This window comes from Rhinoderma darwinii, chromosome 10, assembly GCF_050947455.1.
Source record: "Rhinoderma darwinii isolate aRhiDar2 chromosome 10, aRhiDar2.hap1, whole genome shotgun sequence".
Classification (NCBI taxonomy): Eukaryota; Metazoa; Chordata; class Amphibia; order Anura; family Rhinodermatidae; genus Rhinoderma; species Rhinoderma darwinii.
In genome coordinates, this window is record NC_134696.1 from 84,155,939 (window position 1) to 84,228,027 (window position 72,089).

Here is a 72,089-nt window from a genome sequence, read left to right on the forward strand (position 1 = left end):
TCTTCTGCGCAGGTCTCCTGGGGGTTGAACGAAGCATCTATGAAAGGCGCTGATTGGCTGGGCAGGATGACTTTGCCTGTCATTCAGCGCCTTTCAGCGACGGAAGCTTCACTGGTACAAAAGCGCTGAATAGCCAGGCACAGAACGTACCCGGTCATTCATTGCTTCTAATTATACCTGTGTCCTATAGACACAGGTACAATTAGAGTATAGTGTAGGTGGAGGTGGCGCTGGCGCCCCCCTCTAAGTTGCACCGGGGCACATGCCTGCCCCCCCCCAGCTACGCCCCTGGGTTGCTTTCGCAGTATGTTTTGGGTCATTGTCCATCTGTCCTGTGAAGCGACGTCCAATCAACCTGCTGCATTTGGTTGTATCTGAGCAGAAAGTAAATCCCTGAACACTTCAGAATTCATCCGGCTGCTTCTGTCTTCAGTCACATCATCAATAAACACTAGTGACCCCGTGCCTTTGGCAGCCATGCATGCCCATGCCATCACACTGCCCCCACCATGCCATCACACTGCCTCCATCATGTTTTACAGAGGATGTGGTGTGATTTGGATCATGAGCCGTTCCAAGCCTTCTCCATACTTTCTTCCTCCCATCATTCTGGTACAGGTTGATATTAGTTTCATGCTGTTCCAGAACTGGGCGGCTTCTTTACATGTTGTTTGGCAAAGTCTAATCTGGCCTTTCTATTTTTGAGGCTGATTAACCCCTTAACGCTATGTGACGTAATAGTCCGTCACAGGCGTTGTCTTGTAACGCAAACTGACGGACACAGCATTAACAGGGCACTGTGTCTGCAGACATGCTTAACGCTATCTCTGCTTCAAGGCCAGGACCAGAGCTAGTCTCCGATCCGGCCGATTAAACCCTTAGTTGCAGCACTCAAAAGCGAGCGCTGCATCTATGGTGTTTACAAGCAGATCGGAACCCCGCAATGAAATCGCGGGGTTCCAATGACTGCTCCAGCAGACCGGAAGCCTAACAATGACCTCCCGTCTGCCAAGTACGGAAGCCTGCTAGGAGCTGAGCCTGCAACATCAGCTGCCAGTGTCAGCTGTATGTTACAGCTGACACCGTGCTGTAAAGGCAGGGAATGGAGCTAGCTCGGATCCCTGCCATTAACTTCTTAGATTCCGTGATCAAAAGCGATCGCGGCATCTTAGTGGTTTGTAGCGATCAACATTGACACGATGTTATCGCGACAATGCCGATCGTTGCTATGGCAACCGAATGCCTAATAATGGCCTCCTGGTCTGCCCACAGACGGGACCTAATAGTCTTGCTGTCAGTGAATGACTTACAGCTCTAATGCATTGCACTACATGGGTAGTGCAATGCATTAGATTAAAATCAGAAGTGCAGGCCCCCAAGTCCCCAAGTGGGACTAAAAAAAGTTGAATAAAAGTGTAAAAAGAAAAGTTTCAAGTTACTAAAAACAAACACTGCCTTTTTTCCTATAATAAGTCTTTTATTATTGGAAAAAAATGAAAACATCAAAAAACGTACACTTATTTGGTATCGCCGCATCCGTAACGACCCAAACTATAAAACGATAATATTATTTTTCCCGCACGGTGAACACCGCAAAATGTTTTTTTTAAAAACTGCCAGAATCACTATTTTTTTATCACCACCCCTCACAAAAGATGGAATAAAAAGTTATCATAAAGTCGCATTTACCCCAAAATAGTACCAATAAAAACTACAACCCGTCCCACAAAAAACAAGCCCTTACACAGCTTTTTTGACTGAAAAATAAAAAAGTTCTTGCTCTCAGAATATAGCGACACAAAATGTGCAGAGTGTCCAAAAGCGGATAAGACTGGGCACCATTTATCAGTGCGACACCGGCCACATATCTCTGAAATATTATTTATTTACCCCATTATTATACCCTCTTATTATGCTTTGATGTTCTCTGCCCAGCTCACATATGCCCCCACATTATAAACTGAAATACCAGTAAAACTCCAAACAGAACTATTACCAAGCAAAATCTGCGCTCCAAAAGCCAAATGGCACTCCCTCCGTTCTAAACCCTACAGTGTGCCCAAACAGCAGTTTACGTCCACATATATGGCATCGCCATACCCGGGAGAACCAGCTTAGCAGTTTACGAGATGTGTGTCTTCGGTGGCACAAACTGGGCACAACATATTGTGCACTAAAATGGCATATCAGTGGAAAATTGCAATTTTAACTTTGCACCATCCCCTTCCCGTCGTAAACAACTTTCAGATTTTAAGTTTAGTTTTTTTCCTCCCCAACTTCCAAAAGCCATAACTTCTTTATTTTTCTGCCTATATAGTCTTATGAGGGCTTAATTTTTGCGGGACGAGTTGCAGTTTTTCATAGCGCCATTTATTGTGCCATATAATGTACTAGGAAATGGGAAGAAACTGTTTTTTACGGAATTCACTGTGAAATTAAAACAACATGTTAACTTTATTCTGTGGGTCAATTCAATTACGGTGATACCAAATATATATAGTTTTTTCTATATTTTACTACTTTTACAAGTAAAAAACGAAGTGTAAAAAATAAAATTTATTTTGTGTCGCCAAATTCTGAGAGCCATAACTTTTTTATTTTTCCGTCAATTAAGTGGGCTTATTTTTTGCCATTTTTTGTGGGAGATGAGGTGACAAAAAAATAGGGATTCTGGCATTTACATTTTTTTTTTACGTCGCACACCGTTCGGGTTAAATAATGATATATTGTAATAGTTCAGACTTTTACGGACGCGGCGATACCAATTATGTTTATTTATTTTATTATTTTCTATGCTCTAGGGGAAAAATGGGAAAAAGTTTTTTTTTAACTTTTAATTTATTTGTTTTTTTTTATACCAAAAAAACAACTTTATTTTACTAATTTTTACTTTTTATTATTAGTCTCCCTAGGGGACTTCAAGCAGCGATAACGTATTGCAGTGATAATGTATTGCAGTATATCATCTTTCTGACAAGCTTCTATTAAGCCCTGCCAGAGGCAGGGATTAGTAGGAGCACAAAGACGGCGGACCTGGGGGCCTTCATTAGGCCCCAGGCAGCCATAGCAACCATCGCCACCCCGCGATTGCATTGCGGGGGGCGCGATGAGCTGCTAGAGGGGGTCACCCCCCTCTTTCTAATGATTTAAATGCCGCAGTCGCTATTGACCATGGCATTTAACGAGTTAAATGAGCAGGATCGCGCTCGAGCGCGATCCCGCTCGTTACTGTGAAGGGTCGGCTGTAACATACAGCCGACACCCGCATCGTATGGAGCAGGTTCACTCAGTGAGCCCGTTCCATATGCCCCCTACCCGGCTATGACGTAACCATACGTCAATTGTCGAGAAGGGGTTAATTACTAATGTAGGACGGGATGTCTATTCACAATCCCGACACTTCGGTAACGTTTGTGTGGGACTTATAGCAGAGCAAGCGTAATCTCGCGAGATCACGCTGTAAATGACAGGTTACAGCGAGATTACGCTTGCTCTTCTGTAAGTCTTACACAAACGTTACCGAAATGTCGGGATTGTGAATAGACATCCCGTCCTGGCTGGAAGGAATGTCTATTCACTGTCAAGACACTTCAGTAACGTTAATGTGAGTATAAGACAGCACATAGTGATCTAGCAAAATCCTTATACATTGAGGAAATGAACAACGCACACTTGGTCTAAAGTAAAAACACGCCCAGTTGGGCATTAAGAAACAAATTAGCATAAAGCTAAAATCGCAAATAACGTGGTAAAAATAGATCGTTTTTCGAAATACAAACCACTGCTGTCACCTATAGTATAGTGCCCGTCTCCTTATGTAGGAGATAGGCCACTTATAATGTGGTGACAGAGTCTCTTTAAGAAGACCAATTTCCCCAGGATGAGGGCTGCAATTCAGGAATAGTCTGGGAAGAACTAATGTCAAATAATGGTACAAATAATAAATGGGAGATTTTCAAATCTACTTTGGGTAATTATAGTGCAAAATTTATTCCTATAGGTAAAAAGTATAAACGACTAAGATTAAACCCCGGATGGCTTACACCTTCTGTGAAAGGGGCAATACATGACAAAAAAAGGGCATTTGAAAAATACAAATCTGAGGGTACAGCTGTAGCCTTTGTAAAATATAAAGAGCGTAATAAAATCAGCAAAAATACAAAATGAAAGGCGGGTGGCCAAGGATAGTAAAACAAATCCCCAAAAATTCTTCAAGTACCGTATTTTTCGGACTATAAGACGCACCTGACCATAAGACGCACCCAGGTTTTAGACAACAGAAAATAGGAAAAAAATTATTTCTTAAAAAATAATTTATTCTGTTTCACCATATTCTGAGCCAAAACTTTTTTTTATATTTTTTTCATTGATTGAGTGGTGTGAGGGCTTATTTTTTGCGGGACGAGCTGTAGTTTTTATTGGTACCATTTTTTGGTACATATGATTTTTGGATCACTTTTTTATTTTATTTCATTTTTTAAGCGCTAAGGTGACCAAAAAACAATTTTTATATTTTACATTTTTAAACTCACCGTGCGACTTAAATAATTGTATATTGTAATAGATCAGACTTTTATGGACGCAGCGATACCAAATTATTTTATTTTCTTATATATATTTTTTTTTTACACATTTTATTAGCTCCCCTAGGGGACTTGAACCAGGGCCACTTGGTTAAATGTGGAGTTACTGAAACAGTGTAACTTGCTGAGCTACACTGTTTCCCTAACGCCCATAGTAGTGTATGACAGTTATGGAAGCAGTGTAGCATGCGAGCTACGCTGTTTCCATAACTACTGTTCAATTCTATGGGAGTTACGGAAACAGCGTAGCTCAGCAAGTTACGCTGTTTCAGTAACTCCACATGTAATCAAGTGGCCGGGAGAGCATAGAAAGCTGGAACAGGGTTTAGGGGGCCCCGTTCTAGAGAAAGGTGCGGCTCCCAGAGGTGGGACCTGCATCTATCTGACATTTATGACATATCCAAAGGATATTCCAAGACAAATAGTATGACAACAGCACACGTCTCCAGATCTTCAAAGTGGTTTTACAAAACATCCACGTCCAACAGCCACAGGATAGGGGCCACATGTGAGATCCATGGGGGTCCGACCGCTGGGACCCCCAGTGATAAGGAGAAAAGGTGACCGAAAGTCACCCAAAGCGCTACATGAGAAGCCTGGACTTCTGGGTTTTGTGTCCGGCTTATCAGTTCCGCAGCTCTCTATGAAGCTGCCGGACACAGAACGGGGAAGTCACAGCTTCTCATGCAGCGCTCTTGGTAACTTTTGGTCCCCATTCTCCTATCGATCACACATGTATCCCCCATCCTGTGGATAGGGAATACATGTGTTTTATGGCACAAGCCCTTTAAACTGCCAGGAATAGCGAAATTGCTGTTCTTGGCCATCAGAAGCTGACGCCTGCAGTGTATGGAGTGAGCCCGCTCCATACATCACCCCCCCCCCGCTCCAAGATGTGCCGGCACGTCATGGGTCGGGAAGGGGTTCAGTAATGAAGCGGTCATGGCGACTGTCGACTATTAGACGCAGGGACTTTTTAGCAAGATTTATTCTGAGGTCGGCAAACATTCGGACCCCAGCTGTTTAACCCTTTGATTACCGCGGTCCGTGACCGCGGCATGATCAAAGGGAATTCCCCCCTTTGATCGCATCACCGGAATGCTGGTGATGCGATCAAACACTGGGGAATCCCTCTGCAGTCAGCCCTGGGGACCTACAAAGGACCCCAGGGCTGTCTGTTCCGTGTGCCTGCTGTTCGGGCACACTATGTGCTGCCCGATCAGCAGCCTGTGTCATAGTGACACAGTGTAATGTATTAGCGTACAGGAGTATGCTAATATATTACAAGTAAAAAAAAAAAAGTTACAAATAAAGTTATCCCTTGATGGGATTAAAAAAAAAAAGTACAAAACAAATAAATAAATTTTAAAAAGTCCCAAAAAGAGTCTTTATTTTGCATAAAATAAATTTTATTTCCCCTACACTAAATAAAAACAAACAACCTGTAAAGGATCTGCCAGGCACAGCTTCGGGGTTAACTCCCAGAACTAATCAGTCAGCACCTGAGAATACATCCCTGAGACTGACTCCTGCTTCCACCATTCAGGCTGGCAGGCTTAGGAGTGGGAGAGCCTATCGTAACCTGGCCTGACTCAGCTAGCTCCCGCCCTCGGTCTATTTAAGCCTGCACTTCCTGTCCCTCGGTGCTTGTTGTTGCTTGTGTTTCTTTCCTTGTGGTTTCCTGGCCCAGCTACAGCTCCTGCTATTTTTGATCCTGCTCCATACAGACCCTGGCTTACCGACTACTCTTCTGCTTTTCGTTTTGTACCTCGCACACTCCTGGCTTGACTCGGTTCGTTCACCACTCTGGTTGCTCACGGTGTTGCCGTGGGCAACGGCCCCTTTTCCCTGCTTGTGTTCCTTGTATGTTTGTCGTGTTTGTCGTGCATTTACTGAGCGCAGGGACCGCCGCCCAGTTGTACCCCGTCGCCTAGGGCGGGTCGTTGCAAGTAGGCAGGGACAGAGTGGCGGGTAGATTAGGGCTCACTTGTCTGTCTCCCTACCCCCTGCCATTACACAACCTACACATATTAGGTATCCACACGACCGTAATAACCTGAAGAATTAATCGAATGGGTTATTTAGCGTGAACCGTGTACGGGATAAAAAAAAAAAAAAACTATTCCGAGAATCGCTTATTCCTATATTCACGACGTAAATTTTTTTTTTTTACCCCCAAACTGTGGGGAAAAAAAAATACTGTTTCTCTCGCATAGAACAAGGCCTCATACAGCCACGTCAATGAAAAAATAAAAAAGTTATAGCTGCTGAAGCGCAGAGAGGCAAAACCAGAAAAATTGAGCTGGTCATTAAGGTCTTTTCAGGCCCGGTCATTAAGGGGTTAAGGTCAGCAAAGACTTTTGTGGGAAATTATTCATGTTATTATTACTGTCATAGCAGCCCCAGCTGCTCGGTCTACATAGTTGCCAACATTTGCATTTTTTTTCCAGGGACACATAGGGTGTGGCGTCTTTGGTTTATATGTCTTATGGGGTGTATGGTTTATATGGTGGGTGTGGCCAGTGGGGCGTGTCTTTACAGAATTTCTGCATACAAAAAAAAACAAACAAAATATCTGCACTAGTTTGGATGACAACTACTATGGTGGTCGGTATGTCCCTGGGTATTTGCAGGCAGGTGATGTCTCACTTTATCACTAGGTCTAGGCGATATGTGCTGACTACTACTGGTAGCGTAAAAAACCAGCGTAGACACCGCTCCCTGTAGATATTGCCACACAATTTTCCCTGTAGATATTGCCACACACTGCTCCCTGTAGATGATGCCAGTGCCCGCTGTAGATAGTTCCACATGGCCCCCCTGTAGATAGTGCAACAGTGCTGTAATGACGGGGGGTTGGGAAACGGACAAGTGAGCCCTGGTCTACCCGCAACTCTGTCCCTGCCTACTTGCAACGACCCGCCCTAGGCGACGGGGTACAACTGGGCGGCGGTCCCTGCGCTCAGTAAGTGCACGACAAACACGACAAACATACAAGGGAATACAAGCAAGGGAAAAGGGCAGTTGCCCACGGCAACACCGTGAGCAACCAGAGTGGTGAACGAGCCGAGTCAAGCCAGGAGTGTGCGAGGTACCAAACGAAGAGCAGAAGAGTAGTCAGTAAGCCAGGGTCTGTATGGAGCAGGATCAAAATAGAAGGAGCTGTAGCTGGGCCAGGAAACCACACGAAAAGAATCACAAGCACCGAGGGACAGGAAGGGCAGGCTTAAATAGACCGAGGGCGGGAGCTAGCTGAGTCTGGCCAGGTTGCGATAGGCTCTCCCACTCCTAAGCCTGCCAGCCTGAGTGGTGGAAGCTGGAGTCAGTCTCAGGGATGTAGATTCAGGTGCTGACTTATTAATTATGGGAGTTAACCCCGAAGCTGTGCCTGGCAGATCCTTTACAGTACCCCCCTTTTATGAGGGGCCACCGGACCCTTTCTAAGTGGACCTGGCTTACTGGGGAAACGCAGGTGGAACCTCCTGACCAATACCCCAGCGTGAACATCCCGGGCGGGTACCCAAGTCCTCTCCTCGGGCCCGTAACCTTTCCAATGGACCAGGTACTGGAGGGAGCCTTGGACCATCTTGCTGTCCACAATCTTGGCCACCTCGAATTCCACCCCCTCAGGGGTGAGGACGTGAACAGGAGGTCTCCTCGAGGGAGCCAAGGACGGGGAGCAGCGTTTAAGGAGGGAGGCATGAAACACGTCGTGTATACGAAAAGACAGGGGTAACTCCAGCCGGAAGGAGACAGGATTGAGGACCTCAATGACCTTATACGGCCCAATAAACCGGGGAGCAAACTTCTTGGACGGAACCTTGAGACGCAAGTTCCTAGATGACAACCACACCAGATCCCCGACCATAAACAAGGGGTTAACAGAACGTTTTCTATCAGCCTGAGTTTTTTGTACGCTCTGGGACGCCTCTAGGTTCTTCTGAACCTGGGCCCAGACTGTGCACAGTTCCCGATGAATGACCTCTACCTCGGGATTGTTGGAACTACCAGGTGAACGGAGGAGAACCATGGATTAAACCCAAAATTACAGAAAAAGGGGGAGACCCCTGACGAGTTACTGACCCGGTTATTAAGGGAAAATTCGGCGAGGGGAATGAATGAGACCCAATCATATTGACAGTCAGAGACAAAACACCTTAAATATTGTTCTAGAGATTGATTAGTCCTCTCAGTTTGGCCATTGGTTTCAGGATGGAAGGCAGAGGAGAAGGACAGATCAATCTCCAACTTCATACAGAAGGCTCTCCAAAACAATGAAACAAATTGTACCCCTCTGTCCGAAACAATATTGACAGGGACCCCATGGAGACGCAGGATGTGTTTGACAAACAAGGTAGCCAACGTCTTGGCGTTGGGTAGTTTCTTGAGGGGCACAAAGTGGCACATCTTACTGAAGCGGTCTACTACCACCCACACCACCGACTTGTCTTGGGATGGAGGCAAATCGGTGATAAAATCCATGGAGATATGTGTCCAAGGTCTCTAGGGAATGGGCAACGAACGCAGTAAGCCCGCTGGTCGGGACCTGGGAGTCTTGGACCTAGCACAAACCTCACAAGCGGCGACGTAGGCCTTAACGTCTTTAGGCAACCCAGGCCACCAATAGTTTCTAGTAATGAGGTGTTTGGTACCCAGGATGCCTGGATGACCAGATAGTGCGGAGTCATGATTTTCTCTAAGTACCCTTAGCCGGAATTGCAGGGGAACAAACAGCTTGTTCTCAGGAAGGTTCCCGGGAGCTGAACCTTGATCAGCAGCAATTTCAGAGACTAAATCAGAATCGATCGAGGAAATGATTATACCTGGAGGCAAAATACAAGCAGGATCTTCCTCTGAAGGAGGGCTGGCCATGAAGCTACGCGACAGTGCATCAGCCTTAATATTTTTAGACCCAGCCCTATAGGTACCCCAAAAATTTAATCTGGTAAAAATAACGTCCATCGAGCTTGTCTCGGGTTTAGCCTCCGGGCAGATTCTAGGAAAACCAGATTCTTGTGGTCGGTAAGGACCGTTACCTGGTGCCTAGCCCCCTCCAGGAAGTGGCGCCACTCTTCAAATGCCCATTTAATGGCTAAGAGTTCGCGGTTGCCAATATCATAGTTACTCTCAGTTGGCGAAAACTTCCTGGAGAAGTAGGCACAGGGGCGGAGATGGGTGAGGGACCTGGTACCCTGGGACAAGACAGCCCCCACTCCCACCTCAGATGCGTCAACTTCCACGATAAATGGCTCCATTTGGTTGGGCTGAACCAGCCCCGGGGCCGAGATAAAGCACCTCTTAAGGACCTCAAAAGCCTGGACAGCCTCAGGAGGCCAGTGGAGGAGATCAGCTCCTTTGCGAGTGAGGTCCGTAAGAGGCTTAGCGATGACCGAGAAGTTAGCAATAAATCTCCTGTAATAATTAACAAACCCCAAAAAACACTGTAACGCCTTCAGGGAGGCAGGTTGGACCCCTTTCCGCCACAGCCTGAACCTTGGCGGGGTCCATGCGGAATTCATGAGGAGTGAGGATTTGACCCAAAAATGGTATTTCCTGTACCCCAAACACACATTTTTCGGTTTTGGCAAACAGTTTGTTTTCCCGAAGGACCTGGAGCACCTTCCTGACATGCTCAATGTGGGAGGACCAGTCCTTGGAAAACACCAGTATGTCATCAAGGTACACTACAAGAAATATCCCCAGGTAATTTCTCAAAATCTCATTTATGAAATTCTGGAAGACCGCAGGGGCATTACACAACCCAAAGGGCATGACGAGGTATTCGAAATGGCCTTCGGGCGTGTTAAACGCAGTCTTCCACTCATCCCCCTCTTTGATGCGGATAAGGTTATACGCCCCCCGTAGATCCAACTTAGAGAACCATTGGGCCCCCTGAACCTGATTGAAGAGATCAGGAATCAAAGGAAGTGGGTACTGGTTCCTTACCGTGACCTTATTCAGGCTACGGTAGTCAATGCATGGCCTGAGACCACCATCCTTCTTCCCTACGAAGAAGAAGCCAGCACCTACCGGAGAAGTAGAGGGACGAATGTAACCCTTGGCCAGGCATTCCTGGATATACTCTCTCATGGCTTCACGTTCGGGACAAGAAAGATTAAATATCCTACCCTTAGGAAGCTTAGCTCCTGGTACCAATTCGATAGCGCAATCGTATTCTCTATGAGGAGGTAACACTTCGGAGGCCTCCCTAGAGAAAACATCAGCGAAGTCCTGAACAAACTCGGGTAGCGTGTTCGCCTCCTCAGGGGGAGAAATAGAATTAACAGAAAAACATGACGTAAAACATTCATTACCCCATTTGGTTAGCTCCCCAGTATTCCAGTCAAACGTGGGATTATGCAACTGCAACCAGGGAAGGCCTAGAACCAAATCGTACGATAATCCCTGCATCAACAGTACAGAGCACTGCTCCAAATGCATGGAGCCAACAAGGAGTTCAAAAACAGGGGTATGCTGTGTAAAATAACCATTAGCAAGAGGAGTGGAGTCGATACCCACTACCGGGACAGGTTTAGGCAAATCAATCAGAGGCATAGCAAGAGACATAGCAAATTCCACAGACATGATATTAGTAGAGGACCCTGAATCCACGAAGGCACTGCCGGTAGCAGACCTACCACCAAAAGAGACCTGAAAGGGAAGCAAGATCTTAGTACGTTTCCTATTTACGGGAAATACCTGTGCGCCCAAGTGACCTCCCCGATGATCACTTAGGAGCGGAAGTTCTCTGGCTGCATTCTTACGCTTAGGACAGTTGTTCACTTGATGCTTGTCATCCCCACAGTAGAAGCAGAGACCATTCTTCCTGCGGAATTCTCCACGTTGTTGGGGGGACACGGAGGCCCCGAGTTGCATAGGTATCTCTGAGTCTTTTGGGGAGGAACGAAGCAACGGAACTTCGGGAGGCATCATGGGGGAGTCGGAGGAGAAAACACATAAACGTTCACATTGTCGTTCCCTGAGACGTCGGTCAAGTCGTACCGCTAAAGCCATAACCTGGTCTAGGCAGTCAGAAGAGGGATAGCTAACTAGCAGGTCTTTCAGGGCATTCGACAGACCCAACCTAAACTGGCACCTTAAGGCAGGGTCATTCCACCGAGAAGCTACGCACCACTTCCTAAAGTCAGAACAATACTCCTCAACAGGTCTCTTACCCTGACATAAGGTCACCAGCTGACTCTCGGCAAAGGCAGTCCTGTCAGTCTCGTCATAAATAAGTCCGAGAGCAGAAAAGAAACAATCAACGGAGGAAAGTTCAGGGGCGTCAGGAGCCAAGGAGAAGGCCCACTCTTGGGGCCCTTCCTGGAGCCGGGACATAATTATACCCACCCGCTGGCTCTCAGAACCTGAGGAATGGGGCTTTAAACGAAAGTAAAGCCTACAACTCTCCCGAAAGGAGAGAAAAGCCCTCCGGTCCCCTGAGAACCGGTCGGGCAACTTGAGGTGGGGTTCAAGAGGTGAGGTGAGGTGAACTACCAAGGTAGCATCAGGCTGGTTGACCCTCTGAGCCAGGGCCTGGACCTGTAGGGAGAGACCCTGCATTTGCTGAGCCAGGGTCTCACGGGGGTCCATAGTGGTGTCAGGGACCAGGGTAGACTAGGTATGGGCTTGTGATTATGTAATGACGGGGGGTTGGGAAACGGACAAGTGAGCCCTGGTCTACCCGCAACTCTGTCCCTGCCTACTTGCAATGACCCGCCCTAGGCGACGGGGTACAACTGGGCGGCGGTCCCTGCGCTCAGTAAGTGCACGACAAACACGACAAACACGACAAACATACAAGGGAATACAAGCAAGGGAAAGGGGCAGTTGCCCACGGCAACACCGTGAGCAACCAGAGTGGTGAACGAGCCGAGTCAAGCCAGGAGTGTGCGAGGTACCAAACGAAGAGCAGAAGAGTAGTCAGTAAGCCAGGGTCTGTATGGAGCAGGATCAAAATAGAAGGAGCTGTAGCTGGGCCAGGAAACCACACGAAAAGAATCACAAGCACCGAGGGACAGGAAGGGCAGGCTTAAATAGACCAAGGGCGGGAGCTAGCTGAGTCTGGCCAGGTTGCTATAGGCTCTCCCACTCCTAAGCCTGCCAGCCTGAGTGGTGGAAGCTGGAGACAGTCTCAGGGATGTAGATTCAGGTGCTGACTGATTAATTATGGGAGTTAACCCCGAAGCTGTGCCTGGCAGATCCTTTACAAGTGCCCTTTGTAGATAATACCACAATGCCCTCTGTAAATTGTGCCACACAGCCTCCCTGTAGATGCCACACTGCCCCTATAGATGATGCCACAAACCCCCTGTAGATTATGCCACACCCACTGTAGATTATGCCACACACGCCCTGTAGATTATGCCACGCACACCCTGTAGATGATGCCACACACCCTCCTGTAGATGATGCTACACACAGCCCCCCTGTAGATAGTGCCACATACTCCTCCTGTATATAGTGTCATATACTCCCCCCGTATATAGTGCCACATACTCTCCCGGTAGATAGTGCCATATAATTCCTCTGTAGATAGCCCCAACCCCCTTCCCTGTAGATAGAGCTATTGTGGCTCCCTCTGTGAGCAGAATCCCCGGCCAGGCATCAGCAATGATCTTGCCGAGGATTCCGCTGCAGGAGGTGCCCCTGACGTCACTGCCCTTATATGGATAGTGAAGTCATGGGCTCACTCTATAAGCAGAATCCCCGGACAGGCGTCGGCAACTTCCGGCCGGTGATTCCGGAGCTCCAGGAGCCCGACTTCATTGTCCATATATGGATAGTGAAGTAGTCAGTGGCTCCTTCTATGAGCGGAATCCCCGGCCAGGCGTCTGCAATGCTCTGGCCGGTGATTCCGCTGCAGGAGGTGTCCCTGACGTCACTGCCCTTATATGTACAGTGATGTCATGGGCTACTCCTAGAGAGCTGGAATCCCCGGCCAAAGCGTTGCTGTCGCCCTGGCCGGGAATTCCGCTCATAGAGAGAGCCCTGACTTTACTGTCCATATAAGGGCAGTGACGTCAGTGCGACCTTCTGCAGCAGAATCCCTGGCCAGGTTGCCGGCAACACTTTGGCCGGGGTTTTGGCTCCTTGAGGAGTGAATGGCAGAGCAGGAAGCAGATAGATTTAAATTCTATCTGAGTCCTGAGCATGCAGATACAATTAAATGTAGCAGGTGTCGGGGCAAATCCCGGGCCAGTAATTTGCCGGGACTGTTTCTGTAAATTCGGGACAGTTCCAGCAAATTCGGGACAGTTGGCAAGTATGGGTCTAGTTAGATGCAGCAGCTCTGTTATTTGACAGTTGTCCCATTGACAACCATCCGGTGTCTATATGTCTCCGTAACATAGCATTGAATATTTTTGTTCTTGAAAGTTTTTGTTTTTTGTAAATCACATAGATTTTTATTGAAAATTTGACATTTATATATTTTACATCAACAAGACGTACAGAACAAACCCAATGCACCTACCACTCACTATCCCAAGGAACCAACTGAAATAATGTGAGAACCATAAAGTCCACAGTCATAAAAGACCAGGGGGAACAGATTTTACCCCTGGGATTACAAAAGCCTTGCATAGGTCATGTACAGAAAGGTTTGTATGAAGGTCAGGTGTCTCCACAGACTTGTCTTGGTTCAGCTTTAGGCCCCATGAACACGACCGTAGATTTAGTCTGTAATTACAGACCGTAATTACAGACCCATTAATTTCTATGGCCGACGAACACCTTCCGGTATATTTATGGGAAGTTGTCTGTGCTGCAGAAAGGCTCCACAAAAGATAGGATATGTTTTACGCCTGCGAGATCCGATCGACGATACAGGATGTTGATCAGCGCTTGTTTGCTCCATTCAAATGAATGAGTGTTTGCCCGTTCATTGGCTGATCGCTGCCCTGTTTACACAGGACAATGATTAGGAACGTGCGTTCATATAAACCGTTGTTTAACCAATCAGTGCCCCGTGTAAACAGGGCCAGGATCAGCCGATGAATTAAAGATAATGTAAATCTTTTGATATAAATAGGATTTTACTAGATAACAAATTACTAATTATAGCCTGACAGGATTGTGCCAGGACATGAAAATAGGGGGCAGTTCTGTAAATGAAGGGAAGAAAATAGGTGATTACCAGCAGTGCCGGACTGTAGCCTTTGGGCCTTCCAGAAGAATGATTGTGAGGGCCTACCGTAAATCTTTAATTTTAACAGAGCAGACAGGTGAATACGATGGTTATTAGTATACTCTAAGAGACCTGACCGGTTAAGAGGAAAGGTGGAGGAGTGGTAGTAATGGTGGGGAGGTAGTATTGTCTATCCAGGGTTGTCAGATGTCAGTGTGCCTTTGTGGTGTATCAGCTTAACTTGCCTCTATTTTTTCGTAGAATTGATTGATGGGAGATCTCCGATTTGCAGCTACACGGATTCTAAGGCCATTAAGATAAATTACATACAATTATGTTGCTTATTGTTGGTATTGGGACATTTGTCATCCACCAAAAAATGCTTCGATTTTATATTTTTACACGCAGTTTGTTTTTTATGTTTTGTTTATTATGTTTTTTTCTCACCACTAAAACAGGCCTTAAGGGAGAATATGATGTAAAGAAATCATAATTCAGATAACATTTGACGATCGCTGTTAAAACAAAGTATGCTGCAAGGCCGCAAAGTGCTGCAAGATGTGACCAGTGTCTTGGTCTTGTGGTTCAATAAGCTGGGTTTTCCACGACTTGATATAATCTTTTCTGACAGGATGACTTTATACATACAAACAGGGTCAAAAATACGAGATGCTGAAGCAAGTGGAGGCTGACAAAATTATCTTAAGTTTTGGTTTATTCCATCGTATAAGTCTTGCCTTCTTTTCTGGATTGGCTGTAACAATAAAAAACAGAAAACAATAAAAAGAAAATTAGCTTCAAATATATCACACAGTCATTACTGGTTTGATATCCTTACCCCAATATCAACAGCTGGGAAGTGAAATTATTGTCTTCTCATCATAAAACTAACATGACATCATGTTTCTGGTTGGGTTACTTGTGATATATCTAGTGATCTGACCCAGATGGTGTTTGGGGACAACCTCTTAAGGCATACCTCTAGTCCCAAGAGAAAATTATACTTGCACCAAGTACTAATGTCTTAATCAGCTGGACTACAGAGTATTAAAGGGGAATTCCGGCTAATAAGATTTATCACCTTCTCACAAGTGCGGTGAAGAGGCGTTCCCACTTGGATGTTTCATACCTCTAATTGAGTTGTATGAAGCAGCAGCTGGCATGGACTAAGCCAATTGGACACATAGTTTATTCAGAACACACTTGCCTTGTGAATGCTAAATCTAACGCTGGCCAACAATTTTATGTCTGTTGGGCCAGCCCCAACTGTCCGCGTGGTCTTCCCTACATTAGAGGAAACAGTAATTGGACATTCCCTACATGTATTTAAATAGTAAAAAACACCAGTCATTTCCTCGTCAAATGTGCTATTTTTGTTCTCCTGTCCCCCAAAAAAATAATTATTCCTTATTTACCTCATAATCAGGATTGGGAACAGGGGGAGGACGTTCTTCGTTTCCTGTGTGACAAAAATAAGTCATAGTATTCATGCCTTATATTCAGAAATTAGATCCACAAAATTATTTTTTGTGTGCTTCATCACATGGTTACCTTTTTTGCGAGCTCCTTTTGTAAATCCGCTTTCTCGGGCTTGACCAGTTTTTCTCTTGCAAAACATATACACAAAAATACATATTCCGATTGTGATCAGGCAATCGGCGATCACAACACAAGCCACCATCATAACAGAGACCTCAGTGCAAGTTTCACATACTAAAATAGAGGGGAGAACAGGATTTCAGAAGGGGTTATATATACATCTCTCGATACATTAGGTACAAGATGAGGGGATTTACATGAATACAAGAAATACTGCACAGATTATTTGACAATGGTAAAGGCGTTTTGACTTTTTTCATAAAATACACATTAAAAGTTAATTAGTCTACAGGTGACATAGTTCAAATGTCGGACTGGGGTACATTGAACCCATAGAAAAAGTAAAGAATCAAACCATCAACTATATAGAACTTTTAATTACATTATAAACTCTTTCTTTACTTACACAGGTTAATCTTTTCTTTGTGATGAAATGCAAAAAGTGATGCAACCCTGCAACAAGTGACCTGTAATAGCGGCACTGATCTGCAAAAGGTTTTAACTTTGTTGAATCTCATGGGCCGTGTTGTGACAGGCCCTCAATATTATGTCAATACCTAGTCCTACTAAAGGATCCTTTTGTTGGCCAGTCGAACCCTGGATGGTTCCTCACTAGTAGTTGGAATGGAGAATGGCATACCATTGACGGGTAAACAGTAGTCTTTATGTGCTGTACAGATGGACAGCTTTTGTACTGAAAAGAAGTAGCCAACAGTACAGGGGTTACTAAAGGCACGTCTGGCCAGAACTGTCACTATACAACAATGCTATGACTAAGAACCTTTAGTTGAAACCCGTAAGCGTCCTTCCTAGAAAAGTCCTTCCTTGTTTTAACCAGATTAAATAAATATTTTTGATTTTATACTGGGCGTCATCCTCTTTATTTTCCCCCATTGATCTGCCTGTTACCAACGCAGAATCTAATTAGATCTCAAGCGTGGTGTCCATGAAACAACAGCTGTGTCACGATCCATGGGTATGTGTACCCACTAGGCCGCACCGCCGTAGTGGAGTAGCAGCTGGCAAACAACAGTCTATACAAAGTCCTAGTACCAGAATACCTGTAATAGTCCAGACAGTAGCCCAGTCTATACAAAGTCCTAGTACCAGAGTATCTGTAATAGTCCAGACAGTAGCAGAGGCTTATTCACAGAAGAAACTTGAAGTTAGATAACGCCACATATGGCGGATGATATCAGGCGTGGCAGAAGACACCAGACGTGGTGTATAACAGACGTGGTGTATGACAGTGGGCATGACGGGTGGCACAACATGACTCCAACACTCGATAAGGCTCAGGAACAAACACGGCACAGGATACAGGATACAGCTGGCAAGGCACGGGAACACTAGAAACAGGATAACACACTAAGGGACCATTTGCTAAGACTACATGGGAATACACAACAACGCTCAGGCAAGGAGTAAAAGGGTAGAGCCCTTTTTATAGTCCAGGTGATCAGGGGGTAATTAGTAATATTTTACATGTGCGCGCGCTGGCCCTTTAAGTCCAGGAGCGAGCGTGTGTGCCCTAGAGAACACTGCAGGGCAGAGTGGAACAGAGTGCCGGCGTCTCCTTGGAGGGAGATGCCAGCCCAAAGGAAGTCTGCAGTCGCAGAACGACGGAGGGCGGCCGTGGACGTTACAGTACCCCCCTCTTACGCTCCTCTTCTTAGATCCAGAGCGTAAGAGGAATTTCCTAATTAGGGTGTGGGCATTAAGGTTCTCTTTTGGCTCCCAGGACCTCTCTTCAGGACCAAAACCTCTCTTTCCACCAAATAAAAAGTCCTTCCTCCTACTCTCCTGTAGTCCAGGATCTCCTTTACTTCGAACACATCAGAAGAACCGCTGGGAGAAACTGCAGGACTAGTAGGTTTACTGTAGTGGTTCAGAACCACAGGTTTCAAGAGGGACATCCGCTTTTCGCTCCGTGCGGTCGACTGCCAGCAGACTAGAGGACCGGGTTTGCTGCCAGATTTGTAGAAAGTCCCCAAATGCAGAGTCAGCTGCGGGTGCCTGAGATGAAGCCGGGACAAGAAGAGGGATTCATGGATGTTGGCTGTAAACAATGTAGAACGGTGTGGAAGTAGTGGACTTACTTGTGTGGTTGTTATATGAGAATTTGGCCCATGGAAGAAGCTGTACCCAGTCATCATGCTGCATGGAGATGAAGTGACGAAGATAATTCTCCATGATTTGGTTAATCCTATCGACTTGACCATTGGACTGGGGATGGTAGGCTGAGGAAAAGTCCAATTTCACGTCCAGGAGTTTACAGAGGGCTCTCCACAATTTTGAGGTGAACTGAACCCCCCACCTGATCAGGCACGATATGAAGTGGCAAGCCATGCAAGCAGAAGATGTGCAGAATGAAGAGATTTGCCAATCGAGGACCAGAAGTTAGACCGGTCAGCGGGATAAAATATGCCATCTTCGAGAACCAATCCACCACCACCCAAACAGTTTTGCATCCTGCCAAAGAAGGAACATCTTTGACAAAGTCCATTGCAATATACTCCCAGGGAGCGTTGAGCTCTGGTAGAGATTGGAGCAGACAGGCAGGCTTGGAATTAGCAACATTGTTAGAAGACAGTGCAGGAAGTCCACAATATCTTTGGGCAGCGTAGGCCACCATAAATGACGAGATATCAGATCTCGAGTCTTACGAACATGCCCAGCCAGTTTGGACCTGTGTCTCCAGCGCAGGATTCTCCTCCTGTCTGCCAAACAACCGGAGGGTTGTCTCTCCAACCACTCCTAGGCACTGGAGGTTTTTGGCTTCTGGGGTCACAAACTCCCAAAACGGTCTCCGAGACCGCAATACAGACAGAGTCCTGAAGTGTGTCTGCATTGTTTCTCCTGGACCGACAATTTGAGCTACTCTACCTGCATAGGCTCCTCTGGTGGAACAACTGATGAGGGCAGCAGTGGTTGCTGGAAAGCAGAAGCCAGCCTAGGGAATCTTCTCTCCTGGTGAACCACTTGGGACCGCTCCCGCATCCTCATGTCAATCCGGGTGGCTAAAAGAATGAGGTCATCCAGAGTAGGTTGAAGATCTCGAGCGGCAAGTTCATCTTTAATCACAGAAGACAGTCCCTGCCAGAATGTAGCCACCAAGGCCTCGTTGTTCCAGGTTAGTTCTGCAGCCAGAGTACGGAACTGAATGGCGTACTTGCCCACAGAGGTGTCTCCCTGGCGAAGGGTCAGCAGAGAAGCAGCAGAAGAGACTCGCCCAGTTTCCTCAAATACTGTACGGAAAGTCTGTAAGAAGCACTGTAAGTCACGGGTCTCTAGTCCTTGACGTTCCCAAATGGGTTCGCCCATGCCAGGGCCTTGCCAGTAAGGAGAGAGATTATAAAGGCGATCCTTGCGTCATCAGAAGGGAAGGCCTTTGCATGCAGCCTGAAGTGCATCTGGCATTGGTTTAGAAATCCCCTGCAGGTTCTTGCATCTCCGTCATAGCGAGGAGGTAGTGGCAGGGAAAATCGGGGGTCGGCACTGTTACTAACAGGTGGTGTAGCAGGAGGAACAGCAGGAGCAGGTGCCGCGACGACTGCAGCTTGCGCATCCAGCTTCACGACCGTTGAGGGCTGATTAGGAATGACGGACCGCGGCCGGTGAGCGGACCAATACTTTTTCTGTTTTGGCTATACAACAATACTGTTACTCATTTGAAGTTTCCTTCCCGTCATCAGTTAGGATCATACTGATGGAAATTGTTTAGTTTTTAATAACTGTGTTCTGTATTAAAATTCATCATCAATCTATAGCTTGCACTTCACATGTGAGCTGTGGTGGTTGGATGGTAGATATTGGCCAAAACACCACAGATTCATACAGTATAAGCTCAAATTAAAGTTAGAAGACTAGTTGGGATCAGTTAGGGATCACTGGATACCAATGATGATTATTACATTTACAAGGCACCAATGAATAGTAATAATACAGATGATGGAGGGCACATTGGATAAGGTGTCACACACTACTATGCAGAAATGATCTTTTTGGGATGCTATGCATTGACTATTCTTAGGTTATTACTGGTTAACCTGAGTAGCAGTTTTACATTTTATTTTCGTAGGTTGTCTTTTTTTCTATAATTTTTTCCAAAAATACAATTATCAGTGATTTATCAACACAACACAAGATCGAGTTTTCTATTTTTGAATAGGGTGCTAATAAGATGGTCTGTTGTCCTATATCAAATGTATGTTGTCATAGTTCTGCCCCTGTTATTAGGGGCAGGACTATAAACTTAAGATCCTGACATGTCACAGTAAATGTATGTATGAATGTATTAATTTACTAAATATACAGTTAAGTCCAGAATTATTTGGGCAGTGACACAATCTTCATGATTTGGGCTCTGCTGCCATCACATTGGATTTGAAATTAAACAACTGAGATGCAATTCAAGTTTAGACTTTCAGGTTTAATTCAAGGAGTTAAACGAAAATATCCTGTGAAACGTTTAGGAATTGCAACCATTTTTCTACACAGCCTCCTCATTTCAGGGGCTTAAAAGTAATTGGACAAATTAACATTACCATAAATAAAATGTTTTTTTTTAATACTTTGTAGAGAATACTTTGCAGATAATAACTGCCTGAAGTCTGAAACCCATGTACATCACCAGACGCTGGGTGTTCTCCTTTGTCATGTTTTGCCTTTACTGCAGCGTCTTCAGTTGTTGTTTGTGGGTCTTTCTGCCTTAACCCCTTCCCTCTTTAGCCACTTTTGACCTTCCTGACCGAGCCTCATTTTTCAAATCTGACATGTGTCACTTTATGTGGTAATAACTCCAGAATGCTTTCACCTATCCAAGCGATTCTGAGATTGTTTTCTCGTGACACATTGGACTTTAAGTTACTGGCAAAATTTGCTCGATATGTTCAGTATTTAATTGTGAAAAACCCCAAATTTTTAGCGAAAAATTGCAAAAATTTGCATTTTTCTCAATTTAAATGTATCTGCTTGTAATACAGGCAGTTATACCACACAAAATTGTTGCTAATTAACATCCCCCATATGTCTACTTTAGATTGGTATCGTTTTTTGAACATCCTTTTATTTTTCTATGACATCACAAGGCTTAGAACTTTAGCAGCAATTTCTCACATTTTCAAGAAAATGTCAAAAGGCCATTTTTACAGGGGCCAGTTCAGTTGTGAAGTGGCTTTGAGGGCCTTATATATTAGAAACCCCCAAAAAGTGACCCCATTTTAAAAACTTCACCCCTCAAAGTATTCAAAACAGCATTTAGAAAATGTCTTAACCCTTTACACATTTCACAGGAATTAAAGCAAAGTAGAGGTGAAATTTACAAATTTCATATTTTTTTGCAGAAATAAAATTTTAATACAATTTTTTTTATAACACAGAAGGTTTTACCAGAGAAATGCAACTCAATATTTATTGCCCAGTTTCTGCAGTTTTAGGAAATATCCCACATGTGGCCGTAGCGTACTACTGGACTGAAGCACCGGCCTCAGAAGCAAAGAAGCACCTAGTGGATTTTGGGGCCTTATTTTTGTTAGAATAAATTTTAGGCACCATGTCAGGTTTGAAGGGCTCTTGCGGTGCCAAAACAGTCAAAATCCACCAAAAGTGACCCCATCTGGGAAACTACACACCTCAAGGAAATTATCTAGGGGTACAGTGAGCATTTTGACCGCATAGGTTTTTTACAGAAATTATTGGAAGTAGACCATGAAAATTAAAATCAACATTTTTTCAAAGAAAATGTAGGTTTAGCGATTTTTTTTCTCATTTCCACAAGGACTAAAGGAGAAAAAGCACCGTAAAATTTGTAAAGCAATTTCTCCCGAGTAAAACAATACCCCACATGTGGTAATAAACGGTTGTTTGGAGACACGGCAGGGCTGAGAAGGGAAAGAGCGCTATTTGGCTTTTGGAGCTCAAGTTTAGCAGGAATGGTTTGCGGAGGCCATGTCACATTTACAAAGCCCCTAGGGGACAAAACAGTGGAAACCCCCCACAAGTGACCCCATTTTGGAAACTACACCCATTGAGGAAATTATCTAGGGGTATAGTGAGTGTTTTGACCCAACAGGTTTTTTGCATAAATTATTGGAAGTAGGCCCTGAAAATGACAATCTAAATTTTTTCAAAGAAAATGTAGGTTTAGCTAATTTTTTCTCATTTCCACAAGGACTGAAGGAGAAAAAGCACCGCAAAATTTGTAAAGCAATTTCTCCCGAGTAAAACAATACCCCACATGTGGCAAAAACCGGCTGTTTGAACACACGGCAGGGCTTAGAAGGGATGGAGTGCCATTTGGCTTTTGGAGATCACATTTAGCAGGAATGGTTTGCGGAGGCCATGTCACATTTACGAAGTCCCTGAGGAGACAAAACAGTGGAAACCCCCCACAAGTGACCCCATTTTGGAGACTACACCCATTGAGGAAATTATCTAGGGGTATAGTGAGCGATTTGACTCCACAGTTTTTTTGCAGAAATTATTGGAAGTAGGCCCTGAAAATAAAAATCTACATTTTTTCAAAGAAAATGTAGGTTTAGCTTATTTTTTCCCAATTTCCACAAGGACTGAAGGAGAAAAAGCAATTTCTCCCGAGTAAAACAATGCCCCACATGTGGTAATAAGAGGCTGTTTGAAGACACGCCGTGGCTTAGAAGGGAAAGAGCGCTATTTGGCTTTTGGAGATCACATTAAGCAGGAATGGTTTGCGGAGGCCATGTCACATTTGCAAAGCCCCTGAGGGGAAAAAAACAATGAAAACGCCCAAAAAGTGACTCCATTTAGGAAACTACACCTCTTGAGGAATTCATCTAGGGGTGTAGTGAGCATTTTGACCCCACAGATGTTTCATAGAATTTATTAGAATTGGGTAGTGAAAATAAAAACAATCCTTTTTCTTCAATAAGACGTAGCTTTAGCTCAAATTTTTTCATTTTCGCAAAAAATAAAGGAAAAAAAAGAACCCAACATTTGTAAAGCAATTTCTCCCGAGTACGGCAATACCCCATATGTGGTCATAAACTGCTGTTTGGGCACACGGCAGGGCTCAGAAGGGAAGGACCGCCATTTGGAGTGCAGATGTTGCTGGATTGGTTTCTGGGCGCCTGTGGGCCAAAAACAGTGGAAACCCCCCAGAAGTGACCCCATTTTGGAAACTACACTCCTCAATGCATTTACCTAGGGGTGTAGTAAGCATTTTAACCCTGCAGGTGATTGGCAGAAATTGGTGTGCACTCGATGTTGCAGAGTGAAAATGGGATTTTTTTCCATAGATATGCTAATATGTGGTGCCCAGCTTGTGCCACCATAACAAGACAGCTCTCTAATTATTATGCTGGGTTTCCTGGTTTTAGAAACACCCTACATGTGGCCCTAATCTCTTGCCTGGACAGTCGACCAGGCTCAGGAGTGAAAGCGTACCATGTCAAATTGAGGCCTAATTTGGCGATTTACAAAGTATTGGCTCACAACTGCAGAGGCTCTGATGTGAAATAATAAAAATAAACCCCTGAGAAGTGACCCCATTTGGAAACTGCACCCCTCAAGGCATTTATTAAGGGGTGTAGTGAGCATTTTCACCCCACAGGTCTTTTCCATTAATAAATGCGCTGTGGATGGTGCAAATTCAAAATTTATATTTTTCCCTAGATATGCCATTCAGTGGCAAATATGTCGTGCCCAGCTTATGCCACTGGAGACACACACCCCAAAAATTGCTAAAAGGGTTCTCCCGGGTATGACGGTGCCATATATGTGGAAGGAAACTGCTGTTTGGGGACGCTGTAGGGTTCAGATGGGAGGAAATGCCATTTGGCTTTTGGAGCGTGGATTTTGCTTGGTAGTAGTTTTGTTTGGAGTCTTACTGGTGTTTCCGTTTATAATGTAGGGCATATGTAAGCGGGGCGGAGTGTATAAGGGGCATAGTCAGGTGGTATAATAATGGGGTAAAAAAAAACAATAAAATGATCCATAGATGTGTGTTACGCTGTGAAGCAATCCTTTCTGCACAGGCCAGTGTTGCACTGATATATGGCGTCCTTTCTTATCCCCCTTTTGGTCCACACTCCGCGCCTTTGCAGTTTGGGGAATTTTGCTGGGAAAGTGTTCCTGGTATAATACGGGCACCGTCGCTTCCAGCGGATATGTTTGGGCCCTCCCTTTCCTGGTTCCCTAATTTTAGGTCCTTGATTAATCGCCTCTTCAAACAGAAGAAATGTTCCCCTCGGGCACAACTGCATATTTTTTTATTTCCTGACTTATTGGAGCCATAACTAATTTTATTTTTCATAGACGTAGTGGTATGAGGGCTGGTTTGTTGCGGGACGAGCTGTAGTTATTATTGGTACCATTTTGGGGTACATGTGACTTTTTGATCACCTTTTATCCTATTTTTTGGGATGCCAGGTAAACAAAAAAACGCAATTCTGGCACAGCTTTTTTCATTTTTTTTTATACAGCGTTCACCACGCATTATAAATTACATGTTAACTTTATTCTGTGGGTCAGTACGATTCCGGCGATACCAAATTTATAGCACTTTTTTATGTTTTACAACTTTTTGCACAATAAAGTAACTTTTGTAAAAAGAATGTATTTTTTCTGTCGCCAAGTTGTGAGAACCATAACTTTTTAATTTTTTTGTCGACGGAGGTGTATGAGGGCTTGTTTTTTGCGGGACGAGCTATAGTTTTTATAGGTATCATTTTTGCATACGTGCGACTTTTTTATCACTTTTTATTCTAACATTTGTAGGGCAAAGTGACCAAAAAACAGAAACTCTGGTAACGTTTTTTACGTTTTTTTTTTTACGCTGTTCACAGCGTGCAATAAATAATATAATATTTTGATACCTCCAGTCGTTACGGTCGTGGCGATACCAAATACATATGGTTTATTATTATTTTTCAATAATAAAGGACTTGATAAGTGTAAAGGGGGGATTGTGTTTTATTTCATTACTTGAAACTTTTATTGTTTTCAAACTTTTATTTTTTGCACTTTTTTTTACACTTTTTTATACTTTTTTTACACTTTTTCTCAAGTCCCACTAGGGGACTTGAAGGTCCAACGGTCAGATCTGTCAGTCATTCACTGACAGCAAGCCGATTAGGCTTCGCCTCCCGGCGGGGCCTAAATCGGCTTCCGTAATGGCAGAGCAGGAGACCATTGTGTCTCCTGTTGCCGTAACAGCAGTCGCCAGTCCTGATTGCCTGTCAGGGCTGGCGATCTGCTAGTAACCGCTACGATGCAGCAATCGCTTTCGATTGCTGCATCTGTAGTGTCCCACAGGAGCACTACTATGAAAACTATGTTTGTCTTCATGTGTTGTGTTATGCTGCCATCTACAGGTCCAGAAATGTTATGACATTGTGTTTCAGCCTATGCGGAGTGGTTTTCTATAATGTAACAGAAGCTGGGAGGAGTTAATTAGGGAGTGGTTAGAGTGAGTGAGGGCAGTGGTGAGCTAGGAGGGGATGCAGCAGGAAGCACAGTGAAGGTGCTCCTGAGTTCAGCCATTTTCGGATTACAGAGAAAGACAGGCCTAAAGAGATTTATTGGAATAACAGCTCAAGGAGCCAGAAGAGTCCAGAAAGAGAGACTGTGAGTAGAGAGATAATAGCACTCCTGCATTTAGCATTGGGCTACACTGATTGAGCTGAATTTGGATGACATATTTGTATTGTACAATCTCCATCTTGAAAAGTAAAAGTGTGCATGCAAGCTCTCCTGATTAACTGCCACCACCGTCTCCTGTCTTCTATTTGCACTCTACACCAAGGGCACCCCAAATAACACCAGACAGGAGTCAGCCACCAAGGGAGTGCCCCGGGGGAAACAACAGTCATCATCATCATCTTGTGCAGCCCCCTCATCACTGTGTGTGTGTGTCCCTGGGAGGTGGGAAGGCCTGCAAGGCAAAATACCACCGTGACACAAGACAGAGAGCCCAGTATCCACCATTTTGGGTTCCTGCATCCCCCGCCACCCACGGGCCACCACATATAATTTTGGCGTCACGAACAGGATCTCTATGGCCTCTGTGCCTTATGAACTAAGTCAGCGCTGATGCGCCACAGCCGGAGCAGAGTTACAGACATTTCGCTACAGCCGGAATAAAAGTTTCCCGCCAAGTCGCCGCCATATTGGTAGTGGCAAGGAACTGCGCAACAGAACCCGCGAAAACAGCGGAGCAGCTAAGAGAAAGCTGGTGAGTGCCTGAATAGGCCAGTAAATGAGATTTAAAGTAAAAAGTGGCAGTTAACAGTGTAGAGACACCGGAAAAGATATCCGGAAAAGAGGCTTAGTGCATAGCCTGAAATTGAACACCCGTTGCTAGGGGTTACTGTAGGACTTATTGCAGAAAATGTCTAATGACGGAGATAACGGCTCTCCAAGCCCCAGTGGGTCACCTCCAACAGCACAAGTGATGCCACTCACTATGCCCTATTACTTTGGAGCACCATGGCTTCCTCGCTACAAAGGCGAAGTTCATTCCCTGAGGGAATTCAAAGAGAAGATGCTGTCCATGTTCCGTTTGTATCCTGTCTCAACAGACCAGAGGGTTGAGATATTGATAGGACAACTAGAGGGCGCAGCATTAAGAGAAGTGAAATCCTGGCCCAGAACAGAGAAAAAAACAGTGGAACAGATACTGGACCGATTGCGTGCCACATTTGAAGTAAGGACTGTGGCAGAGCTCAAGATGAGGTTCTTTGGAAAGAAGCAGCAGCCCGGTGAGTCATTGAGAGACTTTGCTTTATCCCTGCAGGAGGCCCAGCGGGCAATTATGCAAGTAGAACCCTTAGAGGCTGCAGAGGCTGACAAGGCCTTAAGGGAGCAGTTTGTTGAAGGAGCTGCATCTGAAGCTCTTAAAAGTCAGCTCAGAATGTTGGCCTCCCAGAACCCAAGCTGTATCTTCTTGGACTTTAAAGAGCTCGCAATTAGAATCCTGGGGACTGAAGCCGCAGCGGTTCAAGCCAAAGTTTTCCCCTATTCCATAGAGACTCCTACGGAGTCGCAAGTAGATCATCCTACAGCAGCGGGAAGTCAAGTTGCACTAGCTCAGTGTGCTCACATGCAAGCTCAAGATCCAGTTGTTGAACTGAGGGACCAAATTGCTGTCCTCACCAAGAGCCTCAGTAAAATGTGCCAGAAAATGGAAGATATGGAGCAACGCCAGAACGAAAGCCGCCGCTACTCCAGTAACAGGTTCAGTAACCGATCAGAAGGGGGAAGTTACCGGAATTGGGGTAGACGCTCTTCTGACAGATTTGATACCACCGGAAGACCCATTTGTCGTAGGTGTCAAAGAGCTGGCCATATTGAAAGAGAATGTCGTCAGTTAAACGACAATCCCCCGAGGCAGAGGACCGCCCCTCGGGAGGAAGACCAATAGGTCCCACAACACCAGAATGGATTCCCCGGTACATTGGGCAGTGTCCAGTGATTACGATCCACCTAAATGGGATCCCACTGTCGGCCTTACTGGACACTGGCTCTCAAGTCACCACTCTGCAGAGAAGTTGGTTTGAGAAGTACTGGGACCTCGACCAGCTGATACAACCCCCAGACACGTGGCTTAACATTGTAGCCAGTAATGGACAATCGATACCCCATCGGGGCTACTGGGAACCCACGATCCAGATGGGAGAAACTGAACTGCCCCAGCAAGGCGTAATTGTAGTGAACGTCTGGGATGATGACTTTCCACCAGTGGTGCTGGGCATGAATGTTCTTAGGAATTGCTATGAAGAGATGCTAGATGCCCTACACCGAGCACTTTCTACAGTCCCTGTCTCCAATCAAAATGCAATTCAGCATGCTATCCGTCTCTTGAATGCCCAACAGAGGTTCACGAATGAAAAGGGTGAGATCTGCCGTGCCCGCATCATGGACTCACAACCAGTGACTCTGGAACCAGAGACGGAAACCATTCTGTGGTGTCGAGCTCGTCCAGGTTTGCAAGGTCAAGATTACCAGGCCCTTGTGGAACCTCTTCTTCTGGAAGATCATCCGACCGTGCTAGCAGCCAGAAGTCTAGTGACGGTTTCTAATGGGAGGGTACCTATTCGCCTCCTGAACATTGGTGATACGGCTGTGGTACTGAGTAAATACCGTCCAGTTGCTAAGCTCTCACAGGTCTTCTTCCAAGATGTCTGGAGCCCTGAGACTACAGTGTTCCAGCAAGCTACCCAGAATCAAGTTACCCCTGAGATGACAACAAAACCCTGGTGGACCGAGATCCATGTTGGCGATGCTAATACTACCGAAGAGGATATCGAAGGAGCCCTGATGGTGGCCAAAGACAATCAACAAGCCTTCAGTAAACATCCTATGGATTTTGGGAAGGCTACTATCATTGAGCACACCATCCCTACAGGCGTCCATCCACCCATCAAAGAAAGGTACCGTCCCCTTCCACCAGCCATGTACCAGCCAGTGAAGAAAATGATTCGGGAAATGAAGGACGCAGATGTGATTCGGGAGAGCTACAGTCCATGGGCTGCACCCCTAGTCCTGGTGAAAAAGAAGGATGGCAACATTAGATTCTGCGTGGACTACCGCAAAATCAATAATATCACTCACAAGGATGCGTATCCCCTGCCACGCATTGAAGAATCCCTGACTGCTTTGGGGTCTGCTGCCTACTTCTCAACTCTGGATTTGACCAGCGGGTATTGGCAGGTACCTATGGCTCCCAAAGATAGGGAAAAGACTGCTTTCACTACTCCCATGGGGTTGTTCGAGTTTAATTGTATGCCCTTTGGGCTATGCAATGCCCCAGGAACCTTCCAGAGGCTGATGGAACGCTGCCTGGGTCACCAAAACTTCGAGACCGTCCTCTTGTACCTGGACGACGTAATCATCTACTCAAAGACTTATGAGGAACACCTACAGCACCTGGCAGAAGTCCTCAAAACCCTCATCAAATATGGCCTGAAAGTGAAACCCTCCAAGTGTCATCTCCTGAAGCCGGAAGTCCATTACTTAGGCCATGTCGTGAGTGCAGAAGGAGTGGTTCCTGATCCAGGCAAAGTAGCAGCAGTAAAGAGCTGGCCAGCCCCTACCACAGTCAAGGAGGTGAGAAGTTTCTTGGGATTTGCAGGGTATTATAGACGGTTCATCCCACACTTTGCCCAGATTGCAGAACCCCTCCAGGGATTGTTGAGAGGTCACTCCAAGGAAGCTATGAAGAGAAGGATCCCGATTGAGTGGGCTGAAGCCCATGAAGCCGCTTTCCAGAAGCTGAAGCAGCTGTTAACCGAACCACCTATCCTGGGATATCCTGACTACAACCAACCCTTTAGGCTGTATACTGATGCCAGCCAGAAGGGATTGGGGGCCGTCCTGTCGCAGGTACAGGACCAGAAAGAGAGAGTCATCGCTTATGCCAGCAGAGGTCTTCGAGGCGCTGAACGGAACGACCAGAATTATAGTTCCTTTAAGCTGGAATTCCTGGCCCTTGTGTGGGCAGTGACCGAAAAATTTAAAGATTACCTGGCTGCAACACCCTTCATTGTCTTCACGGATAATAATCTGCTGGCCCACTTGGATACAGCGCGACTGGGAGCTCTTGAACAGCGATGGGCATCCAGACTGGCGAATTATCAGTTTGTGATCAAGTACCGGACTGGTGCGTCCAACGTGAATGCCGATGCCTTATCCCGTTTGCCTGTGGGTGAAGAACCGGTCCGATGTAATGATGAATGGGAAGAGGTAGAGATGCCTACATTCTATGCCCAGTTTGCAACCCAGAATTCGGTGATCGCTCAGAGGAAGCGAAACGAACATCCGCAACCAAATGTTCCTGACTGCTCCCAAGATTCCAGACAGTGGGCTAGATTCCAACGGGAGAGTAGAAACCTACAGGAATTGCAGACTTCCCTTCTTCAGAAGAGGACTCCGGACCGAATACGTAGAGGTCAAGCTGATCAAGAATTAATTTGTCTATGGAGACTGAGGAATCGACTTTTCGTGTCCAGAGGTCTACTACAGAGGACTGCCCTGGATCCAGTAACGGGTGAGCGTCTACATCAAATTGTGGTACCCCGGCGAGATTCCAAATCCATCTTGGAAGCCTACCATGACAGATCGGGACACTTTGGGGTTCATAAAACGGAAGATACCATACGCCGACGATTTTACTGGATTGGCATGAGAGACGACATAGAGAAGTGGTGCCGAGAATGTCCCAACTGTGCTCAGAGCCGAGGAGAGCGTCATGACCAGAGAGCCCCACTTCACCCCATCATCAGTCATAGACCGCTGGAACTGGTAGCCATTGACCATGTCAAGTTTGAACCAAGCCGCACTGGGTATACTTATGCTATAACTATAATTGACCACTATACGAAGTTCGTGGTAGCTATGCCAGTGAAAGACCTGACTGCCAAGACCACCGCTGCCATCTTTTGGAAGAATTTCGTACTCCCCTATGGCTGTCCGGACAAGATCCTGACTGATCGTGGTTCCGCATTTGAGTCTCAACTGTTCCACGAGTTGTGTTCCCTCTATGGCTGTCAGAAGCTGAGAACTACCGCTTATCATCCACAAGGTAATGGCTTATGTGAAAAGATGAACCAGACTCTTATTGGGATGTTAAGAACTGTTCCGTCCCAGAAGAGGGCTGATTGGCCGACTCTCCTGCCAGAATTGGTGTACCTGTATAACAACACTGTGCACTGCTCCACAGGGTACACTCCTTACTATCTCCTGTTTGGCCGTCAGGGCAAATTGCCTTCGGACTTGGCCATGGATGTCGAAGTTCCAGATACTATCAACCCCCTGCCAAACAGAGAGTGGGTGAGTGATCACCAGCGTCGCCTGGCTGAAGCCAACGAGATTGTGGAAAGAAGGATGGAAGATGCTCGTCAAAGGCAACAAGCAGGTTTTGATCAAAAGGCCGAAGCAGAACCCTTCCAAATTGGAGACCGTGTGTGGCTGAAAAACAACCATCGTTCAAGTAAGTTGGACAGCAAGTGGCAGAAAGAACCATACACAATTAAGTCCATCCCGCACCCTGGGACTGATGTCTATGAGATTGTGCGCGAAGGCCGAGATTCCCAAGTCGTCCACCGTAATCGTCTCAAGCTCTGCCTAAAGGAAGAGGTACCAGCAGAACCACAGACAACTGAGAAATCTCCTGCAGCTGACCCGCTACCGCCAACAACTAGTATGTCCCCTCTTGATTGGCTGTTCCAACCTTGGCTGTCTATTTTTGTTCCAAGAACTGTTCTTGATCCCGGCGAGGACCAAGTGACCTCGTCATCCGAGTTCCGGCCTGGTCCAGAGGAATCCAGGGACCCTGAAATTGCTATAGAGGAGCCCCTGAGGAGATCTGATAGAGCTACCCGAGGTAAGATGCCAGCTCGATATCAAGATTGAACTGTTGAATCTGAGACTTCATTTTTGTATTATCCTTCACCAGAGACAGTGTATTGTTTGCATCCCAATTGGGTAACAAGCCCTTCATTTTCCCCAGTTCATATGACAAGGACTCTTGGACATTTTCCCTGTTCAGCATTATATCCTCACATTCCTCAGAGACTGTATGGACTCTTAGTTTATTATTGCAATTGTGATTAACCTTTGTTTTAGGTTAACCTGCCGCCTGGAGAGTCGGACGCCGAGGACGGCTTTATTTAAAGAGGGGGTGTATGTAGTGTCCCACAGGAGCACTACTATGAAAACTATGTTTGTCTTCATGTGTTGTGTTATGCTGCCATCTACAGGTCCAGAAATGTTATGACATTGTGTTTCAGCCTATGCGGAGTGGTTTTCTATAATGTAACAGAAGCTGGGAGGAGTTAATTAGGGAGTGGTTAGAGTGAGTGAGGGCAGTGGTGAGCTAGGAGTGAATGCAGCAGGAAGCACAGTGAAGGTGCTCCTGAGTTCAGCCATTTTCGGATTACAGAGAAAGACAGGCCTAAAGAGATTTATTGGAATAACAGCTCAAGGAGCCAGAAGAGTCCAGAAAGAGAGACTGTGAGTAGAGAGATAATAGCACTCCTGCATTTAGCATTGGGCTACACTGATTGAGCTGAATTTGGATGACATATTTGTATTGTACAATCTCCATCTTGAAAAGTAAAAGTGTGCATGCAAGCTCTCCTGATTAACTGCCACCACCGTCTCCTGTCTTCTATTTGCACTCTACACCAAGGGCACCCCAAATAACACCAGACAGGAGTCAGCCACCAAGGGAGTGCCCCGGGGGAAACAACAGTCATCATCATCATCTTGTGCAGCCCCCTCATCACTGTGTGTGTGTGTCCCTGGGAGGTGGGAAGGCCTGCAAGGCAAAATACCACCGTGACACAAGACAGAGAGCCCAGTATCCACCATTTTGGGTTCCTGCATCCCCCGCCACCCACGGGCCACCACACATCGAAGGGGTTAATGGCAGGGATCGGAGCTAGCTCCGGTTCCTGCCGTTACAGGTGGATGTCAGCTGTACAGTACAGCTGACTTCCACCGCTGATGACGCCGGATCAGCTCCTGACCCGGCGCCATCTTGCCGGCAGCTACGGAAGCCGATCAGGCTCCGCCGCCGGGCGGATCTTGACCGGCTTCGGTGCTAGGCAGACCGGGAGGCCAGTATTAGGCCTCCGGTTGCCATTGCAGCCACCGGAACCCCGGCAATTTCATTACTGGGGTTCCGATGAGCTGCAAAAACCTTAAGTGCAGCGATCGCGTTTGAGCGCTGCACTTAAGGGGTTAATGGCGGGGATCGAAGCTAATTTCTGTCCCCGCCGTTACAGCCGGATGTCAGCTGTAAGATACAGCTGAGATCCGGTGATGATGGCACCGGCTCAGCTTCTGAGCCGGTCCCAAACATTCGGCGTACATGTACGGCAAGATGCGGGAAGTCAATGCTTTCCATGACGTACATGTACGGCAAATGTCGGGAAGGGGTTAAAGAGGCTCTGTCACCAGATTTTGCAACCCCTATCTGCTATTGCAGCAGATAGGCGCTGCAATGTAGATTACAGTAACGTTTTTATTTTTAAAAAACGAGCATTTTTGGCCAAGTTATGACCATTTTTGTAGTTATGCAAATGAGGCGTGCAAAAGTCCAAGTGGGTGTGTTTAAAAGTAAAAGTCCAAGTGGGCGTGTATTATGTGCGTACATCGGGGCGTTTTTAATACTTTTACTAGCTGGGCGCTCTGATGAGAAGTATCATCCACTTCTCTTCAGAACGCCCAGCTTCTGGCAGTGCAGACACAGCGTGTTCTCGAGAGATCACGCTGTGACGTCACTCACAGGTCCTGCATCGTGCCAGACGAGCGAGGACACCGGCACCAGAGGCTTCAGTTGATTCTGCAGCAGCATCGGCGTTAGCAGGTAAGTCGATGTAGCTACTTACCTGCAAACGCTGATGCTGCTGCAGAATCAACTGTAGCTTCTGGTGCCGGTGTCCTCGCTCGTCTGACACGATGCAGGACCTGTGAGTGACGACACAGCGTGATCTCTCGAGAACACGCTGTGTCTGCAGTGCCAGAAGCAATAGCAGATAGGGGTTGCAAAATCTGGTGACAGAGCCTCTTTAAGTTTTGTCTTAAAGGAACAGTGTTACCACAAATTTTTTTTTAATATGTTAAAGATGTTAGTGCTTTATTAAAAACGTTTGGATTAATTTGTGTGTTTGTGTGTTACTTTTTCTTATTTTTACACTTCTTCTTCCCTATGGGGGCTGCCATTTTTTTTTCCATTTCTGTATGTGTCGATTAACGACACATACAGACATGGAATACGGCAGCTCCAGTCCCATAGGGACTGCGAACGGGGCCCGTTCCATCCACTAACATGTACGCCGCTGTGTGGGAACGGCGCATGCGCCGCTCCCACACAGTTCAATTTGAAATGCGCGCCGTCCGGCGCCATTTTCCTGTGGACCGGAAGTCGCGGCCGGACAGTAAGATTACTACTTCCGGTCGCGGCTTCCGGACTTGTGCACATGGAGCAGCGGCAGCAGACGGAGCGGATGGACCGGAGGGAGCGGCGGCGACTGGAGCAGGTAAGGGATTTCTATGTATGTTTGTGTTCAGTGTGTGTTTACTACTGTTGGTAAACCTTCTACACTGTGTGTTAGCTCAAAAAATGGCGACACACAGTGTAGGAGGTTAGACCGTTCAAACCCCTCGTTTCTCCCGGCACTAGCCAGGATAAAGGAGGGGGGGATGCTGAGAGCTCACTAGAGCGAGGGCTTTTTACCCAATTTTGCAGCATAAAGCAATGTGGTTGCTTTACCACATGCAATGCTGCAATTTTGGGAATGGCTCCATCTAGTGACCAGCAATGGGAAATATTATAAATTAGAATCCAATGGAATCCAATTTATAATATTTCCTGACCCGTGAAAAAAAAATAAAAATTAGAACAATGTTTAATCACCTATACACTAATTGTTTAACTAAAAAAAAAAAAATCATGTTTTGCTGGCAACACATTCCCTTTAAGCAAGTGAAATGCAACTCGATCGGGTTGAGATCTGGTGATTGACTTGTCCATTGCAGAATATTCCACTTCTTTGCCTTATAAACTCCTGGGTTGCTTTCGCAGTATGTTTTGGGTCATTGTCCATCTGTTCTGTGAAGCAACGTCCAATCAACCTTGCTGCATTTGGTTGAATCTGAGCAGAAAGTAAATCCCTGAACACTTCAGAATTCATCCGACTACTTCTGTCTTCAGTCACATCATCAATAAACACTAGTGACCCAGTGCCTTTGGCAGCCATGCATGTCCATGCCATCACACTGCCTCCGCCATGTTTTACAGAGGATGTGGTGTGCTTTGGATCATGAGCCGCTCCAAGCCTTCGCCATACTTTCTTCCTCCCATCATTCTGGTACAGGTTGATCTTAGTTTCATGCTGTTCCAGAACTGGGCGGCTTGGTTACATGTTGTTTGGCAAAGTCTAATCTGGCCTTTCTATTTTTGAGGATGATTAATGGTTTGCACCTTGTGGTGAACCCTCTGTATCTGCTCTCATGAAGTCTTCTCTTTATGGTAGACTTAGATACTGACACACCTACTTCCAGGAGTGTGTTCTTCACATGGGTAGATGTTGTGAAGGGTTTTCTTTCACCATGGAAAGGATTCTGTGATCATCCACCACTGTTGTCTTTCGTGGACGTCCAGGCCTTTTGGAGTTCACAAGATCACCAGTGCACTCTTTTTTTCAAGAACTGTTGATTTGGCCACTCCTAACATTTTTGCTATCTCTCTGATGGATTTCATCATTTTTTTGAGCTGAACGATGGTTTGTTCCACTTGCATTGAGAGCTCCTTTGACCTCATGTAGTGGGTTCACAGCAACAGCTTCCAAATGCAAATGCCACACCTGGAATCAACTCCAGACCTTTTACCCGCTTAATTGATGGATTAACGAGGGAATAGCCCCTGCAGCCCATTAAATATATTTTTAGATAATTGTCCAATTACCATTGATCTCTTGAAAAAGAGGCAGCTACATATTCAAGAGCTGTAATTCCTAAACCCTTTCTCAAATTAGGATGTGAATACCCACAAATTAAAGCTGAGAGTCTGCACTTTAAGCCCATATTGATTATTTTACTGTATATACCATATATTTTGGTAAACAGCTGAAATGCCAAAACTTCTGTCACTGTCCAAATAATTCTGGACCTAACTTTAGCACCGACCTTACATTTCAGGGTGCCCCCATACAGTTCTGTCATACAAAGCATGAATAACTTTACTATATTGTAATGACGGGGGTAAGGAAACAAACAAGTGAGCCCTAATCTACCCGCCACTCAGTCCCTGCCTACTTGCAACGACCCGCCCTAGGCGACGGGATACAACTGGGCGACAGTCCCTACGCTCAATAAGTGCACGACAGAAAAACAGACAAGGGTACACAGAAGCAAGGGAAAAGGGGCAGTTGCCCACGGCAACACCGAGAGCAACAAGAGTGGTGAACGAGCCGAGTCAAACCAGGAGTGTACGAGGTACCAAACGCAGAGCAGGAGAGTAGTGAACAAGCCGAGTCAAACCAGGAGTGTACGAGGTACCAAACGCAGAGCAGGAGAGTAGTCAGTAAGCCAGGGTCAATATTAAGCAGGGTCAAATAGATCAAGAAGCTGCAGCAGGGCCAGGAAACAAAATGAGAAGAATCATAAGCAAGGAGGAACAGGAAAGGCAGGCATAAATAGACAGTGGGCGGGAGCTAGCTCCGTCTGGCCAGGCTATGATAGGCTCCCCCACTCCTAAGCCTGCCATCCTGAGTGGTGGAAGATGGAGTCAGTCTCCCAGACATAGAAGCAGGTGCAGACTGATTACCTATGGGCGTGGATACAGAAGCTGTGCCTGGCAGATCCTTAACATATATATTGTCTAACTTTTAGCGTCATGCATGATGGCAAAAAAATATATACTGTACATTGTGTAAGAAGCAGTGCCACTCAATAAGTAAATACCACCATATAGTGCTCAAATTATACCAACATACAGTGACCAAACAACAGCTCCAAACATAACGTAATCTACTAACAGTGATCTATAATGTTTAAATAATACTGGTGTAGAATGAATATTGTATAACCTTTGCAGTGGTCACAAGCCTCGGGTGCCCGGACATCAGTGGCACTTTCATCAGGGACCCCTAAGGTCTCAAAACTATTCATCTATGCATCAGTTCATGCTTACCGTATGCATGTAGATAGAGGAAGTTGCCATTGCAGTTGTATAGACCATTTTTATCTGAAGAATAATTTTCCAGGGTATGTTGCTCTTGTTTCTCACTGATAAATTTGTCTTTTTTCAGAGTGGTAGCTCCTTCTTGAGGACATATAATTTCCACTGAAAGTCCTGAGATAGATACCTTGAAATCGTGATTTTGCTCTAAAAAGTAAAGAGTTTACATGCAAGCAGAATTAAATGTAATCATCCACAGCATATGTAAACACAATAGGCAAATATACTATAAAATATACGATATATATAATATATCTGTACATTCATCACCTGGTTGTATGGCCGCACATGGAGGAAGTAGAGCTCTATACTATGGAGCGGTCCAGCCTCCGTGCACAGGGCTCTGCCGTGTATATGAGTCATTTTTCTTTTTTAAATGTTTTTATTTTGTATAACACAGAAACAATACACAGACAACAAAAAGTAGCCCTTATACCTCCCTCCCCTCAACCCTCCCCCTCCAACCCGGGGATGCGTAAAAAAACACAAAGAAGACTATTATATGCAGAAAATATCCTCACCACCCCAGCTCATACAATCTCTTCCCAATCCTGAAAAATTTGACGAAGCCAAATTTTCTGAGACAAACAACCAATTAATTCTAGTAATCTAACAGTTAAAGGGAACCTGTCACCAGCATATTACCTATTGAACTCTACTCACCCCTCGCTGTCAAAAGTAAATTGCCATAATCCCCTTTTCTAAACTCGACCTCTGACCGTAAATGACGGTCTGCATATATTTTGCGCCTTTTATGGCAATAATCCGTCAGTCTCGTCAATCAAAAGTAAGCTGTCAATCAAAAGTAAGTAGGCGGGGTTAACTCTGAAAAGATTGAGGAATGAAGATTTGACTCTTTTCAAAAAAAGATATGACTTTTATTCTCATTAGCATACAGTGTGGGAACACTAAAAAACTGAATACTAAAGATACAGAGCCGACTTAGAAGATAATTATAGGTTATAGAAAAATGATTCACCCACTTCCACCAGGTATTACTGGTTTAATAGGTGAAATGCCGGTGATAGGTTCCCTTTAATACTAGGCGGATTCTCATTTTTCCAATCTGGGGCAATTATTCTCCTCGCAATTTGTAACCCATTTAAACGTATTAATATATTTAATCTATCCTCCTTTAACCCATTTTACTACCCAATACAATTTTGAATCCTTCAAAGGGAATCACAACGTATTGTTCAATTTCCGCACTATAAATTGCCAGAACCGATGTAGTCTGGGGCATCTCCATATCATATGGACCAAGTCAGCATGGGGATCCCTGCATCTCTGGCAGCAAGAGTCAGTTCTAGCACCAAACCCAAACAGCCTTTTTGGGGAGAAGTAAGCCATGTGTATTATGAATAATAGAGAAATTCTGTAAGAGATATTTCTAGTCGTCTTCACCACCATATTAAGAGCATCGCTACACTTGGGCTCGGAGAGATCGGCCAAAGCCTCTCGCCACTAACTTGGACTCCCAGCAGCTTTCTTTAGGGAAGCATACACCTTTGAAATAGCTTTTTTTCTTTTACCTACCAACTGTAAAAAGTTTAAATCAAGATGTGTCGCTCTTAAATTTGCCCTTAACTTATGACTTCTTAGCGCATGATATACTTGTGCATAAAAGAAAAAAAATTTGACATATTTAAGCCATATTCCAACTTCAACTCCACAAGACTTTTTATATTCTTCTGTTTAACAAATTGAGAAATAATCAGTCTATGCGCACCTTTAGCCAACGGACTGTTCACTAGATTCCCACTACCAAACCGATCATTCCCCCAAATTGGTGTAAATTTCATATTTCCACATATCGCCAATTTTTTTAAAACTTTTTCCCAAATTTTTTTGCACCATATTTAGTGTGACAAGCCTACTTTCTTTGAATAACCCAGCTTCCAAAGACATAAAGTTGTCATACCTATTGTATATAAATTCTCTAGTAAATCCTTTAATGTGTCTTACTAACCAATCTCCCTCCTTTATCAAAAGACACAACTGTGCCTCGTAAAAGTAAAATTTAAAGTGTGGCACCTCCACCCCTCCTTTCTAACTGCAACTTCTCCAAGCTTATACAAGCCTGTTTCCCTTTCCATATAAATTCTCTTATAATAGTGTCCATTAACCTAAACAGCCTATCTGGAATCCAAATAGGACTATACTGTAGTGGATAAAGCCATGTAGGCAAAATTACCATCTTTACCAAAGCGATTCTTGCTCTCAACAAGAGAGGCAATTTTCTCCAGATCTTAACTTATAGAGGGAATTATATTTAGGTCCACATACTCTTTAACCTCCGGGGCCACCCAAATCCCAAGATACTTACGTTTTTCCACCTGATTCAGACCCTCTAACTTATCTCTGTCCCTCCTTACCCTAAGTGGCATAAGCGCAAATTTGGACTAATTTATTAAGAACCCGGAACATTTTCCTAATCTCTTGATATCCTCAATACTCTCTCAATTGAATCCTCAACATTCTCCTGGATGTTTTGAACAGTATGCTGTAGTTGAAGCCGGAAGCAGATGGCTCCGGTCACGGAATAGTGGCCGAGCTGCAGTACTACAGCTCTGCTCCTACTCAAGTAGTCGGAGCCATCTGCATCTGGCTCCAACTACTGCATACCGTTCAAAACATCTGGAACCCGGAGGCAGCCAGAGCTGCTGATCGGTGCAGGGTCCGGGTGTCGGACCCCCACTGCTCATATACTGATGACCAATCCTGTGGATAGGTCATCAGTTGTCCGGGTGTGGACAACCCCTTTAATCTTTCAATGCAATAATTGTCAGCAGTGAAGAATCGCTTTTAAGAAATCCAAGATAGATGTGCGCTATTAGAAGATGGTGGCTGAAAATAAAATTGATAGCAACACACCATTCCTAATTCGAAGGATCCCGTACATGCTGCAGATTTTGTTGCATACATTTCTGCGACTGAAAATATGTACCATTCACCTGAATAGGGTTGTTTCCGCTGTGTTTGGATTTCTGCCCCAAAATCAGCCAGTGTGCAGGGGGCCTTACTGGATTCACATAGGACGAAAATAGTGTGGATTTTCCGCAGCATTTCAGCAGCATTTTCGTAGCGTTTCTGCAGCAAAATATGCACATTTTGTGTGCGTGTATTTTACTGCATATTTTTTGCAGCTTTCACCCCTTCTACATTGAAAAGGATGAAAGTGAACATCCAGTACAGTTTTGTAAATCCACAGCATGCTCTGATTTCCATACGTTAAATGTTCAGTAATGTGGATAAGATATGTGCGAATCTCATCCACATGGCTGGGACTGTAATCCACCTCGGTTTTTCTCCACAGAAATTCCTAACCGAAAATCCACAGCATTTCCGTCCTGATTAAATGTAGCCTAAGGTCTCATACACACGACCGTGTTTGGTCCGTGATATACGCACTGTATGTCGGCAGTATTTCCCGGAGTGATTACAGTTCAGGGAGCCGGGCTCCTGGCATCATAGTTATCTATGATGCTAGGAGTCCTTCCTCTACACAGAAATAATGTCCCGAACTGTCATCATGTTTTCAGTACAGTACAGTATTTCCACAGAGAGCCCGGCTCCCTGAATTGTCGTCAGTCCGGGAAACGGCCAACATATGGTCCGTATATCACGGAGCAAACACGGTGGTGTGCATGAGGCCTTACTGTTCATTTTTCCATGGGAGAAAACAGACATTATGCAGTAATCACACGTCGATGGCATACCTTATATTGCTTTAAACAGACCAACTTGTTTGACAAGACATTTGACCACCACTTAATCTCTTTCTGTGTGGACTAAATGTTTTTAACTACTTAGTCACAGCCTATCTGCCATCCACTTAAAGGGAACGTATAATTAAAAAAAAACACATATTATTTAAATCTGATCTTATTATTACCACACATTTTTTTAAATATGTGATTAGCCACGGAGAAAGAAAACTTTAATTTTCCAGTTTTTACACTGGTTACGAGCAGTCATAATAGGCTGATTTGTCCTGTTTTCTTTAGTCCACATGTCAGCTTTGCTTCATAGATTTGAAACAGAATAAAGGCCCTTTTACACGGGCCAATAATCGGGCAAACAAGCGATCATCAGCTGATCAGCTCCTTTGTGTGGCCAATAAAATAATCGCTAGTCGGCAGCACATCTCCTATGTAAAGAGAAAAAAATATATGGGGATGAACGATCGTAGTAACAATCATTCATCCCCCTACATAATTGATCATAACTCCTTGCAAAAGGAGCAAACAAGCGCCGATCAAAGAGCTGTCTCATTGATCGGAGCTCGTTTTCACGGACCATATCAGCCTGTGCGGAGTGCTGTACTTCATCGCTTCAAGGAGACGTTTCTCTGTCAAATTAATTTCACCTGCCATAAAGCACACACTCCCTGCTGCACTGTCTATACAGATAATATGGGAAGGAAGTGTGTGTCTCCAATGTGGCCACCCCAGGAAAGTTTTTAATAATAAAAAATAAACAGCTAAGACATTTTAAAAAAAGGACAAACATATTATTTTATCTTTCACACACTTACATCTAATTAATGAAACTAAAATTAAATACATAAAAGAAATTCCCTTTAGGCTGGGTTCACACGTGGCGGAATTTCACTTGAATTCCGCTGCGGACACTCCGCAACGTTAATCCGCAGCGGAGCCGTTTCTCCATTGACTTCCACTTCTATTTAGAAGTGTTCGTTTAGACGTTGAGTAAAATTCCGCTGCGGAGCATAGGCTGCGGTGCGGAATTTGGTGTCCGCAGCATGCAATGGATGTTGCGGCGTTGTGGCGGACTGGTTGCGGACTCATGGCGGAATTTCTCCATTAACTTCAATGGAGATTCTAAATTCCGCAATGAAGTCCGCAGCTGTCATGCACATGTTATGTGTGCTGCGGATGCGTCTTGCTTTTTTGACATGACATTTCTTTATTCTGGCTGGACCTATGTATTTCTAGGTCTACAGCCAGACTGAGGAAGTCAATGGGGCTCCCGGAATTACGGGAGCGTTGCTAGGAGACGTCAGTAAATAGTCACTGTCCAGGGTGCTGAAAGAGTTAAGCGATCGGCAGTAACTGTTTCTGCACCCTGGACAGTGACTACCGATCCCAATATACAGCAACCTGTAAAAAAATAGAAGTTCATACTTACCGAGAACTCCCTGCTTCTGTCTCCAGTCCGGCTTCCCAGGATGACGTTTCAGTCTAAGTGACGGCTGCAGCCAATCACAGGCTGCAGCGGTCACATGGACTGCCGCGTCATCCAGGGAGGTCGGGCTGGATGCCGAAAGAGGGACGCGTCACCAAGACAACGGCCGGTAAGTATGAAAGTCGTTTACTTTCACTAGGGCAAGTGCTGTCCCTTCTCTCTATCCTGCACTGATAATAGAGAGAAGGGAAGCACTTTTACCGCAGTCCGCAGCAGCTAGTCCGCATCAATTTACTGCACATTTTGGGCAGATCCGCAGCCGTAATCCGCAACCCGGATTAGGTGCGGCATTGATGCGGACAGTTGCGGAGGAATTCCGCCACGTGGGGGCATGCCCTTAAGGGCTCATGCGCATGGCAGAGCAGTATGCAAGTAGCCTGTGCATGAACAGTCTCTATGGCTGCGTACTAAAGAGTTGTAGGCACTATGTGTGCCTCTGTATGGCGCTATGTTACTGAGATATTCTCCTTTAGAAACAATGCTTCTAATAGAGAATAAATATCACTGAACAGGCCATACTAATTCACAAGTGCAGGTACACACACCACTTCCCAGCAGGATGCAGATAAACCACAATGCTACATATTCTAGTAGAGAATACCTCCATAATACATTATCTGATGGAGCATGCCACCATTTGGATTCATCTCCTTTTGAATTCGGAGGCATATGTGGGCACTATAGGGCCCCACAGACCTGTTATTCAGGAATAAAATAGGAAACAAATAAAGAAAATTCACGATGGATTGCGAGCATCTTACCTGAAAACTCTTCCTCTGCAGATAACCAATCTGAAACACACATAAACATTTTCCGTATCAGATTCACATATTAATGAATGTAGAGATAATACTTTCTATTCCAGACCCAATATCTTAAAATAAATGTTGCCAAAAATTGTGCAATATTTGATGATTTTTTCATCATTGGTGAAAAAGCCTTTTTCCTTTCTAAATCAAACAATCTTCCAGGGCATAGATAGAAAAATGCAATATGAAAATGCAGACAGACATTTTTGTGCAATCGTTTAAACATATAAAGCTTCTATGGACATTGGACGTCCTTGGCCTCCTATGCACTGACAATAGATTGGCCACCTCAAAATTTAGGCTGGCTTAATCTGCAGATTTTGGCAGATAATCAAATTTGTATTGGGGCATCCTAACAGTACCCGGTGGCATATATGGGAGGAAGAAGTATTAGGCATATTGCTCCATTCACTGTCTATGGGACTGACCTGTACTCGGGTATCTCTATCAGTCCCATAGACAATGAATCTAGAGCGGTGGTTACACATGCGCACTACCGTTCCATTCACACAAGGGACACAGGGACACGCGCTCTTGTGATCGCCGGAGGTCATAGCACTTGAACCCCCTGTGATCAGACATTTACACCTTTTTTGAATGTTCTTTATGGAAAACCCCTTTAAAGGGGTTTTCCATCCAGTAAAAATTGATGACCTATCCTTAGGATAGGCCATTAATAGCTCATGGGTCGGGGTCCGACTACAGGGACCCCCATCGATCAGCAGTTTTGATGGGGTGCAGCGCTTGTTACGAGTGCTGCTTCCCCTTCATTTCTTCTTGCTCACTGCGAATCCTCGACACGCATTTAGCGGTGATTCACAGGTATTGCAGCCGTTCCTCCCATTCACTTCTTTCTGACCAACCGTTACACCAATGCCTCTACCCTGTGCCAGTCACTGCACTGGTTGCCCATACCCTTCAGAATTAAATTCGAACATATTACTCTCACCCACAAAGCTCTCCCCAGTGCTGCACCTCCTTACATCTCCTCCCTCATCTCGGTCTACCACCCTACTCGCACTCTACGTTCTGCCAACGACCTTAGATTAAAATCATCCATAATCCGAACCTCCCACTCTTGTCTCCAGGATTTTTCTCGTGCTGCACCCGTCCTCTGGAATGCGCTACCCCAGACAATCAGATTAATTCCCAATATCCACAGTTCTAAACGTGCCCTGATAACACATCTTTTTTAGACAGGCCTATAACATTCCCTAATTTGACTACTTTGCCTGGCCCCCCTTTTACATTAGTCATGAGAACATGACCCCTTCATTCAGCAGTATCCCCCACACTCCTTGCCCCCTAATGCACTTCATGTCCGTCATACACAGACACTGGCTGGTGACCGATTCCTTCAGCTTTATGTACTATCACATATGTATACAAGATGGCTGGACCATTGTACTTAAAAAGCACTTTTTACACTTTGTGTCTTCCATATTTCCTCATAGATTGTAAGCTCTTGCGAGCAGGGTTTCTCACTTCTCTTGTTTAAATTGGAAATTAGTTTTGTCCCTATGTAATGTCTGATATTGTCTGTTTATGTTCCCTCTAAATTGTAAAGTGCTGCGGAATATGTTGGCGCTATATAAATAAAGATTATTATTATTATTGTGCCATAAAGGCCTGATAGGTTCAGGTCCTAGCTTTGCGACCTTCACTTATCACTAGAATGGCGTCCTGTGACCTCTATTCGCCAATTCATATTGGCTTCATTCTGCCCATTGAATTCATTAGGGAGGTGGCCGTTCTTGCATGTGGCCCTCTCCAATAACATCTATGAAAGTTGGATTCACACGAGCACATTACGTCCGTAATGGACGGAACGTATTTCGGCCGCAAGTCCCGGACCGAACACACTTCAGGGAGCCGGGCTCCTAACATCATAGTTATGTACGACGCTAGGAGTCCCTGCCTCGCTGTCGAACTACTGTCCTGTACTGAAAACATGATTACAGTATGGGACAGTTGTCCGGCAGCGAGGCAGGGACTCCTAGCGTCGTACATAACTATGATGTTAGGAGCCCGTCTCCATGAAGTGTGTTCGGTCCGGGACTTGCGGCCGAAATCCGTTCCGTCCATTACGGACGTAATGTGCTCGTGTGAATCCAGCCCAACAGAAAAAGTAAAGCAAGCACCACTGACTTCTACCAAAAATGTTAATTCATTTTGTAATGTAAATGTACATATACTAATGTAGACTTCCATTTAAATATTTTCCTAAAAAATAAAGTCAGTAAAACTAGATTGCATAGAAGGAATTCCCATTACTACATGCAACTTAACCAACTGAATAAAGTTTAATGTTTCTCAGAAAAGAAGGAGGAATTACTTCCAAGAACTACTAACTCTGATCATACTGGCAGTTGTGGTGAGCCGTGGGAAATCTAGAAAAAGATCACTTGTAGATATAAGCCCCCGAGTTTTCTTATTTTTATACTCTCTGAAAAGGGTATGTCCACGTTTGCCAACATGTTTTTAATTACTACAAAGCATCTATAAGAAAATATGAGGCAAGGGAGTTTGTAGTCTGTAACCATGGATCCACATTCGTCTGCATAGGAGCTGTAGACACACAAGACTAGGCTGTTCTTAATCAAAATTATTTGTAAAGTTGTGCTTTTTAAAAAAAATGTAAATGCATTGGAGCAATGATAAAGAACAATGATGGCAAAAGTGGACATTTTTTAGTTAGATCTATTTCTGGCTGTGATTACAGCTCCTACACATTTGTCACACTTCTGAATGGAAGTTCTGCCTAGTTATGAAGCAACACAAGAGTAGATGATGTATAACGGCATAAATAGGCAAAGTTTTCAATTTATGAAGTCAGGAAAACCTGTGTATCCAGTCCTGCGGGATTGTTGTAATGACAGCCATATTGATTGTCACACAGCTTACCCAGACCATGGCTGAATAGACGTTTTAAAGCCTTGGCAAAAGACGACAACTCAAGGATTTATATGTACTTGTTTCTCAAGGGTCCTTATCATTATATTCTACAGATATACAGAACTCGTAAAACAAAATAATGTACAATATGTATCTGTTTACATATAATTATTTTGGGCCTTCATAATAAGACTATGGCTACACATAGACTGCTACTACCACATAGACTGCTATGTAATCTATGTCAATAGAAATATTCCATTGACATCTCCGAAAATAATATTTTTATTAACATCACATTCCGATGTCAAAACCTGATTATTATACCTAGATGAGCGGTGCTTCAAATACACACCTCAAAGGCTGCAGATCTTTTTGAAAAAAAAGCATGAGGGTATTTCAGTCAATCATTAAATAGTTCATCTTCAAAAAGAAGTTCTGCAGCAGCTGAGGTGTATATTATAAGGCTCTAGAAATCTGCAAATCATCAAATTTTAGAAAAAGGTTAACTATAGATCTAGGGAATTAATCATTTTGTATTTCTGTTATACCAGAATGATGATAATTATAATAATACCGTCATTATTTAAGCAAGCCATGTTATCATATTAATATTCAAAATGTAGGTCCGTTAAAATAATCCACTTTTTAACAATTAAAAATCTTAATTTACCATATTTATCTGTAATTTTAATATTCTGATGAATTAGGATTGCCCGTCTGACACTAGACAGGTTCACAGTTTATAAAATTTTATCCAAATACTATATCAACATGTAAACATAGGGCAATGGATATTTTCTTAGAACAAATCTCAAAAGCATTTAAAAAACTGGGACAATGAAAAGAAAATGAATAGATTATATTCCAGTTAAATTCAGGTATCAATTTATAATATATTACAAGCTTTTTCTTCGATACCGCTCATTCCCGATCATTGCCCTGTGCAAACAGGGCAATGATCAGCCAATGAAGGAGCAAAAGCTGCTGATCGTATCGTTCATGCAGCAGAAAATATTATTGTTGTCGGAGCACATTCCCCTGTGTAAACAGGGAGACGCGCTGCCGACATGGAAGAAATGTATGAGGACGAGCGATCGTAATAACGATCGCTTGTCCCCATACATAACTCCTTGTGACAGGAGCAAACGAGCACCGATCAACGAGCTGTCTTGTAGATCGGCGCTCGTGTATACGGCCCCATGTCGGGCCGTGTAGGCGGACCCTTAGACACATTGAAATGTTGATTAAAATCAGAATGGATAAATCGTGACATGGGTAAAGTGGAAGCTCCGAAATGACTGACGACTGATAGGTACTGAAATGAGGATTTTCTTATTGATACAGTCAGTCCAGTGGCTCAAGTAAAATAAAAAATAAAATAAAGATGGTCTAATAAATCTACTAATAACAGTTGGGGCTCTAGGCCTAGTCCCAACTGTGAAAATGAATTAAAAATATTACCATGTACTTGTAACATAATATCTATTAGTAAAATATGTATAAACTATCAAAATGACAAATTGAATGTATAATGTGACCATCCTTTGCTGGTACCACATCTATCTCACAGATATCTCTACATTTAACCTGTGGCATGTCCTTGACATTCTCTATTTTTTATATTTGCCCCTTGAATTTGATTATTGGACCCCACCCTCAGCTGCTTTACTCACCAACACAAAGTCCAAGCAACAGCAAAGACAGTATGATCAGTCGCTCCATTGTCCACAACTTTTTGTTTTCTACAATGATCGGTATTTATTCAATGTACAGCAATTTTTCTATATTTCTTGCGTTTTATCCTCTTGATGTCAATTCTTTTTCACATCTCTCTACTTTCTATTTGCTTAACTGAGTCTGTTTGATGTGTCAATCTCCTTGTCTTCGGGTTTCCTTTGTCACCCCCTGTCTCTCTCACTCGCACTGCTTCTCCTCCCCCTTCGTGATCAGTCTGCCACCCCTATCTACACAATTCATGTTACCAAACGTCACCTGTTTTCTCAGAGGCCAATTTTTTTTTTCATAAAGCGCAAAAGTAAACCCACAGTTACAACCACATAGATTTTCCGATGCCGTTCTCAAAAATAGGTCTTTCCGGAATCATCAAGCAACAAACGCTACATACGAAGACCATCAAAATACCTAACGAAATTACTTTACCATTATACACTCTTGTGGTTTTAATTTTTTCTTTAATTAATGGCCCCCTAATCAGTCTATTGTCTACTGACTTACTTTAGAGTGCTCCCATGGACATTAGAATCATCTTTTTTTTGTGGATGTGATCAACCATTCAGTCAACTGACAATCCCATAGACCAGGGGCGGACATACCATTTGTGCAACCGCAGCTGCACAATGGACCAATGGGTAACGGGACCCTGTGCCATCGTGAAATCAACTGTTAGCATCCTACTGTCTATTAGATTACATGTAAGGGACTGAGCTAGTGAATTTCATAGTTAACAGTTACGTGAAGTATTCTTAGAGGGACTTATTGGGGGGGGGGTGTTCTATATGATGAGCTATTAGAGAGCAAGGCGCCCATCTTGCACTAAGGCAAGTGGCGTAACTACAGCGGTAGCAGCCGTAGCGGCTGCTACTGGGCCCGGGGCTTGAGGGGGCCCGTGCGGCCAGCCGACACGTCCGCCCATATGCCCGGTGGCGCCGCTAGCAGCCATTACGGCTGCTACAGCGGCAGAGCCGCTACTATGGGGCCCGCGCTGCTGAGCCTCCAACAAGTATGGGTCGGGCGACATGGGCCGGGCGACACAGGCCCTCTCATGCCTGAAGGCGTCGCTAGCACCAAAGGGGGCCCCGGTGCTAGCGACAGCCAAATACATGCATTAGCTCTGAATGCCCGACCATCCAGTGCCTTACAATGACACTGATTGGCTAGCGGCGCGATGACATCATCGTTCCGCTTCCATTCTTCAAAAGCCGCTGATTGACGGGGCAAGTCATTCTGCCCCGCCAATCAGCGTCATTGGATGACGCTCTTTTAGCTCCAGCAGACCTGCTCAGAAGAGAGCAGATCTGCATCGCCAGCGAACAGAGTGGGAACGGGATCATGTGAGTATGTAAAGTTTTTTGTTTTTTTTCTCATAAAACTGTGAGTGGCATTATCTATAGTGGGGGCTCTATCTACAGGGGGGTTGTCTATATGTGGGCCACTATATAAAGGGGGGATCTATATGTGGGGCACTAACTACAGGGGCGGTCTCTATGTGGGGATGTGGGGCAGAATCTACAGGGGGGTCTATATGTGGGCCACTATATACAGGGGGGTCTATATGTGGGCCACTATCTACAGGGGGGGTATAAATGTGGGGATGTGGGGCACTATCTACAGGGGGGTCTATATGTGGGGCACTATATGTGAGACACTACACAGGGGTGGGCTATATGTAGAGCACTATCTATAGGGGAGCTATTTTTAGGGTACTTTAGGGGTGGGCTATATGTGGGACACTATATACAGGGGTGGGTTACCTGTGGGGCACTAGCAACAGGGTGGCTATATGTAGGGCACAGTCTACAGGGGTGGGCTATATGTGGGACACTATATACAGGGGTAGCTATATGTTTTACACTATCTACAGAGGTGGGCTATACGTGGAGCACTATCTATAGGGGAAGCTATATGTAGGGCAGCACAGTGGCTCAGTGATTAGCACTATTGCCTTGCAGCTCTGGAGTCCATATGTGGGCACTATCTAGAGAGGGTTGTATGTGGTATACTATCTACAGGGGTTCCTATGTAGGTCACTATCTATATAGGCTCTACGGGGGTCACTATCTACAGGGGGCTATGGGGTCACTATCTACAGGGGGCACGATGTGTGTGTGTGTGACAATGTATGGTACTATTATAATCAGGGACAGTGTATGGTGCTATTATAGTTAGAGGTGCAGTGCATGGTGCTTTATTATATTTAGAGGTTTTGAGAATTTTAACTTTGTTTATAGGTGCAGAAATGTTTTAAAAGTGAGAAGCTGAAGACATCTGAGTGGAAAACTGCAGAAATGGGTAATGGCCGGTAGAAATCCATAATAGATGTCTGGACCGGAGGGAGAAGAAAAGAACTAGAATCTGAGACGTCACCGGTGAGTCACTTAATGTAAATGTTTATTCTGCCTCTAATCAGTATTGTAGTCACTGTGTGATCTGCAACGAGATGATGTTGTTTTTTTTTGTGAAACAGCATCTCCCAGCATATGCTTACCATTGTTCGGGCCATGCTGGGAGCTGTAGTTTTACGCCGTACAAACCTATACGGCAGGGGTTGCACTAAATTGAGCTGTATTTGTTCTGGTGTTGTATACATGTACTGATCTTGGTTCTGGTGCTGTATATACGTATGAGATTGGTTTTGGTGCTGTGTATATATGTAATGAGTTTGGTTCTGGTGCTGTATATATGTACTGAGCTTGGTTGTAGTGCTGTATTTATGTACTGAGGTTGGTTCTGGTGCTGTATATAAGTATGGGATTGGTTTTAGTGCTGTATATATGTACTGAGCTTTGTTCTGGTGCTGTATATATGTCAGAGCTTGGTTCTAGCTCTGTATTTAAGTACTGAGCTTGGTTGTGGTACTGTATGTATGTCAGAGCTTGGTTCTGGATCTGTAGTTATATAGGATATATTTATAATAACAAAATTGCAGGGCAGATGGAATTGTTCTCAATTCATTGTATATTTAATGGGAATCTGTCAGGTAGTTTTAACCCCTTGAACCGCCACCATGCGGTAATACATGACCTGACAATATTTCCAAACATTCCCTTATATGTTTTTTTCAGATGCAGCAAAATCCTTAAAATCCACTTTTAAAAACGGCGCACTATATGCTAATTACTCATTAGAGGGTCATGGGGCGGTGCCGCTATCCTGAAGAGTCACATAGTCCTGCCTCCAAACCCACCTTTCCATGTTTGAGTGACATCTCCCTGTCTGATACAACTTTCTCGGATGTGCCATTGCCTTGTGGCACTATACACAAGGTGGGGCTGTGTGGCACTATACACAAAGGGGGGCTGTGTGGCACTATACACAAGGGGGAGCTGTGTGGCACTATACACAAGGGGGAGCTGTGTGGCACTATACATATATACACATGGGGCAACTGCATGGCACTATTTACAAGGGGGAGGGCTGTGGCTCTATCTACAGGGGGATGAGTGTGGCGCAATCTACAGGGGTCTGTGTGTGGCACTTTCTACTAAGGGAGGGGGCTGTGCTGCCCTTTCTACTAAGGTGGGGCTGTGTGTCACTATATACAGTGGGAGCTGTATAGCTCTATATACAGTGGGGGCTTTATGGCGATATCTACAGGGGGGCTGTATGGCACTATCTACAAGGGGGAGGTGTGGGCGCTATCTACAAACGGGGTGTGACACTGTCCATAGGCGGGGCTATATAGTACTGTCTTCAGGGGGGCTGTATGGCACATTCTACAGGGGACACTATTTATAAAGGGGGCTGCTTGTGGCACCCGAGGGGGCCCCGGTCAAGAGTTTGCTATGGGGCCATCTTTCCTAGTTACGCCCTTGACTAAGGCCCTCTGTTGTTGATGTCCGCTGTTGCTTTAGGCAAAACATATGTAATATTCTGGCGAAGGCTGAGAAGGATACCGGACTACATCCTGTATATCTTAAGGGGGTTTTACACTGGGCGATTATCATGCAGACGAGCGCTAATCGCTAGTTTTCGATAATTGCCCTGTGTAAACAGGGCAACGATCAACAGATGGACGAGCAAACGCTCGTTCAATCGCTAATCGTATCGTTTTAAAAAAATAAAATATTATTGTTGTCGGCTGCACATCCCCCTGTGTAAACACGGAGACCCGCTGCCGACATGATAAAAATGTATGGGGACGAGCGATTGGAGTAACGACCGCTCATCCCCACCCATAGCTCCTTGTGACAGGAGCAAACGAGCGCTAATAAATGATGTCTTGTTGATCGGTGCTCTCTGCGCTGACCAAAATCGACCGGTGTAATAGGGGCTTTAGTGCGACATTGTGACTCCACCATTTCATTGTTCACTATCACAGTCTTCATGCTGCCATGTGCATTCACCATCTTATACAAGAAGTTTACAAGCTCATTTTCACAAGAATGGTCTTTCTTAGGGCGGGTTCACACATGGCGGAATTCCACTTAAATTCCGCTGCGGACACTCCGCAGCGTTAATCCGCAGCGGAGCCGTTTCTCCATTGACTTTCACTTTAATTTAGCAGTGTTCGTTTACACGATGCGTACAATTCCGCTGCGGAGCATAGGCTGCGGAGCGGAATTTGGTGTCCGCAGCATGCTCTGTCTGTTGCGGAGCAGTGGCGGACTCATGGCGGAATTTCTCCATTGACTTCAATGGAGATTCTAAGTTCCGCAATGAAGTCCGCAGCTGTCATGCACATGTCATGTGTGCTGCGGATGCGTCTTGCTTTTTTAACTTGACATTTCTTCATTCTGGCTGGACCTAGGTATTTCTAGGTCTACAGCCAGACTGAGGAAGTCAATGGGGCTCCCGTAATGACGGGAGCGTTGCTAGGAGACGTCTGTAAATAGTCACTGTCCAGGGTGCTGAAAGAGTTAAGCGATCGGCAGTAACTGTTTCTGCACCCGGGACAGTGACTACCGATCCCAATATACATGTATCTGTAAAAAAACATATAAGTTCATACTTACCGAGAACTCCCTGCGTCTGTCTCCAGTCCGGCCTCCCAGGATGACGTTTCAGTGTAAGTGACGGCTGCAGCCAATCACAGGCCAAGCACAGGCTGCAGCGGTCACATGGACTGGCGCGTCATCCAGGGAGGTCGGGCTGGATGCCGAAAGAGGGACGCGTCACCAAGACAACGGCCGGTAAGTATGAAAATCGTTTACTTTCACTAGGGAAAGTGCTGTCCCTTCTCTCTATCCTGCACTGATAGGGAGAAGGGAAGCACTTTTCCCGCAGTCTGCAGCAGCTAGTCCGCATCAATGTACTGCACATTTTGTGCAGATCCGCTGCAGAATCTGCAACGCAGATTCTGTGCGGCATCGATGCGGACAGTTGCGGAGGAATTCCGCCATGTGTGGTCATGCCCTTACTCGGCTTGTACTCAACCAGTATGCTCCTACATGTATTACAATGGAAAAGGAATGGCTGAAAAAATTCTGTCATCTTTCTTTTTATCACACATATGATATCTGAGGGAGTTGGAATATTTGTCCAAATTTCATTTGATAGTCACCTGAACCTGATGTTTGGGAGAACTGAAGTCATGTGAGTCTCATGTAAATGCCAAATGACCACGCGATACCTATGTTACAAAAAGTCCCGAGCCGGCCACTTTGGGCTGCAGGCTACCCATTTACCAGGAAAGTCTTCCATGCCTAGGAGTACATATAATAAATCACCCCTCCCTAATGTATTGTGTGAATGTGTGACCGTACATTGCCTCATTGGACTTTAGACTAGAAAGCTGAAAACATTTCTCTTCATCCGTCATGGGGAGGGCTAATTTAATAAAAATTGCACAATTCCCTAAACTCTTATACATATTACAATCTCTACAACTATATCAAACCAAAAAAATTGAAAATAAATAACTATATCGCTGGTTTATTTGGTCTGGCATAGCCTACCATATCTGCAATAATCCAAATTAAATGATGGGCTAAACTTTCCCAATATTAGATTATATAATCTAGATACTACATTACTATAATAACAATACCAAATTACTATAATACTACATTACTATAATACTACATTACTATAATAATACTACATTACTATAATACTACATTACTATAATACTACATTACTATAATAATACTACATTACTATAATACTACATTACTATAATACTACATTACTATAATACTACTACATTACTATAATACTACATTACTATAATAATACTACATTACTATAATACTACATTACTATAATAATACTACATTACTATAATACTACATTACTATAATAATACTACATTACTATAATACTACATTACTATAATAATACTACATTACTATAATAATACATTACTATAATAATACTACATTACTATAACAATACAACATTACTATAATAATACTACATTACTATAATAATACGACACTACTATAATACTACATTACTATAATACTACTACATTACTATAATACTACATTACTATAATAATACTACATTACTATAATACTACATTACTATAATACTACATTACTATAATAATACTACATTACTATAATACTACATTACTATAATAATACTACATTACTATAATACTACATTACTATAATAATACTACATTACTATAATAATACATTACTATAATAATACTACATTACTATAACAATACAACATTACTATAATAATACTACATTACTATAATACTACATTACTATAATAATACTACATTACTATAGCAATACTACATTACTAGGATAATACTACATTACTATAATAATACTACATTACTATAACAATACATTACTATAACAATACTACATTACTATAACAGTACTACATTACTATAACAGTACTACATTACTATAATAATACTACATTACTATAATAATACTACATTACTATAATACTACATTACTATAATAATACATTACTATAATAATACTACATTACTATAACAATACTACATTACTATAATAAGGGCATGACCACACGTGGCGGATTTCCTCCGCAACTGTCCGCATCAATGCCGCACAGAATCTGCGTTGCAGATTCTGCTGCGGATCTGCACAAAATGTGCAGTACATTGATGCGGACTAGCTGCTGCGGACTGCGGGAAAAGTGCTTCCCTTCTCCCTATCAGTGCAGGATAGAGAGAACGGACAGCACTTTCCCTAGTGAAAGTAAACGAATGTCATACTTACCGGCCGTTGTCTTGGTGACGCGTCCCTCTTTCGGCATCCAGCCCGACCTCCCTGGATGACGCGCCAGTCCATGTGACCGCTGCAGCCTGTGCTTGGCCTGTGATTGGCTGCAGCCGTCACTTACACTGAAACGTCATCCTGGGAGGCCGGACTGGAGACAGACGCAGGGAGTTCTCGGTAAGTATGAACTTATATGTTTTTTTACAGATACATGTATATTGGGATCGGTAGTCACTGTCCCGGGTGCAGAAACAGTTACTGCCGATCGCTTAACTCTTTCAGCATCCTGGACAGTGACTATTTACAGACGTCTCCTAGCAACGCTCCCGTCATTACGTTAGCCCCATTGACTTCCTCAGTCTGGCTGTAGACCTAGAAATACATAGGTCCAGCCAGAATGAAGAAATGTCATGGTAGTAAAACCAATACGCTCCGCAGCACACATAATATCTGCGGACTTCATTGCGGAATTTTGACTCTCCATTGAAGTCAATGGAGAAATTCCGCCATGAGTCCGCCACTGCTCCGCAACAGACAGAGCATGCTGCGGACACCAAATTCCGCTCCGCAGCCTATGCTCCGCAGCGGAATTGTACGCATCGTCTAAACGAACACTGCTAAATTAAAGTGAAAGTCAATGGAGAAACGGCTCCGCTGCGGATTAACGGTGCGGAGTGTCCGCAGCGGAATTTAAGTGAAATTCCGCCACGTGTGAACCCGCCCAAATACTACATAACTATAACACTACATTACTATAATACTACATTACTATAATAATACTACATTAAGTATAACAATACTACATTACTATAACAATACTACATTACTATAATCATACAACATTATTATAACAATACTACATTACTATAATACTACATTACTATAATAACAAAACTAAATTACTATAATAATACTACATTACTATAATACTACATTACTATAATAATACTACATTACTATAATACTACATTACTATAATAATACTACATGTATAACAATACTACATTACTATAACACTACTACATTACTATAAAAATACTTATTACTATAATAAAACTACATTACTATAACAATACTACGTTATTAAAATACTACATTACTATAACAATACTACATTACTATAATACTACATTACTATAATACTAAATTACTATAACATTACTATAACACTACATTACTAAAATAATACTACATTACTATAATACTACATTACTATAACAATACTACAGTACTATAATACTACATTACTATAACACTACTACATTACTATAATACTACATTACTATAATAATACTACATTACTATAATACTACATTACTATAATAATACTACATTACTATAGCAATACTACATTACTATAATACTACATTACTATAACAATACTACATTATTATAATACTACACTACTATAATAATACTACATTACTACGATAATATTACATTACTATAATAATACTACTACATCATCACTATAACACTACATTACTATAACAATACTACATTACTATAATACTACATTACTATAATAATACTACATTACTATAACAGTACTACATTACTATAATACTACATTACTATAATACTACTACATTACTATAATACTACATTACTATAATAATACTACATTACTATAACAATACTACATTACTATAACACTACATTACTATAATACTACATTACTATAATACTACATTACTATAATAATACTACATTACTATAACAATACTACATTACTATAATACTACATTACTATAATAATACTACATTACTATAATACCACATTAATATAATAATACTACATTACTATAACAATACTACATTACTATAATAATAATACATTACTATAATAGCGCTCGGTTTAAACTTAACGGAAATTTGCTAGTTTACTCCACGTGCTTATTTTCATAATCCAGTTTTCCAGTTTAACTGTCATTAAATGCTGTCTGGCTGCTCAGTTGGCAGCGTTTGGCAGACACAAGAATATCAAGATTGGCCGGCTCCTTTTTAGATAATGCCACAGAGCCATCTGTAGATAATGCCACACACCCACCAGTAGATAATGCCACAGTGCCCTCTGTAGATAATGCCACACACCCACCAGTAGATAATGCCACAGTGCCCTCTGTAGATAATGCCACAGTGCCCTCTGTAGATAATGCCACAGTGACCTCTGTAGATACTGCCACACACCCACCCGTAGATAATGCCACAGTGCCCTCTGTAGATAATGCCACACTGCCCTCTGTAGATAATGCCACAGTGCCCTCTGTAGATAATGCCACAGTGCCCTCTGTAGATAACGCCACAGTGCCCTCTCTAGATACTGCCACACACCCACCCGTAGATAATGCCACAGTGCCCTCTGTAGATAATGCCACAGTGCCCTCTGTAGATAACGCCACCCCCTAGATAATGCCACAATGCCCTCTCATTACTATAATAATACTACATTACTATAACACTACTACATTACTATAATAATACTACATTACTATAACAATACTACATTACTATAATACTACATTACTATAATAATACTATATTACTATAACAATACTAATACTACATTACTATAATAATACTATATTACTATAACAATACTACATTACTATAATAATACTACATTACTAGGATAATACTACATTACTATAATACTACATTACTATAATACTACATTACTATAATAATACTACATTACTAGGATAATACTACATTACTATAATAATACTACATTACTATAATACTACATTACTATAACAGTACTACATTACTATAATAATACTACATTACTATAATACTACATTACTATAATAACACTACATTACTATAATACTACATTACTATAATACTACATTACTATAACAATACTACATTACTATAATAATACTACATTACTATAATACTACATTACTATAATAATACTACATTACTATAATACTACGTTACCATAATACTACATTACTATTATAATACTACATTACTATAATACTACATTACTATAATAATACTACATTACTATAGCAATACTACATTACTAGGATAATACTACATTACTATAATAATACTACATTACTATAACAATACATTACTATAATAATAGCGCTAGGTTTAAACTTAACGGAAATTTGCGAGTTTACTCCACGTGCTTATTTTCATAATCCAGTTTTCCAGTTTAACTGTCATTAAATGCTGTCTGGCTGCTCAGTTGGCAGCGTTTGGGGGGATTCACACGAGCGTGTATTCGGTCCGTGCGGGCTGCGTGGTTTTCACGCGGCACGCATGGACCAATACAAGTCTATGGGGCAGTACAGACAGTCCGTGCTTTTTGCGCAGCGTTTGTCTGCTGCGCAAAAAGCGCGACAGGTTCAATAACTCTGCGTATTTCGCGCATCACGCACCCATTGAAGTCAATGGGTGCGTGAAAATCACGCGCACCACACGGAAGCACCTCCGTGGGACGAGCGTGATTCGCGCAATAGCAGTGAAAAGGATGAATGAAAACAGAAAAGCACCACGTGCTTTTCTGTTTCCAAGCATCCAAACGGAGTGTCTTTGCGAGGAGCGAACCCCGACAACCGAGGCAAACTTCACCGGGTTCGGCCAAACTCGTTTTGGCCGAACCCGGCAAAAAAATTTCCGGTCCGCGACGTCGGGAGAGATTCACTGTGCATGGTGCTGAAAGAGTTAAACTGTTTCAGCACCATGGACAGTGACTTGCGATCCCAAAATACATGAACCTGTAAAAAAAAACGAAGTTCTAACTTACCGATTACTCCTGTCTCCTTCCTGCAGTCCGACCTCCCGGGATGACACTTCAGTTCAAGTGACAGCTCCAGCCAATCACAGGCCAAGCACAGGCTGCAGCCAATCACAGGCTGCAGCGGTCACTTGGACTGCCGCGTCATCCAGGGAGGTGGGGCCCGATGTCAAGAGAGGCGCGTCACCAAGGACGCGTCACCAAGGACGCGTCACCAAGGCAACGGCCGGGAAGTTCTCGGTAAGTAGGAACTTTATCTTTTTTTTTTACAGGTTTTTCGCTGTTGTGTTCGGCATTCACTGTCGAGGGTGCTGAAAGAGTTAGCTCTTTCAGCACCTTGGACAGTGACGGGCGTCGACAAGCCTCATCTCTATGATGCCGGCTGCGCGAAAATCACGCAGCCGCGCATCAGACACGCATGACACACGCAGCTGTCAAATGGTTTTTGCGCTCGCAAAACGCCGCGTTGTTTGCGCGCGCAAAAACGCAACGCTCGTGTGAATCTCCCCTTTGACAGACACAAGAATATCAAGATAATACTACATTACTATAACACTACATTACTATAACAATAGTACATTACTATAATACTACGTTACTATAATACTACATTACTATAACAATACTACATTACTATAATACTACATTACTATAACACTACACTGCTATAACAATACTACATTACTATAATAATACTACATTACTATAATACTACATTACTATAACACTACACCACTATAACAATACTACATTACTATAATAATAGCGCTAAGTTTAAACTTAGCAGAAATGTGAGAGTTTACTCCACGTGCTTATTTTAACAATCCAGTTTTCCAGTTTAAAGAGGCTCTGTCACCAGATTTTGCAGCCCCTATCTGCTATTGCAGCAGATCGGCGCTGCAATGTAGATTACAGTAACGTTTTTATTTTTAAAAAACGAGCATTTTTGGCCAAGTTATGACCATTTTCGTATTTATGCAAATGAGGCTTGCAAAAGTACAACTGGGCGTGTTGAAAAGTAAAAGTACAACTGGGCGTGTATTATGTGCGTACATCGGGGCGTGTTTACTACTTTTACTAGCTGGGCGTTGTGTATAGAAGTGTCATCCACTTCTCTTCACAACGCCCAGCTTCTGGCAGTGCAGCACTGTGACGTCACTCACAGGTCCTGCATCGTGTCGGCACCAGAGGCTACAGATGATTCTGCAGCAGCATCGGCGTTTGCAGGTAAGTCGATGTAGCTACTTACCTGCAAATGCTGATGCTGCTGCAGAATCAAGTGTAGCCTTTGGTGCCGACACGATGCAGGACCTGTGAGTGACGTCACAGTGCTGCACTGCCAGAAGCTGGGCGTTGTGAAGAGAAGTGGATGACACTTCTATACACAACGCCCAGCTAGTAAAAGTAGTAAACACGCCCCGATGTACGCACATAATACACGCCCAGTTGTACTTTTACTTTTCAACACGCCCAGTTGTACTTTTGCAAGCCTCATTTGCATAAATACGAAAATGGTCATAACTTGGCCAAAAATGCTCGTTTTTTAAAAATAAAAACGTTACTGTAATCTACATTGCAGCGCCGATCTGCTGCAATAGCAGATAGGGGCTGCAAAATCTGGTGACAGAGCCTCTTTAAGTGTCACTAAATGCTGTCTGGCTGCTCAGTTAGCAGCGTTTGACAGACACAAGAATATCAAGATTGGACAGCCCCTTTTTAGATAATGCCACAGTGCCCTCTGTAGATAATGCCACCGTGTCCTCTGTAGATACTGCCACACACCCACCCATAGATAATGCCACAGTGCCCTCTGTAGATAATGCCACATTTCCTTCTGTAGAAGATGCCACTCCCCTAGATAATGCCACAGTGCCCTCTGTAGATAATGCCACAGTGCACTCTGTAAGTAATGCCAAAGTGCCCTTTGTAAATAATGCCAGAGTGCCCTCTGTAGATAATGCCACCGTGCCCTCTGTAGATAATGCCACCCACCCACCCGTAGATAATGCCACAGTGCCCTCTGTAGATAATGCCACAGTGTCCTTTGTAAATAATGCTGCAGTGCCCTCTGTAGATAATGCCGCAGTGCCCTCTGTAGATAATGCCACAGTGCCCTCTGTAGATACTGCCAGACACCCACCGGTAGATAATGCCACAGTGCCCTCTGTAGATAATGACACACTGCCCTCTGTAGATAATGCCACCCACCCATAGATAATGACACAGTGCCCTCTGTAAGTAATGCCACAGTGCCCTTTGTAGATAATGCCACAGTGCCCTCTGTAGATAATGCCACAGTGCCCTCTGTAAATAATGCCACCCCCTAGATAATGCCACAGTGCCCTCTGTAGATAATGCCACAGTGCCCTCTGTAGATACTGCCACAGTGCTCTCTGTAAATAATGCCACAGTGCCCTCTGTGCCATCTGTAAATAATGCCACCCCTAGATACTGCCACAGTGCCCTCTGTAAATAATGCCACAGTGCCCTCTGTAAAAAATGCCACAGTGTCCTCTTTAGATAATGACACACCCCTATAGATAGTGAGACGCACGCACGCACACGCAAACACACACACCCCTGTAGATAGCTCCATTGGTGCTCCCTCTAGGAGTGAAATCCACAGCCAGAGCGTTGCTGACGCTTAGGTTGGGGATTCCTCGGCTGGAGGAGCCCCTGACGTCACTGTCTACCGGAATGTGATCTCAAGGACAGCCCCAGAGCCAGGGTCCCAGAGCAGAGCGCTCCTAGCGCTCTGCCTGGGACTCCATCTCAGCTCCTGACATCACTGTCCATATATAGACAGTGATGTCAAGGGTTTCCCAAGCCGGAGTCCCACAGCAGAGCCGCTTCTAGCACTCTGTTTAGAAAAAAATACAAAGTACATGGCGCACATGGTGCATCATCCCAAGAGGTTTGGAAATACAGTGTCAGGAGAGATGTAGTGGTGCTCACCTAATGGCATTGTGCTGGGAGCACAACGCCCTTGAGTGTAAATCTATAGCTGGAGGTCCGCAGCCTGGGATTCTTATGGAGACCCATAGGGTTCCGTTAGGCAGGAAGTATAGAATTTAAAAAAAGGGAAATCACACTTATCGGCGCTGTTCCTCCTCACTGGTGTGTTCTTGGCAAGATTCGCCGGTGGGTGGACACTGGCGATATTCCGTAAATAACAGGTCCACAACCACAAACTGGATTGTTGGCTATTTATTGCAGTGTTTTTAAAGGTTAAAATATAGAAAGCTACGCATTTCAAGACCAGACCGGTCTCTTCATCAGGCTGAAAAAACACATGGAGAGTACTCCGCCCTGACAGTTGCTTATATAACTGGCCAAAAACCCATAGGGAGGCTCCGGGGTCAGAGTTCACAAATGGTTGTATAAACATAAACATAATAAAATACAAACATTAGTAAAATACAAACAGTTCTCCTGTTCGGTATTGGCGCAATACACATAGACACAAGGCAACACTGTTAGGGTAAGTTCTCCCAGAGTTTTTTTACGAGTTTTTTGACACGGAAACCGCGCCGCAAAACGCACCAGAAAACAGCTGAAAATGCCTCCCTTTGATTTCAATGGGAGGCGGAGGCGTTTCCCCCCCCGAGCGGAAAAACCGGCTCGTGGGAATAAGAAGGGACATGCCCTATCTTCGGGCGTTTACACCTCTGACCTCCTATTGACATCAATGGGAGGCAGGGAAAGCGTATTTCGCTGCGTTTTATGCCGACGGCGCTCAATGGCCGCGGGCGAATAACGCTGCGAAAATCGGTGTGCAGGCAGAGGAAAATCTGCCTCAAAATTCCAGACGGAATTTTGAGGCAGATTTTCCTCCTGCAAAAAACTCAGTGTGAACCCAGCCTTACTAGTAAGGTATTGTCATTCTAGCCATTAGCACGCCAGTGGATATAATGAAATTAAATCCAATAAAATTAAAATTGAGATAGGAATAAATATATATAAAAATGAACAAATATAAAAATAGAAATCGATATAGATAATATTAAATTCCATTATTCAATTTTCATATAGATCATTTAAATTGATTATTTACAAAAGCCTTGTTAGAATGTGGGATAGACCCTTCGTTGTTCATATAGCAAGAACGGCTTATTTTGGCAGACAGCCAACCTGGCTCGGAGGTTATCCGACCAGACTCGAAGGAAGCCTAGATGGACCATTAGAAAGCGGAATGTTCCTCATAAGGATTCATCCTGAATATCATCAGAGGGTGTTGGAATATCTTAGATATTCCTAGGTTTCAAAAGATCAGTCTAAAAACATCTTATGCAGGACATGTATAGAAAGAAAGAGAAAATGGAAGAGAAGAAGCTGTCGGCTTGGGGTCCCGTAAGTATGATAAATTGAATTGTGTTTATCTAGCGATGTTGTTACTGTAAAACAAAAATAAATATAATAATAACTCAGAGAAAGGGTTTCATGTATTGTTTCAATGGTATACAAAATATGCTATATTGTTTGAGTAATGGTCTGTTGATGAAACAGTGATCAATTTTTGTTCTGTAGATGTTGATCTACTATTTCTAATGGAATGTGAATATACATAGTACACTTGATTGTATAACTAATCTTATGTGAAATTTCCTCTATTCATTTTTGTATTATATAATAGTTTCAGTGATGATGTTGAGACCTATAGGACTTATTGTATTCAATTTGTACATCCAAAACACTTCTATTTTACTTAGGTTTTCAAAGCTGTTGTTCATTGCAGGGTCTATATAATCTATAGGAGTAATGGTGTAACAATTGAAATCCCCACTATGATGCACTGGGATACACTGTGTTGCATAAATCCTTTCATGCAATTCGAGCTTGTTAAGGCCCTGTTCACACGGAGTGTTTTGACGAGCTTTTTGGCGCGGAAACCGCTCCGCAAAACTCGTCAAACACCGGGCGAAAATGCCTCCCATTGATTTCAATGGGAGGCGGGGGCGATTTTCTCCCGCGAGCGGTAAAGCCGCCTCGCAGGAGAAAAAAGGGACATGCCCTATCTTCGCGCGGTTATGCCTCTGACCTCCCATAGACATCAATGGGAGGCAGAGAAGCATATTTCGTGGAGTTTTTTTGCCCATAGGACTCAATGGGCCCAGGCGAAAAACGCAGCGAAAAACGTGGCAAATGCTGTGCAGGAAAGTCAAAATCTGCCTCAAAATCCCAAACGGAATTGTGAGGCAGAATTTTCCTCCTGCAAAAAACTCTGTGTGAACACAGCCTGCAATGTGAGGGTATGTTCACATGGCAGCGTCCGATACGGCTGAAATTACTCCTGAAAACAGCTCCGGAATTTCAGACGTAATGGCATGTTGCAGGCGTTTTTCGCAGCGTCCATTACGGACGTAATTGGAGCTGTTTTTCTATGGACCCAATGGAAAACGGCTCCAATTACGTCCCAAGAAGTGACAGGCACTTCTTTGACGTGGGCGTCTTTTTTAAAATGACCGTCGGCACAGAACATCGTAAAGCCCATTCAAATGAATGGGCAGATGTTTGCCGGCGCATTGGAGCCGTATTTTTGGACGTAATTCGAGGTTAAAACGCCCGAATTACGTCCGTAAATAGGGTGTGTGAACCCAGCCTGAGGGTTGTATAGTTCTCCCGATGTATTGTAACGGGCAGGTACATTGTAATAAATAAATTACTGACTTGTATTTGCATGTGAGCTCATGCTGGATGTCAAAGGTCTTCCCCGCATAGATGGATGAAAATGTAGTTTGGTTGTGTCTGATGGTATTGCAGCATAGGCATCTTTTAAGACCACATTTATAACTTCCTTTTCTTATTGTCGGACTGGTAAAGTGTAGCGTCCATGGCCGCGGGCCGTCAGGTTTACTCACCTCCCGACGCCCGCAGCCATGGTTCCTAGGAGACGCCAGCGCTCATTTCCTGGTCTATAAGAGGGCCCCAGGGCTTCTGATCCTTGCCTGAGCGTTGTTAGTTTTCCCAGTCTGTCTTGCAAATGGTCCCTTAGTGTTTCCCGTTCCAGTTGTTACCCGTGCCTTGTTACCTGTTCCTTTTTTCCGTGCTGTGCCTATAGTATTGAGTCGTGCCACATCCTGTGTCATCTGCCACGTCCGGAGGAATCCGCCACGTCCTCTGTCAACTGCCACGTCCTGTGTCATCTGCCACGTCCGGAGGAATCCGCCACGTCTGGCGCAACCTGCAGCACCTGTGTCATCCGCCACGTTTGGTGTTATCTGCTGCACCCATCTCCATCAGTGCCAGAGCTGCGGCCACTGTCTGGACTATCCAGGTACCCTTGTGCGGGACGTTGTATTGCTGGGGTTTCCTGTTTGGCCAGCTGCGTCCCCGCTACGGCGGTACGGCCTAGTGGGTCCACTAACCGCTTCGTGACATTACGCTCAGGCCATGGACCATCTACCTGAGACCTTGATGTCACAAGCCATGCTTGCCGAGATGGAGGATCTCCAGTCACGACAAGACCAACTCCTGCTGTCGTGAACGCCATAGCCCATCGGCTGCTTGTTCCTACCACAGTCGTCACTGCACCCATTCCTGCGGTTCCTCCTGCTACACTTCCTGTCTGTACCGGTACCAATCCCCTGCGTTTCTTGCCGCTACCTCCACGCTATGACGGAAATCCGAGGTACTGCAGGGGATTTTTGAATCAGTGCCTGATCCACTTCAGGCTACATGCCAGGTCCTTCTCTTCGGATGACGTCAGGATCGCCTTCATCATCTCTCTCCTTACTGGTAAAGCCCTGCCATGGGCTAATCCTCTGTGGGAACATCAGGGACCAGAGACCCTTGACTTGCAGTGCTTCTTACAGACCTTCCGCTCGATCTTTGAGGAACCTGGGAGAGTTTCTTCGGCTGCTGCATCCTTGCTGACCCTACATCAGGGAGACCTCTCAGTGGGCAAGTTTGCCATTCAGTTCCGTATCCTGGCTGCTGAATTGACCTGGAGCAACTAGGCTTTGGTGGCCACATTCTGTCAGGGGCTGTCTTCAGGGATCAAGGACGAGCTGGCTGCTCGCGATCTGCCATCTACCCTGGACGATCTTATCCTACTCGCCTCCCTTGTTGACATGAGGATCCGGGGGCGTTCCCAAGAGGTTCTCCGGGAGAGAGAACTTCCTAGGCTGGATTCTACTTTTCAGCAATCCTCCTCAGTCGTCCCACCAGAGGATCCGATGCAGAGTAACTATGTCAAATTGTCTAACCAGGAGAAACAACGCAGACACACTTCTGGACTTTGTCTGTATTGCGGCCTCAGAGGCCATATTGTGTGTCTGTGTCCCCAGAGGCCGGAGAGACCCCATTGCCTAAGACTGATTGGAGAGACAACCCTAGATGGAACGGTACCTAATAAAGCATTCTGTTCCAAGCTGACTATACCTGTGACCCTAGTATCCGGCGAGAGGACGCATCAAGTTTCTGCCTATCTTAACTATGGTTCTGCTGCAAACTTCATCCAGAAAGAGCTTGTGGATCATCTTCAGTTACCCACAGTTCCCCTAGAGACATCTTTGGCTCTTGCCTCAATTAATGGACTGCCTCTGCTGATCCCATTGTTTCTAAAACCAAGCCGTTGAAGCTCCAGGTTGGAGTCCTTCATTTTGAACTAATTTCTTTCCTTGTTTTACCCAAGGCCATCAATCCTGTTCTGCTGGGCCTGCCTTGGCTTCGACTACATGACCCAGTCCTGGACTGGAATTCTGGAGAGGTTCTCCAATGGGGCTCCAAGTGCCATGGTCGTTGTCTGTTGCAGATCCATCCTGTCAAGCCTCCTCTGCCTCAGTCTTTGGCAGGACTGCCTCCCCAGTTTGCTCAGTATGCAGATGTTTTTAGCAAAAGGGAGGCTGAGACGCTGCCTCCACATCGGACTTATGACTGCCCCATTGAACTGGTTCCTAATGCCTCTCTCCCCCGTGGTCGATTATATCCTCTCTCCTTGCCAGAGTCTCTATCCATGTCGGCCTATATCAAGGAGAATCTGGAGAGGGGTTTCATACGAAAGTCTTCCTCCCTGGCCGGGGCTGGATTCTTCTTCGTTAAAAAGAAGGAAGGATCACTTCGACCCTTCATTGACTACCTTGGTCTCAACCAGATCACGATCAAGAACAAATACCCGTTGCCTCTTATATCTGAGCTGTTTGATCGCATACGAGGAGACAAAAAATTTTCTAAGCCAGACCTGCGGGGGGCTTATAATCTAGTCCGGATTCGCCGGGGTGATGAATGGAAGACGGCATTTAACACCCGGAACGGGCACTACGAATACCTAGTGATGCCCTTCCGACTGTGTAACGCTCCCACAGTGTTTCAGGAGTTCGTTAATGATATTTTCCGAGATCTCCTCTATGTCTTTGTTGTTGTTTATCTCGATAATATTTTGATTTTCTCCCCAGACCCGACAACTCATCGGAGGCATGTCCGTCAGGTTCTACTACGATTAAGGGAGAATCATTTACACGCCAAGCTAGAGAAGTGCGTCTTTGAGAAGAGTTCTCTGCCCTTCCTGGGCTACATCATCTCAGATCAAGGTCTCAAGATGGATCCTGAGAAAGTGAAAGCTGTCCTGGAGTGGTGTGTGTCTACAGTGGTACAAGCTGGGCACAACACATTGGACACTGAAATAGCATATCTGTGGAAAATGGCAATTTTAAATCTGCAACATCCACTGTGCACTAATTTCTACAAAACCTTTGGGGTCAAAATGCTCACTACACTTCTAGATGAATTCCTTGAGGGGTGTAGTTTCCCAAATGGGGGTCACTTCTCGGGAGTTTTCACTGTACTGGTACCTCAGAGCAATGCAACATGGCGCCAAAAACTAATTTTGTAAAATCTCCACTCCAAAAACCAAATTGTGCTTTGTCCCTTTAGACCCTTGCTGTGTGTCCAAATAGCAGTTTACAACCACATATGAGGTACTTCCCTATTCAGGAGAAATTTTGTCACACATTTTGGGGTGCCTTTTCTCCTGTATTCCTTGTGTAAATGAAAAATGATGAGCTAAATCTATAGGTTATTGGGAAAAAATATTTTTTCATTTTCACGGCCCAATTCTAATAAAATCTATAAAACACCTGAGGGATCAAAATGCTCACTACACCTCTAGTTTAATTCTTTTTAATACTATACGAGAAATTGCTGCTAAAGTTCTAAGCCTTGTAACGACCTAGAAAAATAAAAGGATGTTCAAAAAACGATGCAAACATAAAGTAGACATATGGGAAATGTTAATTAGTAACTATTTTGTGTGGTATTACTATCTGTTTTACAAGCAGATACATTTAACATTAGAAAAATCATAATTTCTTCAAATTTTCTCTAAATTTTGGTGTTTTTCACAAATAAGCAATACATTTATCGACCACATTTTTTCACTACCATAAAGTACAATATGTCACGAGAAAACAATCTCATAATCGATTGGATAGGTAAAAGCATTGCGAAGTTATTACCACATAAAATGACACATGTCAGATTTGAAAAAATGGGTCTGGTCCTGAAGGCCAAAAATAGCTTGGTCCTAAAGGGGTTAAGGGTTAACTTTTTGGTAAATTTGTGAAGGTCTAAAAATAAATCTAAACCATTGGCGGTGGAATTAGGACAAAGGGAAAGTCCTTTTTATAGTAGCGTAAGTTCCTCAGGTTAAAGTCGGGTAGGGGAAGTATGGAACGGGCTCACGGAGTGAACCCGCTCCATATGATGCTGGTGTTGGCTGTATGTTACAGCCGACACTCCAGAGTAACGAGCGGGATCGCGCTCAAGCACGATCCCGCTAGTTTAACTCGTTAAATGCCGGGGTCAATAGCGTCCGCAGCATTTAAATTGTTACGCGGGGTGGGGGTGGTTGCTATGGCTGCATGGGTGCCTTAATAGAAGCCTGTCAGAATCACGATATACTGCAATACATTAGTATTGCAGTATATAGTGCAAGCGATCTAACGATCGCTGGTTGAAGTTCCCTTGGGGGACTAATAAAAAAAAGTCAAAATTAGTAAAATAAAGGTTATTTATATGTAAAATTAAAAGTTAAAAAAAATAACTTTCCCCCCTAGAGCATAGTAATATAAATAAATAAATAAACATAACTTGTATCGCCGCCTCCGTAAAAGTCTGAACTATTACAATATATAATTATTTAACCCTCATACCACTTAATCGACGGAAAAATAAAAAAAGTTATGGCTCTCAGAATTTGGCGACACAAAATAAATGTTATTTTTTACACTTAGTTTTATACTTGTAAAAGTAGTAAAATATAGAAAAAAATATATATATTTGGTATTGCCATAATTGTATTTACCCACAGAATAAAGTTGACATGTTGTTTTAATTGCACAATGAATTTAGTAAAAACGAAAGGCAAAAAACAATGGAGGAATCGCAGTTTTTTTCATTTTCTACCCCACAAATAATTTCCTAGTACATTATATGGCACAAAAAACGACAACTCGTCCCGCAAAAATCAAGCCCTCATAGGACTATATAGACGGAAAAATAAAAAAGTTATAGCTTTTGGAAGGTAGGTAGGAAAAAAACTAAAATGAAACTCTAAAAAATGGCTGCAGCAGGAAGGGGTTCATTTCATATTCAGATAAATAAAAAATGTGGATATTTTCAATAGTTGACCGGGCTATTCTTTGTTTCTTTTTGCCTCCTCTATTGCCTCAGTAGTGTTTTTCCTTTTTAAATTCCTTATTGGAAAAAAATCTTTAATTGTCTGATCGCATTGTAGCTTGGGGTGCAATGCAAGCGGAGCAGGCGATGATATGGTGAGCTGGTGAGTATGGCTTCTCTAAAAAATGATGGCTATTCATGCTCGGTATAGTTGATTCTACATACTGGTCATCACTATTGGAAGATGTTAAAGACGTTAAAAACGGGACTAAGGCTGATTGGCCATCGCCCGTATTGTCGATAAGGATGGGAACGGATGGGGATGGGGAAAGGGTCAGTAGAATATCTATAGACTCTTCGTTGGAGGGGGACTCAATAGAGATTTCTTCATTCGTGGTGAGGATAGAGAGATCTATCATATCTGTGTGCGAGATGGGCTCAATCTCTTGAGTGTCAGTGATGTTATTCACTATCGGAGCTGATGTATTGGATGTAATGATCTCTGTATTGTCTTTATTCTGTACAGATCGTATAGTTTCTTTATGTGGATTCAAAGGGGGGGCCTAAGTTGGGAAGGTGGATCCGGCTTGACTTTCGTGTGATTTCAGTATCGGGAACTGATTTCATTTTACTGTATTTGCTTTTCAGGAAAAATCTATTTCCTGAGGGGTAAGTCTTTGGGCGAACTGGTTTTGCTATGGGAGTGGTTGTTGGATTGTGGTTCTGTTTGCAGAGTTTGTTAGATTGGGGGAAGTGTAATATTTTGTTAGAGTCCAATGACTGATTAGACAGATGGTGGTCAGATTTAGGCCACGTTCTTATGTGGTTTTGTAAATAGTCTAGTCGATCACGACTAAGTTTGATCGCCTTTTTTTGAATTAGGTCTTGTTCTGTTTTGAAAATCCTATTAGTGATGTTGAGGTTGATATGATGATAATCTGGATATTGGTTATAAATTTGGAGTCTGGCAATTAACCCTTCAATTTTTACTATTAGTTCATGGCAGCAGCGCTCACGTTTATGTAGAAGTCTCATCACATACCCTGTGAACACTCCTTCATATAGTTTTCCCAATCATCAGTAAATATAGAGTCCTCTGAATTGTTTGTATTTTATCAATGTTTGTATTTTATTAATGTTTATACAACCATTTGTGAACTCTGACCCCGGAGCCTCCCTATGGGTCTGTGGCCAGTTATATAAGCAACTGTCAGGGCAGAGTACTGTCTATGTGTTTTTTTAGCCTGATGAAGAGACCGGTCCGGTCCTGAAACGCGTAGCTTTCTATATTTTAACCTTTAAAAACACTGCAATAAATAGCCAACAATCCAGTTTGTGGTCGTTTACCTCAGTTATTTATGGAATATCGCCAGTGTCCACCCACCTGGGAATCTCACTAAAGACACAACAGTGAAGAGGAACAGCGCCGATATGTGGGATTTCCCTTTTTTTCTAATTCTATGCTTCTACCACTCTGACTGGGACTCCAGCTCTGCTCCTGACATCACTGTCCATACATGGACAGTGATGTCAGGGGCTTCCTCAGTGCAGGAGTCACGGAGCAGAGCGCTAGTATAAGCTCTGCTCTGGGACGTCATGAAGGAGTGCCGGCGCACTCCTCCTTCAGCCTGCTCTCTCTCCCGAGGGAACTACAGTGCCCCGCGGGCCACAGATGACAGCCTCAAGGGCCGCATGCAGCCCGTGTGTTTCGGACCCCTGCTCTAAATGGACCGCTGTCTTTCTTTAGGACTCAGGCTACAACCTCACTAATACTTCAGGCTATTGCACAATCTCAACCTTCTGCACGAGGTGACATACAAATATGCCACAGGTTGTACCTGAGTACATGCAGTGGCGGATTAAGTAGACTATAGGCCCAGGGCTGTTCCACAAACTTGGGCCCACATCAGAGAGTGAAACAACAGACTCTGAAAGAGTGGGCCCTTTCTTTGGTGGTAGTGGTGGGAAACAAAAATTCAGGGGAGGACTTAGAGGTAGAAATAGAGGTCGTGCTAGAGCCTCTTCTAACAGTGGCAATAATTTTTTAGCCAACAATCCCCCCATTTCCCGCTATATGCTGAGGGGACAAAAGGATTAGTGAAGGGAAATAACATGGATAGGCTACAAATCGTTAACCTATCTGAACATATTTTGAGTGCATCAGAGAGTACACTATTAGAAAAGGGACTTTCCTTTGTCCCCACAGTTAAATTTGACTCATTTTCTTGGATAAAGGATCTTAATTTATTTGCTCGCAAACTTAAATGGATCAAATTCTTTAAACACCATAATAGGAAAAAATGCATGGAACTAGGGTTGGAAGAGTCTGATATGGAAGGCCTTGTGGCCTTGGAGGGGCTATTAGAGGAATCTGGTAGAGCCCCAGGTTTAGGTCCTTTTACCAATCTTAAAATGAAGAGTAGGAAGCTGCCACCTATAGGAGACTTTACCAATGTGGATTTATTTGTGGAGATGGTAGGAGAGGAGATCAATAATCTTAGTCAGGACAGTAGGGGCATAGATAACAACTTGTCTTGGTCCGAACGATTAGCTCTGACGACGTTAGAGAAAAAACAAAATATTGTTCTAAAGGCATCTGATAAAGGTGGGAACATCGTGGTCATGAGTAGGGATGATTATAAAAAAATGTGCGAGGACATTTTACTTAACCCTGACTGTTACACCATTTTAAAGGACAACCCAACAGCACTATTCAAGAAAGAGTTGCTGGGCATTCTGAGTGATGCAAAGAGCAGATCTTTGATTAGTGCGAGTGAATTTGGGTTCATGTACCCACAATTTCCCATCATGGCGTGTTTTTATAGCCTGCCCAAAATCCACAAAGGGTATCCCCCCTTACGTGGCAGACCTATTGTTTCAGG

At 44.0% G+C, this 72,089-nt stretch overlaps 1 protein-coding gene across 1 annotated transcript; it reads right to left on the reverse strand.

Annotated features, from left to right (window-relative positions):
- Nucleotides 1–14,519: 14,519 nt before the first annotated feature.
- Nucleotides 14,520–47,783, reverse strand: CD3E (CD3 epsilon subunit of T-cell receptor complex). The gene is made up of 6 exons (XM_075838931.1): nt 47,622–47,783; nt 43,003–43,032; nt 36,986–37,180; nt 16,264–16,425; nt 16,128–16,171; nt 14,520–15,466 (listed from the first exon to the last, which is right to left on the reverse strand). The coding sequence occupies exons 1-6, from the start codon at nt 47,668–47,670 to the stop codon at nt 15,410–15,412; spliced, it is 537 nt and encodes a 178-aa protein (XP_075695046.1). The 5' UTR covers nt 47,671–47,783; the 3' UTR covers nt 14,520–15,409.
- Nucleotides 47,784–72,089: the final 24,306 nt, after the last annotated feature.

What these genes read in the sequence shown, in the direction of transcription:
- CD3E (XM_075838931.1), bottom strand. Translation starts at nt 47,670, where the DNA reads ATGGAGCGACTGATCATACTGTCTTTGCTGTTGCTTGGACTTTGTGTT. An exon ending in GTTGCTTGGACTTTGTGTTG is followed by an intron (nt 43,033 to 47,621) that starts GTGAGTAAAGCA and finishes TGTGTGTTTCAG; the next exon opens with ATTGGTTATCTGCAGAGGAA. An exon ending in TGCAGAGGAAGAGTTTTCAG is followed by an intron (nt 37,181 to 43,002) that starts GTAAGATGCTCG and finishes TTTACTTTTTAG; the next exon opens with AGCAAAATCACGATTTCAAG.